General features: G+C 47.6%; 1 protein-coding gene across 1 annotated transcript; it reads right to left on the reverse strand.

Moving 5' to 3' along the window:
* Nucleotides 1–11,904: 11,904 nt before the first annotated feature.
* On the reverse strand, nucleotides 11,905–53,532 carry CACNG7 (calcium voltage-gated channel auxiliary subunit gamma 7). The gene is made up of 7 exons (XM_033170257.1): nucleotides 53,263–53,532; nucleotides 51,939–52,190; nucleotides 36,072–36,311; nucleotides 32,970–33,074; nucleotides 21,160–21,300; nucleotides 16,564–16,709; nucleotides 11,905–12,342 (listed from the first exon to the last, which is right to left on the reverse strand). The coding sequence occupies exons 3-7, from the start codon at nucleotides 36,265–36,267 to the stop codon at nucleotides 12,085–12,087; spliced, it is 846 nt and encodes a 281-aa protein (XP_033026148.1). The 5' UTR covers nucleotides 36,268–36,311; nucleotides 51,939–52,190; nucleotides 53,263–53,532; the 3' UTR covers nucleotides 11,905–12,084.
* Nucleotides 53,533–71,624: the final 18,092 nt, after the last annotated feature.

The following is a 71,624-nucleotide window of genomic DNA, read 5'->3' on the forward strand; positions in this document are numbered from 1 at the left end:
CATTTCCCTCTCTGACAACACTGCGTCAAAAGCAACAGGGGTTGGTGGCAATGTGGATCACAAAGCATGTCAATAGAGGACAAGTCAATTCATTCAGTCAAACTGCCCTGAATGCACCGTCCGTCACCCGTCAGTCTTGTGAAAGTTTGGCATTGTCTGCTGGGATAGCGGCCCTTGTAAGAAATAATAACTCATGACAACAAAAAAGGAAATATATGTACATAGGCACAAATTTGATCCTGTTCTATTCTTAAGGACTCTGCTCCTCAAATGCAAAGGGTGACTTGCCAGCTTTGATGGGCTCTCCGGGGCTCCATCCTAGTGAGATTATTGGAATGCTAGACTCTGAACAAGATAAAGCTACTGAATAGGGGAAGCCCAACTAATGCTCCACCAACAGCCAAAGTCATATTACTGCCCCCTCCAACTTCATGCAAACAAATGAAGACGAATGTCCAATAAACAGGCTGCCTAGAAGCATCAAAAGTATACATACACTATAGATATGAAGCTCCTCCAAATGTCCTATTTATTGAGCATCCATCCTAATTTCCTTGCACAAAGCATACCCAGTATGTCCTGTCTTCAGTGAGCATTTGTTCTGATTTATTTGTGGGGAGGATAGTCAACAACAGACATTCATTCTGATTTATTTGCACAGAGGTTGCATTCCTTCCGGTCTATCAATCATTAACCCACGCTTTTTCTCTGTCACTTTCCTAACTGCAAAATATTTGATTTTTTAAAGTGGGTTTGTTGTTCCAAAATCCACTTTATTTGGGCAAACCTAACTTTTTGGCATGCAGCTGAATCCCTCCATCAGGATAGTGACAGTTTGGGGGTGACCATGCAGTGTGATGTTTACTCAGAAGGAGATCCCACTTTGTTCTGTGAGGTTTTCTCTTAGATAAGCGTGCGTAGGACTGCACCCTTATCTTGATTTATGTTGTTTCCTCTTCCTCTAGGAAAAGCATAAGAAATTCTTGGAATTGTAATTCCATGTGTTGTTCTCAGCATCGTCACCAAACTTCAATTCTTGGGTTTCTTGGAAATTAAAAGCCAATGTAAGTTTGTAGTGGAGATAAAACTGTTGGGAGGGTCATTCTGCAAAATGTGAGCCATGAACTGTTTTAATCCTTTTCACCCAATAGTGCCTCCATGAGTCTGATCTCTTCCTTTTCTTGCATTTCTTCAACAGCTCTTCCTGTTCCCCGGGCACACTTACACATCCACTGAACCTCCACTTTTCTCAATTCTTCTTTGCATCCCTTTAATTTCGCTGCGAAACCTTTCCCAAACTTCCATACTGGGAGCACTCTCCATCCTATTTCCTCAACTCTTCATCCTCTGTATGCTTCCATTTCTCACTGGGCAATTACAGTCATCTATTTACATCTTAGGTCATAACCTCCTGTAAATTGCACCAAACAGGAAGGGGGTCAGCTGTAACATTAGAACATGTTTACCATGGTCTTGCTTCTCCAGCTTCTTGGCTGATTGTAGCTAAGTGGTAACACACACACACACACACACACACACACACCTCAGCACATGACTACAAACAACTGCCTTCTTTTGAAATTCATTGTTGGATGTGGCATGACTCTGAACACCAGCTTCTGGGAATTGCAAGTGGGAATAATGCACTGTTGCACTTATATAATGCTTGTGGGCTTCTCACGGGCATCTGGTTGGCCACTGTGAGAGCAGGATGCTGGACTTAGATGGACCATTGGCCTGATCCAGTAGGGTTCTTCTTATGTCCACCTCCCTGTTGAAATTCTGGCACATATTGAAGGCAAACTTTTAAATTGAATTCTGATTTTATGGTTGTAACTCATTTTTAGTCTTATTGCATCAGGTCTCCTGTACACTGCTTAGAGACAACTGTGATTAACCAGTATACAAAAATTTTGATGTAAAAAAAAGGTATCAACTGCCTTTGCACCATGGCAAGTTTTCCAGTCTTAAGTTCTGTTCTCTAAATTTCTACATCTATCTGTGTTTTGTTTTTTTCAAAGTCCCCATGAGAATTCATCAACTTCTCAGTGTGAATTGTCCTAATGTACACCTTTCTGTATGCAATTTTGCCCGGTATACCTATTTTTTGCAAAGCAATTTTCCCTAACATCATGCATTTTTGTAGGTTGCTTTCACTAATACATGCATTTATACGCACATTTGTACCCTAGGCCATAGCCTACGTGCACATTATTTCTATGGAGAGCTGCTTTGCAAAATTCAGAAAAGTGTGGATTTTGATAGGTGGTTTAGTTTTGGTTCACATATGGTTTCAGAAGGAGCAAATTAAGTAAGTTTGCCTTTAAGTGGTAACTGAATCTGATTTCTCCTGCATCCCCAACAGTAGCTACTTTCAGTCACACATCTTCCACTGGTGGCCTTCCCGCAACCCCAACCTTATCCCTTCTTTGTTCCGTGACTTCCATTCCACCTGCACCCACTCAGTCTTCCTCCCCACCTCCAATCTCTCAGACAGGAGATTTATTCTTCTCTTCGCCCTCCTCCTCCTCTTCCTTTTCTTCCTCTAATTTCCTCCCCCACATCCTGTCGCCCTAATGTCTTTCCCCCGTTTCTGCTCTCCCCCCCTCCCCACTTCTCTGTAGTTAATTCTGCCTGGATTCCATCTCTCCCTCCGGCAAAAAATATTGCTAACTAGACTCATGCTCTTTTTTCTCAGTTCCTGTTTAATTGATCCCCCCTCCCATCCCAGCAGAGGTTCTCCTTCCTTGCTCCTCTGATCCATTTCCCCCACATTCACTGCCAAAAATCTCTTCCCCCCCCCCCCCGCAGAACCCTGGATTCTTTTGATGCAACCATGCCCATCGTTCCCTCCTGCCCCCACTCTTTTTTGTCTCCCAGACTTCTCTCCCCCACCCTGTGTTCCTCCTATTCCTCTTGCCGCATTTTCCCCCTTTTCTGCAGCCCCAGCTTGTTTTTCTCCCTTTCCCTTTTCTCCACGCCCCCCTCTGCATTTGATTTCCTCCTCCTATTAGCAGCAGTCGTTGTTCCAGAAATCTACCCACCTCCTCCTAGCCTTTTCTTTTCATCTCTTTCCCCTTCCCCAGAACTCTCCCCGCTGCCACTGATCCTGCACCCCAAAATCTCACACTCCTCCAAACACATTTGCTTTATTCAGCTGCCTGCACCAGCTGCTCCCGTATTTCCTCCTCCTATTATTACTGCTTTGGTCTCTTCCCTCATCAAAGTGAATCCTCATTCTCCCTGATCTCTCCCCGCACATTCCACATTCATTGCATCCTTCCTGATTCCACAATCCCCCTCCATTCCCCCCTCCCGTCTTCTCTATGCGGCACAGTTTCTGCCAGTTCCTCTGTTGCCACGTGTGCATCCAAGGTACCATATTCCCAGCTCATTGCCATGGTGACCATTAACCCATTCTGTATTTGCCAGGAGGAGGAGGAGGGTCATATCGCTAGGCCTTCCCTTCCTTTCTCAGGTTAGTGTAGCCCATTAGCTCTCTTATATTGACATCATTGGTTCCTGATGGAGACTGGGGAAATGGAGTCACAGGGAAATGCACCCATAAGGAATGGGGGAAAGATCCAGAGTTCTCCTGCCTTCCAGCCTTGTCCTCTGGTTCATCTTCACTCAGGTGCCAGTGAGCTTCATGGCTGAGTGGAGATTTGAACTCTGGTCTCCAGGCTACTCTAACCACTACACCACACTGGCTCCTTGAACCTTCTTGCACTCTACTCCCTGGGGACACTGGAGGTCATAGAACTGTAGAGTTGGAAGGGCCACCAGCATCATCTAGTCCAACCCCATGCAATGCAGGAACCTTTTGCCCAACATGAGGCTTGAACCCACAACCTTGAAATTAAGAGTCTCACGCTTTACCGACTGAGCTATCCCAGCTTGGATCCTGTCGCTCCATCACAATGCCCATCACTTTATTGTTCCCTTTTCTCAGACAGCCAGGGGGTCCTTCCACCTCAGCCCCAAAATGTGCGAAGCGATAATAATAAAGATGATAGTGCCTCTGAGCATACACAGAGTGATCCCCCACTTATAGCTGGAAAGGAAGCTATGTTTTAATGAGTCAAACTACTGGTCCATTTAGCTCAGAAGTGTCTACGCAAAGTGGCAGTGGCTCTCAAGGAATTCAGGCAGTTTCTCCCAGAGTCCCATCCCTACCTGGTGAGGAAGGAATCATTGCAGCTCATAATATGGCTTTTATAGTAGCCTAAGTCTATACTCTGGTACCTATCAATCCATCTAGATCCTATCTCACAGGGAACTCTGTTTCTATGGTCATGAAGAGGAGATATTTTTGTTTGAAATAAAGTTTATTGAAGTCTTATTTACATTATATTACAGAGTAAATAATGGATTGTTTTTTTTGGCCCAGTCCCTCCTCCATAGCAAGGAGGACTGGGGTCGGGACATTTTATTAACCATAATAATAATAATAATAATAATAATAATAATAACCATTAATAACAATTTTCTTGTAATTAATTATTTTTTCTTTTTTTAAAAAAAGGTTCCTTTGTTGGTTAATTAATCCCCTCCCCTCCCCTTAGGTTCCCCTTTCCCCCAACCCCATTCACCCCAAAATTCTAGGATGCAGCCTAAGAAAATAGAATCAGTGCCACCTCTCCAGACCAGCCGCACCAGTTCTGCCTCCATGACCACAGGATCCACTTTTCTCACCGTGGCAGGCACTCTCCTTCCCGTGTTTCAAAAGTTTGCATTCCATATTTAACCTTAGGCGCTTATAGAGAATAAAATACTCAGCTGCTTCCAAGATGTCTCTCTGTGTGTGCAAATTTCTTGTAAGCACCACCAGGATATTTCCACTTCCTCTGCCCAGGTGTGGCAGAGAGCTTTCACAAGAGGGAAAGAAAATGATTTAATTGGTATAAAAAACTAATACTTTGCTTTTGAGTGTGCCACACATATCGGTATACGTCTGTTTATTCCAAAACGCTTCTTTTAGCTTTAATGCTGCTGTCAAAATGCCCCTATTCCCATTCTCCTTAGTCTGTGTAAATGTACAAGATGGCTTTTAGCCCTTATATGACTTTTTTGTATCCATGCACGGGGGGGGGGGGGGGAGGGAGCAAGGCTTAGAGATGTTTCAATGCTTTCAGTACCAAAATTGATCACGACGCTATTAAATATGCCACCCCTCGCCCTCTCCTGTGGGGCTGCTGCACTTTTAAACCACTCCATGTTGGTGGAAGTTGAACAGGTGCAGCTTTTCACAGGGATGGCGAAGGCTTCACCTGTTGAATTTTTGTTTTTGTCCTCATGCACCTGTGAAAGCCACAGGAGAAAGCTCTGCCCTCCCCAAAGATGGCAGATTACTTAAAACAGTAAAAGCAAAACGTTTTCCCTCACTGCTCTCAACTCATTCTGGTTCCTAGCATGACTGTTCATTCAACAGAGAGCCCCAAACGCAGGACTGCCAGATCTAGACTCAGAATCCACTTGTACCTTCAAGGCTTGCATGGGAGAGAAATTCTTTCCGGGTGTGGCTTTTTCTGCTCTTAAAGGCACAGAAAGCCTCTCAGAGGCAGGACCACCAACCTTACCTAAAGAGAATTTGCTACATTTTCTCTGCGTTTCCCCTTCCTCCCCCAGAACACCTCAGCTTGCAGGGAGAGGAGCACATATCAACTTGGATTGATGGAGAAGTGTAGAGGGCAAGTCTGTCCTTTGATGACTGCAATGTGTATGAGCCATCCGATACCAGACAAGATTGATACACCTTTCCTATCATCTCAGAGCAATGTTTACCCCCCAATGGATTTGGTACACACATTCAATCATGGTGGGGTGGGTGGGTGGTTCCGTCAAAATCCGCCAAAAGAACTCAAGTGATGCCACCTACATAGGTATCAGAAAGGTGACCTATAAAACCTTTATAATAAATAAAGTGTGTGTTGTCTGAATGATGCAAAGGTGGTTTTGCAGTGAGGAGCAAACAACTTCATCTCAGCCGTCCGTGTGAAATCCATGTGAAGTGGGACAGAGATTACCGAGAAGCTGACAGTCGCCTTAATTTTAGTGGACAAACTCCTGTGTCTTTAAGAGCTTCATGACACTCAATAAATGCATAGCTGAAGTTTTCCCCGCATTGCTGCATCTCTAGGGACAGATTCTCCTGCTGGGGCGTTTTGCCTCTCGTACTGCAATTGATGAAGACACACGTGGTTGCCCATACAGAAAGGAGCAATAGTTGCTGGGGCCATGATTCCTAGTCCACTGGCACTTGCTAGATGTGTGAGAAGTCCACTAACACCCTGCAATACTTCTTTTTTTTTTTTTAAACATGCCTTATGCTGTAATCCAATGCAGACATACCTGGGGGAATGCCCTCACTGAACATAGTGAGACTTCCTTCCGGGTAAACATACATTGGATTGTGCTTCAGTTTTCCTTACTGTAATATGATCCTGCGTTCAAACTGCCCATGTATGGATTCTGTATGTTGTCCTGGTTCTGCTTTAGACACTTAGTCGTGGGTTTGCTTTTTGTGAATCGTCTTGAGATGTATGATTGGTAGCATTAAAAACAACAGCAACCTTAACCCTTCAGAAAACTGAGCATCCTGAACTGGGGATATTTGATCAAATAATGCTTTGGGAGGAGGTGTAGGGAACAGCATTCCTCCCCTCCCTACTCCGTAAGTTCAAGTGTGTTACTTTTAAATAACATGCTTATAACTAGGGCTGCAATGCTGAATCAATCAATCAGTCAGTCAGTCAGTCAATCAATCAATCAGGTAAACTCAATTAAAACATTTTGATTAACTAAAAGAAGCTGCCCCTGATTAACATCATGTAAAAACAAAGTCTGTATTAGGCTGTATCCAACTAGGTTCTAGTCAGAGTAAACCCACTGAACTTAATGGACCTAAGTTAGTAATGCCCATTAATTTCAGTGGGTCATCTCTGAATATGACCAGTTGGATGCAGCCTGTTCCCCCATCCCCGCCTTATATGCACATTTATTCAGATTTAATTTGTAGTACAGATCTTGGGCTGATTAACTTTCTGTGTCCTTTTAAATGTGTTTGTGGGAGGGAGGGTTATCAGTCTGTCTTGGGGTTTTTTAATGTAATTTGTGTTCACATTTTGTATTTTTATGTTGTGAAACACCCTGCCATCTTTGGATGAAGGGTGGTGGAGTAATAATAATAAATAATAGAAGTCTGCTCAGAAATAAGTCTAATTGAGTGCAGTGAGCTTCAATTTTAAGCCTACTTACTAGGGAAGTAATTCCAACTGAACTTAGTGGGACCTATTTTTTTTTTTTTTAGGAAACATGCATAGGGTTGAGCAGTAAGAACTTAAGTTGGTGAGTATTGCATTTGTTACATTTGCTTCTGAATTGTAAGAGCAGTGGTGGGAAACTGCAATGGGAAGAGCAGGGCAACAACTTGAACATGACGTCATAGAACCTCTGCACAAATTTTGTGAAAACAAACCAAGAGGATGGTTCAATATCTGCTTTGTCTGATGCTGACCTATGTCAGGAAACCCGAGGGCCCATAAGCCAAGCTTTGCTCTTCTGTCTACAACCTTTTTTGCTGCACCACTGGCTGGCTTCCTCTCATGCCTTGAGCAAGCAACCTGATTTGCAAAAGCAACCTGATTTGCAAAAATGAACAAATAATGCTTTTCACAACCTGGAGACTGACACAATCACCTGCTAAAGTCTGTATATCAAACTGCTGTTAAAAGCACTACTACAGTGACCACGTGGAAAGTTGGCAACTCTGCTTGCAGTTGCCCCATGACCTCTATAAATTCCTCACACCCCGTCTCTCTCTCTCTCTCTGCCTCCCATTTCAGGCTATTATTTATATATTGTACATCCCGAGTGCCACTGAGACTAGATGTCCAGTTGCAAAGGGAAAATTGCGGGTCCTATGTCAAGCTGATTTCCAATGAGGTTTCCATGCCTATCAAATCTATTTGGGAAATGGAAAAAAGAGGAGACTGACACCCTACAACTGTTGGCTGCAAAATGCACCTGCCAAATGGGAAACAGAAGTATAGGCTGTCTGCCACTACAATGATTCCTTAGCTCGATGAGGTCAAGTGGACCAGAAACATGTTATTTGTAAAGCATTAATTTGTAGGACTGCATACAGTGCTGTGATGTATCACTTCCTTCCACAGCCTTCTGGCTTGAAGACATCTTGACACCTCATCCCTAACTCTCCTTTGGCACGGAAGCGACTCCCAGAAATGAAGGGCTACTCACTGAAACGGGGCGCTCTCTTGCAATAGGCGATGTTTGTGGACTCCTGAAAGAATAGATGGGGTGGAGTGGCAAATATGGTGGTGCTGTAGATAGACCACTTGATAGATGGCTGGAAAATCAGAAACCAGTGCTGGCTTCTGATTTCCTAAGCAAATGCATGAAGGTGAACTTAACTGCAGCTGGTACTGACTCTGCAGTGGGAGGAGGAGGGGACATGCGGAAAAAGAGAATCAGAACTCTCTCTCTCTCTCTCTCTCTCTCTCTCTCTCTCTCTCTCTCAAGCTGACTCAGCAGTATCTTTCTTCTCATCCCTTTTCATAGCTATGGCACGAAAGCAGTCAAATAAGCATCTGCTCCTTACCCTTCAAAAGTCCTTGCTGCCTTCTCTTCCCTCTGTGTAAGATGGGTCCATGTTGGGAATGCATTTATAGCATCCAAGGAAAATTCATCTTTTGCTCAAGGGAATTCTGACATAGTGGGTTCTAAAGCCTGCTTCAGATTGGGAAGACGGGGGTGGGGGAGTGCCACAAGGAAATCCATTGCATCGGCATGACACCTCTTCACAGGACGCCATATTTCAATGTTGCCTGCAAACACAGTGAAACTTTTTCCCCATTGTGCCTCACAGAATGCTGTTCCTTAAACCTTTGAATGCCCCAGGGGAAATGGGTGGGACACTAGCCCAATCTAACAAGAATGTCATCTCCTGCCCCACCTTTTCCCCTGCAAAGGACAGGAGCGGAAGTCCTCCACCATCACTCAATTTACTACTGTGTGACAGGAAAAAAGGCTGGTGACAGGCAGAGAGAAAGAGAGGGAGAAAACACAAATTCTTCCTTATCTCAAGTTTGATCTTTGGTCCATTCTAGGTCAGTATACCAGTAGCCTCCAGCTTTTTCAAACTTAGGATCCATCTTTCAACCAAACATGGATTTGGGAAGGCCAATTTCTTCTTTTTCTTCTTTTTAACCATATATTTGTATGGCAGTCGTGCCAAAGTTTCAACCCACTTTAGATCAGCTTGTGGTCCTGTAGTGGGTGCCCAACCCACCCCTTGAAGACTGACGCCCTGCATCAACTGGCAACAGGATTTCAGGCAGGAAGACTTCCAGTCCTACCAGCATTTTTTTTGGGGGGGGGGGAAGGACTTTTGTTGTGGGGGCAGGACCAATGTGATCGGTCAGTTAAGTACTATTGTTTTACTTGACAGGGGGCAGCTGCCCCCCTGCCTCCAGTTGGCTGCGCCCAAAGACTGATACTACGGTCTTCTGCCTGAAAAGTAGACTCTTTTGCCGTACCGAGCAACAGCCTTTCCCTGTAGCTGAAGTGAAACTGGGGGTGGGGGTAAATAAAGCAGGGTTAAATTTTACAGGGAGAGCGAAAATAGTTTGAGCTGAGCAGCCAGAAACACCGCAATATTTTCTCCTCAAGCCTTCTCTTTCTATTCAGTCTTACATCCAGTAATATCCTTTTTTTTCCTTTTTGTCATTTTCCTCTTACAATTTTTCCACCACATGCATCTCCCCCCCCTTTTTTTATTTCCCTCCCCATTCCCATACTCCTTCGGTTCAGGTTTCCCTCTTCAGCAGCTCCCTGCCCTCCGCTATTCCCACCATTTTTTGTGTGTGTGTCCTGTCAGCATCCCTCTTCTTCTCAAAATTCATGTCAGCCTTCTTCTTTTTCCCCCTGCACCATGTTCCCTCTTTGGGTGAACCACAGAGTATCCATATGCAGGAGCTGGAGTTGCAAAGGCGCAGCTGAGTATTATAGAGAGAGAAGAGAGAGGAACTGGAAAGGAAAGAGACAGTTTCAAAATGAAACGAGTGAGTGAGGAAATGGGGGGGGGGCGGAACTGTTAAGCAAACGAAACAAAAATAAAAGTAAGACGAGAAGAAAATGATGCAGAAAATATAAGCTGTTAAGTCAAAACAAAGGAAAACCAAGAGTGAGAAATATAGGAAAGGAAAGGAAACAGGGGTTCAAACTTTACTCCCTGGTGTGATAGATGATTGATAGCTGGATAATAAATTCTCTCTCTCTCCCTCTCCCTCCCTCCTTCTCTTTCTCTCTTTCTCTCTTCCTCCCCCCTTGAGTCTTTAGCCTCATAAACCCCAGGTGGCACCATCATGACTGAAGGGAACATGCTTAAAAAAGAGTCTTCTGGAGTTCTTAAGAGTTTCCATTTGCACCACGATGACATGGCCGTGGCCCCTTGCTGATGGACAACTGAATGATGGGGTGGGAATATTTGAGGCATTGTTGGCTGGAAGACACAGTTTATTTCCTCACCCCTCCATAATTGTGTTTTAGTTGTCTCATTTGTAGGGGCACCAGTTTTTTTTAAAAAAGCTCTCTTCAGATAATACATTGGGTTCTTCTCTAAAATGCTGACGAAAATAAAGGTGGTGGAAGAGCCAGGAGGTGGAGCCAGGAAGAAAGCAAATGGTACGAGGTCTTGGAAGAAAATTCAGATGTTAGACTATTTTCTTCAACAATAAGAACAGAAACGGGAGTGGGGGCGTGGACATTTCCTGACAGGAAAAGGCCTTATTTTAACCAACCCCAAATGGTGGTGCAGCACTTTGCTGTCGGGTTCCAAGGGGGAAGTGCCTGAGACAATAATGAAACCTACAGGATTGGTGCCCAAGCTGGTCATTTGTGAGCATACAGAAATGATGATTAGTCATTTCCTGTAAGAACCTAGAAGGCAAGAATGAGGCACAGAGGGAGCAGGTGTGTGTGTGTGTGTGTTGGGGAGGGAGGAGGACATTTAGAGCACAGAAGAACGGCAAGGGAACAGTTTCATGCTAGAATTTGGTTGACTGAGATTGAAATAAACTGAATAGAATATTTCTCTCAGGGATAGTTGTTTTGAGACAAATAAACATAGCAGTATTTGTAGAGCTATGTCGCAAACTGGCACGATGAAAAGGGGAATGGAAAACATAGCACTACATTTTACCTGGTCATTTTTGGTTGAATCAAGATGGCAGTCTAATGTATTTCCTGTCATCACCTAAGAAGCTGGGATGGAAGGATGGCTGTTGTCAGGTGGATAAGCCTGAAGAATTAGGGCCTTTGGATGTAAAAATGTCAAGGAGACGTCATTTATAGTCAGGAAACTAGAGAATGATGACAATGGTAAAGCAATTACTTCTTGTCAAGCTAGTTTTGTTTTTTTCGTTGTTGTTGTTTTGACAGAGGGAGATGTTGCCAATGAGCCTTCTCCTTTCAGGAATTGGATTGATGGGAGAAAATGGCTTCTGGGCATCTTCCTCTCACAAGATCTGAAAAATGCAGAACCTGCTTCCTGTCGAAACCTCTTCAGGGGGAAGGTTGAGAGGAACATGCTTCACGAGTCACTTCCCACTACGGTTTCCAACCACCTGGGTGAAAGGAGTATTCTGAAGCAGCAGAACTGACCTGGGAGATATATCCCTTCTTTCCGCTGCTCTGTGGAGAATGAACAGGGTGTGTGCGCGACTTGAGTTTTGAGGGGTGGGCTTTTCAATTTAGTAGTTTCCCAGGGAAGCAAGGAAATAAGGACAGTTTCCAAGAGGGCGGAAGGGGTGATGAGGAGGGCACTGGCAATCTCAAAAGTTGGTTGAATGGTTCCCACCAGAGAGAGAGAGAGAGAGAGAGAAAGAAAGAAAGAAAGAAAGAGAAAGAGAGAGAGGACATTTCTAGCAGAGTAGGTGGTAAAGAGTCTTTAGAGAGGGGAAGACAACCCACACTGGTAGGGGAGTCTCCTAGGCAGGTTGGGGTAGAACGATATAGTCTGCAAGCGAAAGCTGGCTTCCTTGTCCAGCTCGTTCTCTGGTGCGTCTAGCAAGGTGAGGTGGATATGTGCATATGTTCAGGGTACTTGATGGCTGGTGGGTAGTTCTGAGTCATCTGGATGGAAACGTCGCTGGAGATGTCAGAGGGGCTACGTCCACGGTGCCACACTTCGGGGTGCAAGAACTGGCCGGAGTAGTCGGAGCAGTCGCTCAGGCGTGGCCGGTAGAAGGCTGGGTGAGGGCGGTACATTTCCTCCTCAGCGTAGCGCTTGGTGAAGAGGTAGACAGACATCACCCCTGCGCCCTGCAAAGAGCCGTTACAGAGGGAAATATCAAGAACGAGACATACCCCTTAGATGCAACCGTATGGTCTCACAAGTTATGGTGCCAGTATGTTGTGGTGGAGCGGTTACAGTGCTTGTCTAGGTACTGGGAGACCAGTCATGCTCTGGAATGTGCACTTGCGCTAGTAACACTGAAGCTTGTGTAGACTTAAAGGCTGTAAAGCATTCTGTTGGTCACTGTGATGAAACTCAGCTTTTTGCAGGTGGGCATGAACATTCTAGTCCATAGATGTTTGACTCATGCCAAACATACCAAGAACATGATTTCTGTTCAACGTTTATTGAAGAGACTTCAACTCCCAACCCCTGTGTTCGGCATCAGATGGCCACCATTTTAATTTCCCACAGTGCCTCAGAGACAGGGGGCAATATGGGAAATTAAAGTGGCAATTATCAGGCATCAATTGGGGGCCCCACTAGCCTAGAAGGGGGCCCACTAGAGGGCATTATACCAAAGCCTTCTTTAAGCCTGGAGGGTGTGTGCTTGTGAAGTCAGCACTGAAATATCCTGTCCCCCACCCACCAATTAAACTGTAAGAACTGCCCTATATTATCAGATCAAGTATGCCTTTAGCATGCTGTTTTCAACAGGTGCCAAGGAGATGCCACTAGGAAACTCACAAGCAGGTGAGGAGGGTGATATCTATCCCCTGTTGCTAATCCTCAGCAACTAGAACATAGAGATATGCTGCCTTCGTATAAGAGGGCTTCATTTATCTATCCTGGTTGGTTTTATTCACTGTTTTATCTTCTCTTCTCTTTTATTTTATTTTCTCTTCACTTTTCCTCATCAATTTGCATTTAAGAAAGAAAGTCCTCATGAAAATTTATCACATTTTAGTGTGGCTTTCTCCTAGTTTACATGTTTTGGCAAAGCAATTTCCTAATATAATGCATTTTTGTATGTTATTTGCACTAAAATATGCATTTTTATGCACACTTTACCCTAGTAAATGCATTCATGTACAAATTATTTGGCTGGAGAAGTGCACTGCAAAATTCAGAATCAGGCGAATTTTGGGTGGCTGTGTTTCGGTCCACTTGTTGTTTCTGAAAGCACGATTTAGGTGTAGTCACATTTAAATGCAAACTGAATCAAATATCTCCCCCAGCCATAGTCATGTCCAGCTTGGCCCAATGTCTTACGCTGCTGCTGAATTACTGTGAGAGTCAGGGCTAGCTTATGCACCAACATTTCTTCTATTAGCAATGGTGTTTTTGTGTGTGTGTGTGTGTGTGTGTGTGTGTGTGCCAGTCTTTATGAGGACAAAACAGAATCATCCATGCACAATAGGAAATATTAGCATGCTTGAAAGCTCAGTATTTGTAGAACTACAGAAAACAAACAAACAAAAACAAAAACTTAAGGGGAATCCCTTCCCCCCAGTAGCTTCAGAATACTGAATCAGTTGGCAGGAAAACTGGAGGAGGGAAAAGTGTGTGTGTGTGTGTGTGTGTGTGTGTGTGTGTAATGGTCTGGCTGGCTGAAAGGAGCAAGGGAAGAGAGTAATGTGGCTGAAACAACAAGGGCAGGGGTCCGCAATGTTTACCTCACCTGGGCCAGTTCACTCCAACGGAGATCCCTCTGGGCCAGATCGCATGCGCGCCTGAGCACATGCACCTGTGATTTCTGGCATCTGCATCTGTGCAGACACAATTTCCGGCATCTGCGTCTGCGCAGACACAATTTCCGGTGTCTGTGCAGATGCGATTTCCGGTGCCACAGAAGCGAGTCCCCATGCCATGCTGTGCCAGTTTAGTGCAGCGCGTGGGGACTCGCCGAACGGGAAGCTCGGTTCGGGGGCGGCTCGTTGGCCGGTTGAACGACCCCTGTGGGCTGCTTGTGGCCTATGGGCCTTAGGTTGCCTACCCATGAACTAGGGAAGCTTCAAAACTCTGCTGCTCGGGCAGGTGCAAAAGAAGGCAAGAAGAAATGCACCAAAAGTTGATGGAGAAAGAGGCACAAAGAGATAAAAAGGTAATTTCCTGGTTCATATTGAGTTTATTTTTAATTGTCCTCTACATCATGCTGGCTATAAGTGGATAACATCCAAAATGTAAATGCAACTGGAACTGGACACCATTGTGTCCACCCATCCACACAGCAAAGCTCCAAAAGGTAGCAGCAAAGAGAAGAAAGAGCTCCTGTTCTTTTTAATGCAATTCTTATTCAGCGTGAAACATTTAAAGATATTTTCTTGCTAATATAAATTCCAAAGCAAATGTGGTTCATATTGCTGGCTGGAAAAGGGAGACTTGAGGGTTTTTTTATATAAAATATATATATCTTGAAGAGCCCCTTCCTTAATTCTTGTCATAGACAAGGAGACTTGGGTTGTGTCCAGATAGGTCCATTAATTTTAAGTAGAACTTAAGTTAGCCATGCCAGTGGGCCTCCTCTGGGTATGACTAAAAGCCAGTCTATCCTGTTAAAAGAGAGTCTATCATGTCAGGGAGATGTGCCAATCTCAGATTCAGGGATTTTCTTACCCACTAAAACCCTTCATGTTTTGGGAGCTAATATAATATCTTTTTAGGAAAGGCTTTGGTTATAATGCAGACCTGAAGTGCCATTCACACAGAAAGCTTTTAACCTCTAAGTGGTTTGCAGCAGTCCTACAGTGCTGTCGAGAGAGGTTGCCCAGAGGTAGAACCCTACCGCAGCCTGGAGTTTGACTAAACATGGGGCAGTAGTTTGCAACACAGCTGCAATGTTATCCTTAGTTTTTATTTGCATGTTTCAGGTTGGCTTGAGAGACTAGTAATCAACGACCCTGCAGTGTAGCTCACTGCTGTATCCTTACTGCAGGTTGAGAGACTGTGCTGAATATAGGGGAGAGTTTTGGTTCAGTTCATATTTTGATGGGAACCTACCTAATCTGCACTTCCCAAAACAACAAGTGAACAGGTAGCCTTCAAATATTAATACCTCTCTGAATTTTGTGGTGCAAACTTCAGCTATATACAAAAATGTGTACATTTGAGGGAAAGTGTGCATAAATGTGCATATATTTCTGAAATAAACACATAAATATGCATTATATTAAGGGGAACTACTTGCTCAAGTGTGTATATTTGAGAAATGTGTGCTAAAATGCTGACAGTTTTTGTGAGGACTTCTAAAAAATAAAATTTTAAAAAGCAATTGCGTATTGATGTGGAAAACCAAAACCATCAAGAAATTGAGAAAGAGAAACCGAAACTGATGCGTTTGCCCATCCCTAGCTGGGAGGGAATATTTTATAGGAGTAATGCAGTACTCTGATTCCCTGTTAATAATCCCTAATTAAGATGCAGCAAAAGTCAAAACTTAATTTGTCCCCTGAAACCTCCAGCCAAAATTGGGGGGGGGGGGAGTCCATCATGCTTGGGGAAGCTCCAAGGTTTGCAGAAGTTAAAATAATATAAAAGTATATTTGTGGCAGTTGAGGGGTAGTGGAAGAAACAGAACACAAAATATTATTATTATTATTATTATTATTATTATTATTATTATTATTATTATTATTATTATATAATAATACCCTGCCCATCTGGCTGGGTTGCCCCAGCCACTCTGTGTAGCTTCCAACACACATAAAAATAATAAAAAACAGCAAACATTAATAGATAAAAATAACTTTAAACTTGAGGGAGTGGAAGACTGGGCTGTCCTGCTTAGGTGGTTTGACAGGCAGGAACCTTAAACAGGAGCAATCTCTTTAGGAGGAAGGAGATGTGGTGGTCCCACTTGTTAGACTCCTAATGAGGACATGGATTGGCAATAGTACAGTGGGCACCCTTTCTGCCTTCTGGCCTTAAAAGCCCCATAAGGCCAGCAAAGGAAAACTTGGCCAAAGTTTAAATCTGAGATTCAATATTGGGAGTCGGGAGAATGTGTGTGTGTGTGTGTGTGTGTGTTTGCGCATGCACATGTGCAAGTGCAGTGTGGGAGCCAGTGTTGTGTAACAGTTAGAGTGCCGGACTCCGACGTGGGAGACCAGGGTTCGAATCCCCGCTTAGCCATGAATCTCACTGGGTCATCTTGGGCCAACCACACACATACACACATACACAAATTCTCAGCCTAACGTACACCACAGGGTTGTTGTGAGTATTCATGGAGGGGGGGGGGAAGAACCATGTCCACCACCTTGAGCTCCTTGGATGAAAATGTAATAAATAAATGCTGGGAATTGTACCTCTTTGAGCAAGAAGGAAGAAGCAGCAAAGGCAAAGGACCATCCGTAGCGGTATTGGAAGTACTGCTCTGAGCCACTGGGGCGGTTCATCACTTCGTCATTAATGCTGGAGATGTACAGAACCAAGCCCACCACCAGAGAGAGCCCTGCAGAAGGAGCACAGAGGGAGAGGAGTGGGAAGGAAGAGGCTGTTATTTTCAGCTGTTCGTAAAGGCCTCACTTGTGGGAGGAGCCACAGCTCCAGTAGTAGAGCCCCTGCTTCTCAAGTGCAGAAGTTCCCAGTTTTAATCCATGGCATACCTAGGTACAGCTAAGCATTTTCAGTTCGAGGCCCAGGGAGAGAGCTTCAGCCAGTTAGTGTAGACAGTATTGAGCTACATGGACCAATGACCAAACTCAGTATAAGTTACCTCCCTCACTTCTTATGTTGCACCACAAACTCTCCATATTTAGCTCAGAGATGCCACTGCAACCAGCCATAGTGCGTGTGCACACACACACACACACACACACAAATGCACACACATCACCCCCTTATGGGTTCCTTTCAGACTATATGTGTTGGGTGGTGGTGGTGGTGAACAGCATGCCCACATTTCTGTCTATTAATTATATCATATAGAAGGCAGCAAGAGCTACTGTAAATCAAGCCTGCTCCTGTCTACATAATTGCACCCCCTCAGCTGCATAGCTTCGCCCTGCATTGCATTTCTTGGTCGTAGTAGCATGTGACAAAGAGAAAGAGTGCTAAAATGCAGCTGGCTCGGTAGCGCAGCACGGTGCCGTACCGTGCTTGTGCTGCAGCATCACAGACAGGCCGATGTGCCGCTCTTCTTCTGTTTCCCATTAAGGGCCCAGTGCTGCCCTTTTCGGCTGCTCGCAGATTTACTTCTGGGGTTGCCTTGCAGCCATTGCTCTTCACCAACTCATAATATCACCTGAACTGAAGAAGGCCAACCTGGACGTAATTGCCTTCCATGATCCATTCTTGCCTTGCCATGCAATTAGAACTATAACATTTTTGTTCAGCCTCACTTGCCTGGCCCCATTGCCTTGGCCCCCATAGCCCCTCTGTCCTCCACTCCTCCAAATGACAGATTAAACACACTTATTCTCCAAGTGGAACCAATTAGGTTCTGCAAGGCTTTGGGATATTTTGGGGTGTGGGGTGTCATGTGGTGTACTATTTTATTATATATTTTATCAGAACTGGCCCAGCCATTATGCAGGGTAAAGCCACTGCTTCAGGAGGCAGAAACCCCGCAGGTGACACGCCCATGGGTGCCCCACCTGCCCCACTGCCTCCACCAGCAATGGCGAAGCGCTACTACCATCGGTGCTGATTTTGGGCAAGATCATGTCCATTTGGGGCAAAATCTTGCCTGTAATCGGGGGGGGGGGACACTTGAGGAGTGCACAAGATCTCATGTGATTTGGAGTGAAATCTCACCCGAAATCAGTGTGACCTTGCCCAAAATTAGTACTGATGGCAGTGCTGCTTCGGATGCAGCTGGGTGCGGGGCACGAGAAGGTAGGTGGTGGTGGCGGCAGGGGCAGGGGAAAGCAGCGCTTCCCATTTAACCTCAAGTGGTGAAATGGGACGTACCACCCCTGTATTTCATTATTACATTTATACCCCACCTTTGGGATTTACGCGGGTGGCGCTGTGTGTTAAACCACAGAGCCTAGGGCTTGCTGATCAGAAGGTCGGCGGTTCAAATCCCCGCGATGGGGTGAGCTCCCATTGTTCGATCCCAGCTCCTGCCCACCTAGCAGTTCGAAAGCACATCAAAGTGCAAGTAGATAAATAGGTACCGCTCCGGCGGGAAGTTAAATGGTGTTTCAGTGTGCTGCTCTGGTTCGCCAGAAGTGGCTTAGTCATGCTGGCCACATGGCCCGGAAGCTGTATGCCGGCTCCCTCGGCCAGTAAAGCGAGATGAGCGCCGCAACCCCAGAGGCATCCACGACTGGACCTAATGGTCAGGGGTCCCTATACCTTTACCTTTACCCCACCTTTACTTCCAAGGAGCTCAAGGTGGCTTGCATGGTTCTTCCTCTCTCTACTTTATCCCCATAACAACCCTGTGAGGTAGGTTAAGCTGAGAGGCAGCGACCAGCCCAAGGTCACCCAGTGAGCTTCATGGCCAGGTGGGGATTTGAACCCTGGTCTCCCAGGTCCTAGTCCAGCACTCTAACCTCTACATCATGCTGGCTATCTACTATGACCCTCTGCTTTATTACTACCTGTATTTGTAGCTACTTATTGTATTAATGTTTTAATAAATATGCACATGCAGGCAGCACCATTTTTTCCTCCTCCTCTGGTCGTCCCCCTGGACCCCAGTATGGATGTGGACCTAAGGTTGCCCTGCCCGCTTCCCAATTCTTCTTCTTCCTCCTCCTCCCACACTGGGGAATGCAATGGCAGCAAAATAGTCCGAGGGAGGAGGCAGAAGTGGACAAAACTGGACTTTTATCGTAAATCTAAAGGCAGTTTTGCGCTTTGGTTGTGTTCTGGCACTTCTGTCATGCTTGAGTTGGAGCATGACAGAAGCGGAGGGTGGATGCGGCAGGATGCAGCTCTTTGCTCCCTGCTTTGCTGCCATTCTTCCGCTGCCTCTCCTTCTCCCATGCTGGCCAGGGAGTCGTCGTCGCCCCCCCCCCCGGTGCCTTAGCAGTAACGCCAGCTCACCTGCCTTCTCAAGTGATGGTGGGCAGGGAAGCTAATGGGAGGTGAAGCCAGAGGCAATTCTGGTTTTCTTCCTGTCCTCCTCTCTTGCAAAAATACAGTGGGTGCTTTAGCAACTCTCAGACAAAAGCATCAGAGGAGAAAAGCTGGAGACACAGAAACTTCACATTTGTACAAGCCAGCATCCAGTAGCTAAACATCTAGCTGGATAAATGAGTCTTTATAACAAGTGTCTGCAAGTTATGGGTTTAGTCTTGTTTTAAATGCATTTGCCCTTTATGTTGTTGTTTTTTAAAACTTTTATTTTATTTTATATGTAAGTTGCCTTGAGATGATGGTTTAGAAGGTGATTAATAATAGTAATCGTGTAATTTTTCAGTTCTGCTTTTACCAAGATGGACAGAAAGAATGCCAGGGAGTCTTGGAATAATAAGAAAAATATGAATATGACTCTGGGAGCGGGGGGGGGGGCATGAGACTGCTGGACTTTGGATTTGGGGTATAGAAAAAAATAATGGTAGGACCTTGCCCCTGCTTTCTGAAATGTAAGTGTTGGTGGGAGGGACAGAGAAAGGGTGTAACAGGGAAGGCATATTCCCACCTTTCCCAGCTCCTTTCTAGTCAGTGCTTCTTCAGGGTGTTTGAAGAGAGCATTGCTGAAGCTGTCTTGGAGGGAAGAGTGATAGCTCAGGAGCACAGCACCTGCTTTTCAAGCAGAAAGTGCCAAATTCAATCCCCAGCATCTCCAGGTGAGGCTGGAAATGCTGCTTGTCTGTAATCCTAGGTAACCGCTGCCAGTGAGATCAGTGGTGGGGAACCTGTGACCCTCCAGATGTTGTTGGGCTACAACATCTCCCATCATCTCTATTAATTGGCAATGCTGGGTGTCCAACAATATCTGGAGGACCACAGACTCCCTGGCCCTGAGCTAGGTGGACCAATGGTTTGCCTTGGCAAAAGGCAAGTGCTCATTCTAAACTCTATAGCAGGCCATGTCAGCTGGTAAGTGATGGGAGTTGTGGTCCAGAAGAGCCCTAGACTAGGAATCTTCAGAGACAAGAGTCCTCAGATGATGACAGTCTCATATGGAGCTACAGTCGCTACAGCCTACCTCTCCTCCCCTGAACCCTGAGGAATCACCTCTGCCACCAGACACCAAAGGCTGGACCACAGATTTCAGAGGATTGGAAGATCCCCGTGAAGAGATCCCCACAGCTTGAAAGCCCAGGGCCTAGAAGAAGAAGCCAATGGCTGCAGGATAAAAACTTTGACCTCACTGGCCAAATGAAGCATTCATATGGTGTAGCCGCTAGTCAATAAATAGCTAAGCCAGGGTATGAAGAACTATTTATTAGGTGCTTCAGGGCATTGACTCAGTAATGTACACAGTCTGGCTCAGCTGCATGATCGCTGACCGTGGTCCTGAAATCCACACCTTGACCCTTCTCCAAGGTGCTGATGCTTGCCTGTGCTTTTCCTTCCTATCAGCCTAGGACTATGGACCTCCTCTGTGCTTGGGCCGTCACCTGTGTTGAGAACCCCCATGGAACAAGGTTGTGAAAGGCTACTCTGTGGCTTGTCAATTCTTAACAGAAGCCACTGCCCCACTACAAGGGTTATAGTCCCCCTGTTGCCATGACCTTTCCCTGCTCCACTCTGAAGACTACCACACAGGATTTAGTTACAGGTAAGGTAGCTGTGTTGGTCTGCCATAGTCAAAACAAAATTAAAAAAAAATTCCTTCCAGTAGCACCTTAGAGACCAACTAAGTTTGTTCTTGGTATGAGCTTTCATGTGCATGCACACTTCTTCAGATACAGGATTTATTTAGCTATCCCAAATGTCATGGTTAGCACACAGATTCCAGGAATAAATTGCCCTCTGATGAATGTTCCCCCACACCTCACCAGAGAGGATGAAGAAGATTCCTGAAACGAAAGCCAGGATGGTCCTCTGGGGGCGGATATGTCCAATGTTGCTAATGACAAATGCTGTGAAGACGAGAAAGAGGCTGACCATAGGGAAAGGGGTGGCTGTGCGGATGGTCTCTGCCAAGAGAAAGAGAGAAAGAGAAGAGTCAGATATTCTGAAGTTAAATTTGAGTCGATTCTCTTCAGTAAAGCGCAATCCTAGAACCAGGTTTGAATGCTCAGATTTCTGACATGTGAAGCAGTTGTATTGCTTGGAGAGCCGCTGGGCATGCACACATATATTCCCCCTACTTCCTGAGTAACCACAGGCAGTAAAAAGGCTGGGGCTTCTAGATGGGCTTAAACTGGCACACTTTCTTTTAGAAATAACCCCACAGTACACACATCAAGTTTTAGTCAGTTGGATGCAAAATCATGCCTGGTTCTCTGCAAACTCTATTTATTTAAATTGAGATTCCTAACATAGCCCTGTTTCTAGAATTTGGTCTTACAGACAACACAGATGAATACTCCACACATAAAATAACTCGCTTCTGAATGTGGCAAACAAATGTAATAAAATTTCCAAATTAATTTCAGGATTGAGCTTTGATTAAATGGAAGCGGGGGGGGGGGGGTAGAAGGAGGGGAGCAGATGATAACATGTGTGACTGAAATGTTTGAAGCAGAGCTGGCTCAATACATTTTGCTGCCTGAGGCAGCAGTGCAAAGTACCCCTGAACATGTACAAAGGCTACAGACACACCGTACAACTAAAGCATGGCCACTGTAGTTCGTTAAGGGTCCTGGAAATTGCAGTTCTGTGAGGGGTAAACTACCATTCCTAGGATTATTTTGGGGGGGCATTGTGCTTTAAATGTATGATGTGTGCACATCCGAAATTGACTTTAAAGGGACGTTTTATTTCAGATCAGTAGGTAGAGCAAAAAAAAAAAAAATCCATACTGCTGTGCCACCTGCCATCTCTTCTTATAGGACCATAGATGTGGCTTCCCAGAATTAAAAGAACTGAGGCAGGGGCAGAGGTAAACATCTGCTATGACATTCAGTAAAGTGGGTCCTGGATCTGCAAAGGTTGAAGATGCCTGAATTGAAACGTACAAAAGTACGTAAACCCCAATACATGCGCTGTAACAATGGTCCAGTGAATGCACTCAAGTAAGCTTAGAAGTGCTACTCTAGGTGCATGTCCACCACGTTTCAAAACATCTCTTTGCCCTTACATTCAAGAGTCCTTATCTTTAGACACACACACACCTATTTGATGTACAAATGTGCATGGGTGATAAAACTAAATCCCTTGTATCTCACTTGTTTCCCAAGCACGTGGAACATTTCCACATACAGGTGAATTCTTATTTGCATGCAGATGGTCCACATTACAAAACAACACAGTCCATCGGATAAATGCTTGCACCAATACATTCTGGAACCGATCCAAGGTGTACTTTTCATTTTTGAGTGTGATCTTAGGTCAACCTTAGTCTATCCTATTTGTCAGGCCCTCTTCCCAAACCCACAAATTTGACTTTGGTATACAACATGAAGTATATTTTTTCACACACACAAAAAATTGAGTTTTCCAGAACATGAGATTCAATTACCCGAAAGTTGCCTTTCTAAAAGTCTCTTTAAACTGTGTGTCAACTGTGATTCCTGATATGGTGATTCCTGCTTCTGTTAAAAGGGCATGAACCCCATTCGTATTTAGCAACCCTGAACACCAAAGCATCTAACCTTGATGGCTCAGAACTCGAGCTAAGGGCTCCACCCTTTTTGGACAATGTCAAGTTATTAAAGAAATTAAGATTGCCACTGAATATGTGCAGAGTTGTTTGCCCTCCAATTACTGTTACTACAGTACTAGCCATTTCTGGAACTACAAGGTTCACTACTAAACAATAAGACACCTCTCTTGGCTGGAACTGAGGCCTAGTCTGCACATGCCGCAGATCTGAGGAGGTTGAATTCTGAGGTGTTAAATGTGCAGTAGCATTTGAGACTTCAGCTGAATGCACCACATTTTTGAATACTCCCTCGGTTTCTTCATTTGTAAAGCCCTCCCTGTGAGTTAAAGAAACAACCACAACTATAATTAGGGAGGATCTGGCCTAGCCTGCTGCTCCCTGCTGTGTTGGTTTGTGCTTGTTGGGAGATTTCTTCTGCTAGGGGAGCATTGAAAACGCAACACCCTTCCTCACAGCTCAGTTGTAGAGCAGGAAACTCTTAATACCAGCGTTGTGGGTTTGAGCCCCATGTTGGGTGAAAGATTCCTGCATTTGCTGGGAGGTTGGACTAGATGACTCTCATGGCCCCTTCCAGCTCTACAATTCTATGATTCTTCCACCTTTTTTCTAGGTCCCCTCTACACCTCCAAAAGAATGGATCGTGGCAGGGTGTCGAATGCCAAAGGTGGTAGAGTGGACTGTGGGGAGGAGATAGTTCCCTGTGTAAATACTCCCTGTAAGTAGAAAACTATATTCTGTCAGGGTGCTGCTGGTGGCTACTGGCTGCTTGCCCAGTAAAGCAGAGAGACAGAGAAAAAGCGAACTTTTCAGTTCCTTTTTATTATTAGAATTACCAGGACAAAATTCCATCCACACCGTTCATTATCCGGCGTTGCCTCGAGTGAAACTCCACCTCCCTTCCTCTGTACTTCCCTATTCATCAGACTCCTCCTCCCTCCTACGGCGGCTGTTAAGTGCCACCCACTTCTGAGCCCTCTTCTCTGCCATTCTGAATGAACGCCTGGTTTGGGGGGAGGGAACGGGTTCTGGGGTGCTCTCCAGCGACAGCGTGTCAGTCAGCCGCTGCTCAGGCTCTGCCTGTTCTGTGCTACCTGGTTCCTGCTCCTGATCTTCCATTATTTCCCAACTTCCTCCTCCTCCTCCTCCTCCTCCTCCTCCTCCTTCTTTGTGACCTGTGCCAAACCACTCCTCTAGATCTATACTATCGACCCCTTCCTCCTCTCTAGAAGGCTCCTGGGGAGGCGGTCTCTACAATTCCTCTTCATGTGCCCAGTCTCTGACATATACATATGCTAGAAAAATTCCAGACTTATCCACTCTGCTTTTTTTTCTACTCACAGAGAGGTTTTTAAATAATAATAAAAAGCAGGAGAGCATTGAAAAGTGTGATCCCCCATGCAGCTGAAGTAGTATAATGCAATCTCCTTCCCACCTTTAACTAATAAGTATGTTCACCTGGTTAGCATTAAGGCAGATGCAACTAAAAAATAGCCCTCCTAGGGGCAAGGGTAGCCAACGTTATGTTCTCCAGATGTTTCGGACTACAATTCCCATAATCCCCAGTTGTGAGCATATACTGGCCAGACCTGATCAAAATTAAGAGCCCACAGCATCTGGAGGGCACCATGTTGCCTATTCCTGATCTAGGAAGAGGGAACATGCTATATGGTTCCAGGAGAGATAGTAGGGGGCAGGTGAAGATCACTCCAGAGTTTGCTCCAGCTGCCTATTTACTGGGTCATCAGTCATCAACTGCCCAGTGGGAAGAAAAGAGAGGGACTCAGGCAAAGACCACCTCAGAGCTTCCAGTGGTGGCTGGAACCCATTGCTACTGATAGGGTGGGAGGCAGAGAGTCCAACAGTAGGTGGCTGCAGAGCGAATGACAGACATAGCTGCCCGCTGGACTGGTTGTCAGTAAAAAGGCAGGTAGGTAGGATAGGGCCTGGCTGAGGGCAAACTGAGGTTGGTGGGGCAGTGCCTGTTCACCCTTATGGACCAGCCTCCACGGACCTCCTCTGCTTGCCACCATTTTACCACAAACTGGGAAGGATCCTGATCGCTTTCTATAGGTTGCTGCTGTTTGCTGCGGTTTCTTTAAAACATAGCTTAATGTTTCTTGCACGCCACCTTGGGAAATAAATTGTTCAAATAAATATAAAGCCTGATGCTGTCCACATTCCACCTCATTAGCTTTCACTTGGCAACGGCAATAAAACTTGGCGCACAATGATTATGTCATCCCATGCAGTTTAGATTGTCAGGTGTTAAAGCACAGAAGGGAAGGCTGAGGTACGGAGGGGGTGTATTTGGCTGCAGCCTGGGAATGGGATATTGCTTGTGTGACATCACCATTAATGACGAGCTGCAGAAATCTTCTCGCTGCTGCTCTGGAAATTCAAAATATTTTTTCTAGTTGAGATTATAAGAGCCTGACTATTCCTTCTTTTGTCCAGCAGGGGGCAATGATATTCTCTCTCTCTCTCTCTCTCTCTCTCTCTCTCTCTCTCTCTCTCTCTCTCTCTGAATCCAACACACACACAATTATCTCAGTTCTGTTTTCAAGATCACACACTAGAATTGTCTGTTTAATAACTGCATGCAATAAATTTGGTACTCCGGGAGGGGAACTTGAGAAATTATGTCATAATCAGAATAGAATTGTTGTCAACTGACCAGAAAAAGCAAGCTGTGCTCTTGTGCCTTTTGAAAGTGGCTTGATTTTGCAAGAGAACAGCAGGTGAGGCTTTTCATAGCATGGAGATCAATGGTAGCTCCTCTGCTAATGAATGCCTGCTGCACGTCAGTTCACTTGTTCAGAGCACTGGGGCTGGTTGAAAAGTTGGCAACCTTGAAGCCAAGCTATTGTTAAAAGCAGGGTTTTCTTTTCAGGTAACCTGGCCTCTCCAGCTCCCCACCACAAAGCCCTTGCTTGTTAGCCTCAGCAGTCGGTTTGCTAGCTTTATTGCCTATGTTGGCTCTTCATAGCCAAGCCACACAGCACAGTTGTCAAGGCCAACTAAATATTTTCAGGGCAGAGCTGTGGTGGTAGCTTCTACTTCCATGGGCGTGGAATGGTTCATTTTCCACTTCCAATGGTTATCGGCAGCCTAAAAAGCTCAAAGACTGGTCTTTCTCCCCCTCCCAAAATCTCAATAACAATTGAGCTCTTGCCCTCTTGCCGAGGCACAGTTGGCCACTGTGTGTGTGTGTGTGTGTGTGTGTGTGTTGCGCCAGCTGTTTCCCCCTCCCTCCTGCCGACAAAGAGCTGGCGTGCCTATCAGAGACCGGATCCTAGCCTGCACCCTGCTTGGTCAAATGGGAATGCAGGCTGAGACTTGGGCAGTGTCAGGGGGCGAATCCGAGGGCTGACCATGGTCTTAGCCTGGGTTCTCATCCTTCCTTGTCTGCCTGCTTTTTGTATCCATGCTACATCGTGCTGGCAAGAGAGGAACAGTTTCTGAATTTGCCAGGATTCATCGTTACAAGGGAGCTTGGGAAACTGAGTTCCCTTGCATGATGAGTAGTTCCTTTGCGAGGACTGAGGATCCTGGGAAACTGGGTTTTTCAGCCATTTGGGGCTTTCTGTTTGGGGGAGAAAGTTTTTCTGTTTTTTGAAGCTGTTTTTGTTTTTGAACCTGAACGAACATGGCTTGCTTCCCCCCCCCCTAGTTTTGATCCTGGGTACGCCCCTGTCCACTTCTCTCCTCAGCTTAAAGCAGTAGTGACACCCACCTACCCCCAAAATGAAAATGGGGGCAGGTACATAAGGGGCAAATTTGGAGAGAGAGAGAAAGAGAGAGAGATTTGCTTAGGATTTCAATGTGAACCTCCCCAATTTTCACTTTCCAGAAAAATATATGAACCGAAAAGCAGCTATCTTTCAAAATTCACACATCTCCCGAATTTTGTGGTGCGGTTCTCCAACCAAATAATGTGTACAAAAATGTGTATATTGGGGGGAAATGTGCATTAAAATGCATATATTAGCATGTAACATGCATTATATTGGGGGAAACTACTTTAAATAATGTGTATATCACACAAAATTGCATACAGGGATGTGTCCATTGGGAGAAATTTGCACTAAAATGCAGACAAATTTTCATGGAGACTTTGAAACCATACATTGCAAGCCGATGCAGTAATTTGGAGAACAGAACTTAAGACTGGAGAAACAAGACATGGAGAGAAACCGAGTTGGCAGGTTCCTCTATCCCTAGTACTGTGACTGTGACAGTTGTGCAGAAAAGGGAAATTAAGCAGGTGTCGCTGGCGTGCCAAGATCCACCTGTGGAAATTTCCTCTTTTACACAACTGTGAAACACTCAGGAGCCCTGCCTCGTTTATTCACCTGGTCGGCTTAGCTCCTATTGATTTTGAGGGAGCTAAAAATCTTCCCTACCCCAGTTCTGGAAAACTCAGCAGTGGCCAGAGGATTGGAGAAGATCAGTCTACATCCCAATCCCAAAGAAGGGCAGTGCCAAAGAATGCTCCAACCACCGCACAATTGCACTCATTTCACACGCTAGCAAGGTTATGCTTAAAATTCTACAAGGCAGGCTTAAGCAGTATGTGGACCGAGAACTCCCAGAAGTGCAAGCTGGATTTCGAAGGGGCAGAGGAACCAGAGACCAAATTGCAAACATGCGCTGGATTATGGAGAAAGCTAGAGAGTTCCAGAAAAACATCTACTTCTGCTTCATTGACTACGCAAAAGCATTTGACTGTGTCGACCACAGCAAACTATGGCAAGTTCTTAAAGAAATGGGAGTGCCGGATCACCTCATTTGTCTCCTGAGAAATCTCTATGTGGGACAAGAAGCTACAGTTAGAACTGGATATGGAACAACTGATTGGTTCAAAATTGGGAAAGGAGTACGACAAGGCTGTATATTGTCTCCCTGCTTATTTAACTTATATGCAGAATTCATCATGCGAAAGGCTGGACTGGATGAATCCCCAACCGGAATTAAGATTGCCGGAAAAAATATCAACAACCTCAGATATGCTGATGATACTACCCTGATGGCAGAAAGTGAGGAGGAATTAAAGAACCTTTTAATGAGGGTGAAAGAGGAGAGCGCTAAATATGGTCTGAAGCTCAACATCAAAAAAACTAAGATCATGGCCACTGGTCCCATCACCTCCTGGCAAATAGAAGGGGAAGAAATGGAGGCAGTGAGAGATTTCACTTTCTTGGGTTCCATGATCACTGCAGATGGTGACAGCAGTCACGAAATTAGAAGACGCCTGCTTCTTGGGAGAAAAGCAATGACAAACCTAGACAACATCTTAAAAAGCAAAGACATCACCTTGCCGACAAAGGTCCGTATAGTTAAAGCTATGGTTTTCCCAGTAGTAATGTATGGAAGTGAGAGCTGGACCATAAAGAAGGCTGATCGCCGAAGAATTGATGCTTTTGAATTATGGTGCTGGAGGAGACTCTTGAGAGTCCCATGGACTGCAAGAAGATCAAACCTATCCATTCTCAAAGAAATCAGCCCTGAGTGCTCACTAGAAGGACAGATCCTGAAGTTGAGGCTCCAGTACTTTGGCCACCTCATGAGAAGAGAAGACTCCCTAGAAAAGACCCTGATGTTGGGAAAGATGGAGGGCACAAGGAGAAGGGGACGACAGAGGATGAGATGGTTGGACAGTGTTCTCGAAGCTACTAACATGAGTTTGGCCAAACTGCGGGAGGCAGTGAAGGATAGGCGTGCCTGGCGTGCTCTGGTCCATGGGGTCACGAAGAGTCGGACACGACTGAACGACTGAACAACAACAACAACACCCCAGTTCTGTCACTATTGGACAGACATGAGCCCACAGGGAACTGTGCGCTCTCTCTCTCTCTCTCTCTCTCTCTCTCTCTCTCTCTCTCTCTCTCTCCTGGAAATAAAGAAAAAGCACTATTCTAGGCTTCCTCAATCTCAGCCCTCCAAATGTTTTTGGCCTACAACTCCCATGATCCCTAGCTAGCAAGACCAGTGGTCAGGGATGATGGGAATTGTAGTCTCAAAACATCTGGAGGGCCGAGGTTGAGGAAGCCTGCACTATTCTGTCTGTGGAAAATGCCTTTCCTTTAAGTAGCCATAAGGGTCCTGTAGTGGCAGTGGGATGGGGGGTTACTTGACCAGGGAGAGTGCTGCTCCCTCTAGCCCCCCCCCCCAATGCCACTTATGCCTCAAAGACCTAAGACAGTCTTCATCAACATTGTGCTCTTCAGATGTTTTGGACTACAACTCCCATCAGCCCCCATGCTGTGGTGGCTGGGGCTTATGGGAGTTGTAGTCCAAAACATGTGACGGGCACTAGACTGGCAAAGTTTGACCTAGGAGGAGAAGCATTGTGTCAAGCCCACCTGAAATGTATGGTGAGCTGCCAAGTGCCACACAGACAGTCCCAAGCAGTTATCAGATATATGTATTTTATTGCATGAATGGTGAACTACACCATACTTGAGCAATTTTGGCTGTCTCTGGCTTGGTTGTCCAAGCTGCAGGTAACCAGCGTCCAAACTGCTCTACTTGTTGAATAAGTGGATATTTCCCAAACTGTGGTCCATGGACCACCAGCTTTATTCAGGTTCGTACGGAATTCAAATTAATAGACTTCAGATTATAATACAATGCAATGCAAAAGATAAAAGACGCAATAAAAATACAATTAAAGAATCATATAGCTTCTAATTGCCACAGCAGGTAGAAAAACCATGAGGTGGGCTGCCAAGACTGCAATTTCCAAGTGGTGTGTGAGGGCAGGTAGTTTGGGAACCATGGGGATATTTCATTGTTGCAACTACGCCTGGGATCTTATGGTAAAGGGTGGGTCAAAAATCTAATCAATTAATTGTTGTTTTTAAATAACAGATAAGTGGATTTCTGCTGCAAAGGTTCCCTTTGGCCCTCACTCTTAAAACCAAGTTAAGCGTCCACAGCATGTTGGATGTTTGAGGGGAGAGAGGGGCAGCCAGCTTTTGTGGGGAAGAGCCATGGTTGTCCTTCTGCAGGCTCCCATAGGAGAGGGGCAGCTAATGCTCCCTTTGGAAGGCAGTTCTGCTGAAACTGGCCAGCCTTAGTCAAGAAAGAGTAGAACTGGGGTGTGAGAAGAGCTTCTGTTACCTGTCCCTCCGCAGCCTTTTCAAAAACTAGTCATTGTAATGGAACAGAGCCGCCAGGGGGCGCCCCAATAGCTACAGATACACCCAGACTGCACCTTAGACTGGAGTTCACGTAATTAATAATAATAATAATAATAATAATAATAATAATAATAATAATAGATTCACTTGCACAAGATGCAGTAGTGATGGCCATCAATGCAGCTGGCTTTAAAATTGGATACTAACAACGGCTCCTAGCCATTATGGCTACATTCTGCCTCCACTGTTTGCCTCTGAATACCAGTTGCCATGAATTGCAGGTGGGGGAAACTGCTGTTGCACTCATGCCCCACGAGGGGGCTCTCCTGCAAGAACTGGAAGCATTGCTAGCAGCTTCATTGTGTCAAAATACCATTCCTCAATGGACTTTGTCCCCCAAATACAGTGGTACCCCGCAAGACGAATGCCTCGTACAACGAAAAACTCGCAAAACGAAAGGGTTTTGCGAGTTTTTAGTTGACTCGCAAGACGAATTCCTCTATGGCCGTGCTTCGCCAGACGAATTTGTCTGGCGAGGTACCACTGTAAGCCGGCACCAGAGCCGCGCGGCGCCGCATTTTAAGGCTGCAGCTAGCGAACAGCAGCGCTGCTGTTTGCCCGCTGCAGCTTTAAAAAGGCTTACCTTTTGGCTCCGGTGGGGAGGGGTGTTGTCCGCGTCGCGTCCGCCATCTTGGATTGACTCAGACATGCGCAGTCGATCCAAGATGGCGGATGGCCCCCCTCCCTACCGGCACCGGCGCCGCACGGCGCCACGTTTTAAGGCTGCAGCGAGCGAACAGCAGCGCTGCTGTTCACTCGCTGCAGCCTTAAAACACGGCGCGGCTCCGGTGCTGGTCGGGAGGGGCCCCCGGACTTTCCCCCCCATAGGAATGCATTCATTAAATTTTAATGCGTTCCTATGGGAAACGGTGCCTCGCAAGATGAAATTTCCGCAAGACGAAAAGTCTTGCGGAACAAATTAATTTCGTCTTGCGAGGCACCACTGTACACATTTCTAAATGTATTTTCTGTCAAAATAGGCAGTCGTAGATGTATTCTCTTGTCAAAACCACGCACTTTAAAATGCACTGAGACACATTTTTTTTAGGCAAGAGCTGTACCAGCGTAACATTTGGATGAGGGTGAAATCCAGTGGATAGCAACAGTCTGATCCTCACCTTAGTCTGGCAAGTGGTGGATCAGTTCAGTTTGTATTGGAATTCCCATGGACTGAGCTCCTTGAGGAGCCCTAGTAATCCTTTCTTAGAGAGCAGTGGGATATAAATCCATACGCTTTGGAGAGTTGGGAGTTGAACAGCTTGTTAACCTTTCGCTGGCATGAGTGGCTGGCCCTGTCATTCTTCAAGGGCTCAAATCCTGCTGCATGTCGCTAGAAGTTAAATCTCTGGGCAGATGGGTGGGCGCATATCCTCTCTGCAGTGCATGTAGGCAATATGCCTGAACGTGAGCGCTAACTGTGGCTGCCGAGGGGTATTTCGAACTGCTGCTGGCACGTTGGGCCAGGGCATTACGTGTGCTTGTTTTGTTCAAAAGGGCAACCACCCTCTTGGCCAAGGGCAAGCTGAACAGCAGGGAGCACCAACCTTCTGGAGTCCTTGGGCCCATGTGCAAGTCGGAGAAACTCTTGTGGGCAACACACACAGAGCAACAGAGCACATGCCACAACCTATCCTGTTGGCTATAACTGAATGCTTCTCACCCATCTAATCTCAGCAAGGGGAGGGGAATCTGTGGCCGCCAGGGGAGGCCTCTGTGGGCACCCTCTGGCACCATGCTGGCAGCCCCTGTATACAGGGCCGTCTCATCCATAGGGGCTGGTGGCGCGGTGCACCAGGGCGCCGGGCCCCCCAGGGGCACCCCCGCGAGCCCGCCGGCATACCAGGCTCCCCCTCCCCAACCCGCCCCCACCCCCACGGGCGGGCGGGCGGGCACTCGCGCACCGGCGAGTGGGCGGGCTGCAAGCCGGCCGCCCTCGCCTCCCGGAGCCCCAGCTGGGGCTCCAGGAGGCGAGGGCGGCCAGCTTGCAACCTGCCCGCCCGCTGGTGCGCGAGCGCCCGTCCGCCCGCCCCTCATCCCTTGCCCGCCGGCACGCGAGCGCCCGCTCCGACGCCACGCCCCTCATCCCCCGCTCGCCCACCCCCCCCTCCCGAGGGGCGGCCAGCGCAGGAGGGAGGCGGGTGGAGAGGCAGCAGGCCGGGGGCGCCGAGGGATCGCTGCACCACGGCGGCCGATCCCTCTAAGACGGCCCTGCCTGTATACAAGATAAAGTCAGGTGAAGGGTGCCTGCAACCCTGCACCATTGTGGAGGGGTGTGTGGGGGAGAGGTGGCCAAACAAACATTTCTCATTTTAATCCGTGAAATGTACATGGAGGGTCGCAGATGTGGTGGGTGGGATGGGAAGAAACAAATAAAGGCCAAAGACGAGGGGTAGGCATTCACTCTCCCTTCTCCCCAAGGCAGTCACCCCACCTTGCTTCATGGGTGGGCCGGCCCTGGGAATTTAACCATTCCCCCCCCCCAGCTGGGACCCTGGTCTGGAGCAGGGCCTTTGTGCCTGTTATTTAGTTGAAGTAAGCCATTCATCCTATTGCTACAAGTGGGGTTGACATCACGTATCAGGTCATAGCCACACCATACATTTAAAGCACATGGCTTCCCCTAAGGAATTCTGGGAACTATAGTTTTCTAAGGGTGCTGGGAATTATAGCTCTGTAGTAGAAACTACAGTTCTTGGGATTCTTTGGGGGAAGCCATGAGTGTTGCAATGGTATAAATATGCTTTAAATGTGTAGGTGTGACTGAGTTCGACCTTCAGAGAGCCCCCCTTAACTTTATTTTTCTCAATGCCCAACAAACAGAAGGATATCGACTTACTAAGTATGTTTTCTGTGTTCTCCGTTACGAGGGGGCCTTCCGGGTCAGGATCAGGCCTGGGCTCTAGGAAGTACTCGGAAGCAACGCAGCTGCCCTTTTTCTGACCTGCAGAAGAAGAAAACACGTCACATTCATGGTGTCAAAAGCTTCTGGGAAGGGGCCAAAGGTTAGATCAGGGGGGAACCTCATACAGGTCCAAGGGGTGGAAAGGACTATATGTCACTGAGGTACATATGGCCAAGTGAGAGGACCAGAAGGGCCAGCCCTACTATTAGGCAGAGTGAGGCAGGTGCCTTGGATGGCAGATGTTGTGAGGAGCAGGTAAAACTAAAGGTAAAGGGACCCCTGACCATTAGGTCCAGTCGCAGACGACTCTGGGGTTGCGGTGCTCATCTCACTTTACTGGCCAAGGGAGCCGGTGTACAGCTTCTGGGTCATGTGGCCAGCATGACTAAGCCACTTCTGGCGAACCAGAGCAGTGCACGGAAATGCCGTTTACCTTCCTGCCGGAGCAGTACCTATTTATCTACTTGCACTTTGGCATGCTTTTGAACTGCTAGGTTGGCAGGAGCAGGGACCGAGCAACGGGAGCTCACCCCGTCGCGGGGATCTGAACCGCCGACCTTCTGATCGGCAAGCCCTAGGCTCTGTGGTTTAACCCACAGCGTCACCCGCGTCCCGTGAAGAGCAGAAGACAGTGGCAATCCCCTACGGCTATTCCTATCCCCTGGAGCTGAAGCCCCCAGCAGCAGTGGTGTTTCCTTCTTGCTAGTCTGGTTTGAGGAGGGTCTGGGTTGCCTGCACCTCTCAACCATTCAGCTTCTTCCGATGTGCCACAGGCAGCACTGGTGCAAAAGGCCTTGCACCAAGTGAGCACCAGAGCACAGGGCCCATCTAGTCCAACATGCTGTTCTTACCAGAGGAAAACCCACAAACAGGACCTGAGCCCAAGAGCCCACTTGTGATTCCTCCAGCAACTGGTATTGAGAAGCATGCTGCCTCTGATAGTGAACATAGCCACTGTGGTAACGGGCCACTGATAGCACACAACTCAACTCAGACCGCATATTTCAGTGGGCAGAGCATGTGGGCGTATGTTGCTCTGCTGACCTGATCCATGCCAGTGCTGCCACACTAAGCAGGGGCTAGGGAGCAAGGCCACCCATCCATATAAACCTCCTGAACTGCTGACTCTTGCTTCAAGTTGGGAAAGTATCTTCTACCACACAAGAGGGCAGCCGACTAGCTTAGGGAACGTGCGGCTGGCCATGTGGCCAGGGGTGTAGCAAGGGGGGGGCATAGGGGGCGGACCGCCCCAGGTTCCATAATGGAGGGGTGACAAATAATCAAGGAACAATTACTGCCCTACTAGGGCGGTTTCATAAAAAAAAACTTTTGTAAAAAAAAAAAATGCCTGCTCCAAAGGTCTTATCTTACTATACTAGGGATTATATAGTTATATATGAAATTTCATGCATAGCAGTTAATATCTTGACCCTCCTCCACCAAAATAGCTGTTTACTTGGCTGTTTTCCTATGTCGTGAAGGCTGAAATTTCAGTTCAGTGGAGCACTTACTGTTCCCAACACTAACGCTGTGGAAAGCCATCTAATTAGACTTTAATTTGATTTTGAGATTTTTTAGGAGGTAATTTAATTATTGTTCGATTTTATACCAATGTTATGTATCTGATGTTAGCCACCCTGAGCCCGACTTCGGCCGGGGAGGGCAGGATATAAATAAAAGTTTTTAGTATTATTATTACTTGTTATTATTCCTTTGTAAGAAAATATGAAATAACATAAAACCATTTTTGCAGGGGGGGGGAGATAAGTGGGGGGGGTGACAAGAAATTTTCCACACCGGGTACCACCTGACCTTCCTACGACTCTGCATGTGGCACACACAACATGCCATTGTGGCTACCTCCAAGGCACCTGCTGCTTTAGTCAGCGGCCTCACTCTGCCCAACGGTAGAGCTGCACATACTAGGTAGAGCAAGCAGTAACAGCAGCAGCAAGGTGGTATTATTACTATTTATTTCATTTGTGGGAGCAAGTTCCATAGCTTAACCATGCGCTTCATGAAGAAGCACTGTGTGAAGAAGAGGCAGGACATTTGCATTAGGGATTTGAGGGATGGGGAAATGAAGGCTAGAGAAGTTCACGGAGGGCCTACAGGCAGGATATACATGTATGCTCTTGCATGGTGAAAGTGACCACAGAAGGAAGTTTCAGAGGTGAATAGGTAGGATGGGGGGGGGGATTATAGAAAAAGAAGGCCAAGAATGTATATTGCAGCTGTGTGGGTGAGCGATGAAACACACATTATAATTTGAAACAAAATAGAAAATTCTTTCCAGTAGCACCTTAGAGACCAACTGAGTTTGTTCTTGGTATGTTCTCTAAGGTGCTACTGGAAAGAATTTTCTATTTTGTTTCGACTATGGCAGACCAACATGGCTACCCACCTGTAATTATAATTTGAGGTAACCAACCAAAGTACAGGATTCAGGTCTTGTGGTTTTAAACTAAAGGAAGTAGGCTGAACCCTCACTCTGAAGGCAGTTCTGAACCTACAGAAATCTTCCGCATTTTGAGGTACACGCTGCCAGTATTGATGCCACTGTATCTTGAGTGGTAGATTAAGATTCAGTGGGCAGTTCGATCTCAAACATTTGTTTCAGGAACAAGGTTCCTGAATGGTGGCTGTTCAAAGAACCTTTCTGAAAGCTGAGCTGCTGTGTCACACCACAGCTCCTCGGAAGAGTTCTGCTCTTCTGTTAACAACCAGCAGTCAGATTGTGTCCAGCGACTTGAGCTTTGCAAGAGTTCGGCTGCAAGTACATGTAGACTTGCAGGCAAACAGAGCAAAACCCAGATATGTGCTGTTGTTTTTAAAGCCCCAATGCATGGTCTTACAACTCAATCCCCTCTCATTATCACTTTCCTCAGTTAGATGAAAACACAAATTATGGAAGCAGAGCAAGCCTAACGAAGCAGTTTAGATCTGGCCTAGTGATGTCATCATCGGTAACTGGAGTCTCCAGGTGTGACATGAGGCAATTTTGAGAGGGGAAACTTGACTTTTCAAGGCTCTTACCGGCAAAGAAACAGACCCTCCAGAGCCCAGCGTGCAGTGCCATGACTATCTCGGTGGTCTGGTTCTGCGGAAACACAATCCCTTCCTCCATGAACAGCCAGTAGTCAGTGCTGACGGCGATGCCCACCAGGAGAAGTCCACAAGCTCCGAAAACACTAGACAGCAGGGTCAGGGCGCGGCTGCTGCAGTTACTCATCCTAGGTGACAGGGGGAGCCACTGGCCAAATGCAGCGCAAGGACCTGGAGGAGGAATTGATAACAATCAGCCAGAGAAACCAGATATTCACACAAATCACACACACACACACCGCCCAAAAGCTATACTCACATTAAATTTGAGCTTTTCCTAGTCAAGCCAATGGGTTCTCAGAGGCCCCAATTGTTACTGGCTCCCATATTCTTCCTCTTTCACCACAATATCTTTATTTTCACCAAGAGAACATGGCAGCTGGCTCTAAGCACCACCCTAACTCACTAAAAACCCCCAAAGAATCCAAGAGGTCTTGGCTACAAGACCCTTCACTTTCTAACTCAGGAGTGAGGACCCTCCAGCCTGCGGGCTAAACTAGGCCTGCCAATCTGGCCTGCAGAAGCCATTTTTGGCCAGCCATGCCCATCTGTCACTCATATGATGTTATATGGCCACCTACTTTTCACCATACAGCACCAGGTGCAGGATAGGCAAAGGTGCAGCTGCCAAGGAGCAACCAGCAGGGCACAAGTGCATTGGGGCTTGATTTTGGTACAAGATTCAAGCCCTGCTGCTTTGGGGGGGGGGGATTGGTTCTACTTGCCTGCCTATCAAAAGTGAACCCATGGAGGGCTGGACACCATTTTAATCCAGCCCACAGGACAAAAGTAGTTCTCCACCTTTGCTCTGACCCAGTAGATTTCTTAAACATAAAAATAAATTCATATCCCAACCATTCTCCCAAAGGATGACTCGGGGCAACAAATATTTCTGCGATTTAAAAAAAAAAGTACAGTTAAAAACAAAATAAAAAACATATTAAAGGCATTTAAAGACAGTTGGAAATAACTGCTTTTAAAAATAGAACAAAACATCTAAAACAAATTTAAGAACCGATGTAACCAAATCAGGTGGCTAGATAGCGCCAATGAAATAGAAAAGATTTCAGCAGGCACCTGCCGAATTTTAAACTTCCTCTCTACATGACAACCCTGAGAGGCCTTCTAACGACCCTTTCTTGGCTTTCGTACTCTGGTGAGGTATCCCTTCATGACTGCCCTCAAATCCCAGTTACAGATAGGTAGCCGTGTTGGTCTGCCATAGTCAAAACAAACAAACAAACTAAAATCCTTCCAGTAGCACCTTAGAGACTGGGTCTGGTGACTTCTGTTTCAGTGTATCTGAAGAAGTGTGCATGCACACGAAAGCTCATACCAAGAACAAACTTAGTTGGTCTCTAAGGTGCTACTGGAAGGAATTTTTTTATTTTTTTATTTTGTCTCAAATCCCAGAACACTGCAGAAGATTCTGAGGCAGTATTCTGTTTGTGTAGGGTGTCATCCAGGTCTGCTGGGCTTACCTATTACAAGGACTGAGAGGGTACCCAAGAATACTCCCACAATGACCCTGAATAATACTATTCCTGGTGCCCTAGAATATGCCCACAATATATCCTTCAGGCAGCTGGTCCACCATTATTGGTCTCAATAAAGAACTCACAGTAAGTTTCTAAGGAGCTCCAGATTTCCTGGAAATAGTTTGAAAACTCTTCTACCAGAAATGCATATTCTCCTTAAAGGTGAAGGTAAAGGACCCCTGACAGTTACCGGTAAGTCCAGTCGCAGATGACTCTGGGGTTGCGGTGCTCATCTCGCTTTACAGGCCGAGGGAGCCGGTGTTTGTCTGCAGACAGTTTTCCCGGGTCATGTGGCCAGCATGACTAAACCGCTTCTGGCGCAACGGAACACCGAAACCAGAGCAGCGCACGGAAACGCTGTTTACCTTCCCGCCGGAGCAGTACCTATTTATTTACTTGCACTTTTTGGCGTGCTTTTGAACTGCTAGGTTGGCAGGAGCTGGGACCGAGCAATGGCAGCTCACCCCGTCGCGGGGATTCGAACCGCTGACCTTCTGATCAACAAGCCCAAGAGGCTCAGTGGTTTAGACTCCAGCACCACCCGCGTCCCTACATATTCTCTTTACTCTCCCCCCCCCAAAAAAAATCTGGGTTATGAAATCTCCATCACCCATACCCTAGCTAGCCCATTAGGCCTTCTGACATGATGCAAGCAAGATTCATAGTTCTCTCCATTCCAGCATAATTCTCTACCTCAGAGTTCATGGATTTTCATTCCAACCAGTGTAGCCTTGCTTCTTCCAAGAACCATAGAATCATAGAGTTGGAAGAGACCACACAGGCCATCTAGTTCAACCCCCTGCAATGCAGGAATGTTTTGCCCAAGGTGAAACCCGAACCAACAACCCTGAAATTAAGAGCCTCATGCTCTACCAACTGAGCTATCCCAGAGCTAATGTGAAGAAGCCAGACACCCTGATGTCCACCGTGCCTGAGGAGCCCTCAGGAGAGTGCCTTCTGGTAGGACCTGTCCTACATTTCTGGGCCTCCTCCCTCAGGTAGTGGCTGCAGCAGTGCTGCCATCACCACTGGGCATCTGGGTCTGAGAGCTGCCATTTTAATTCCCTAGAATTTCCTGAAGTGCCAGACTTTGTTTTTTTTCAAGAGGAACCCAGGGCAGGTTTCAGAGGTGGACCCTCCCAGGGTGTGGGCTCCAAGCACTTGCCCAATCAATCAACTCCATGGTCATGATCTCACCAAGTTTTCTTTTAAAGGGTCTGGTGGCTTTCCTGCCTTCCTTGTTCTGGGCCTTCCTGCCACCTTCCCCAGAACAATCCAGCATTCCTGATCCCCAGTTTAGGAATACACAATCTCAAAATGTATGTGGGGAAACGCTGTAGCTCAGTGGTAGAGCATATGGATCTTAGGAACAGTGGAAGTTGCCTTATCTCAATTTCTTGGTCCTTCTGACCATGTTCCAAGCCCTACCTGGAGATGCTGAGGATTGTTGAATCTGAGACCTTTTGCATGCAGAGTAGATGTTCTGCCACTGAGTTATGGTCCCGAGTTAAGGTCCCGGGTTCAATCTCCAGTGTCTCATGGGGGAAAGACCCTTGCCTGATATGCTGGGAGAGCCACTGCCAATTGACGTGGACCAGCCTTCCATAACCTGCTGCCCTCCAGGTGTTTTGGAACTTCAGCTCCAGCCAGCGCAGCTGTGGTAGAATTCTGCTGTAGGCCAAACCGAGTTCAGATGGACTAAAGCCTTGGCTTGCCATGAGGAGGCTGCCTATGTACAAACACCCCCCCCCCCCCAATTTTTTTAGAATTTTGTTGGGATTTTTTTAAAAAAAGCAAAATGCAGGATACAAAATAGACCATCGCAGTCCTCAAAATGAATATTGCAGAATCATATCTGGTTCATGCTTGTTGCAACCACTAAAGCAGAGGACTCATCAGCAGCTCATAACAACCAAGCTCATTACAGAGATAAGACACACTGCTGACTTGAAATGCTCTGGGTAGAGCTGATCCCAATACACCAAAAATGATCCCATGGATTGGGAATGGTGAATTATGAGCATGTTTACTCATAAATAAATAAGTCCTGCTGTGTTCAGTGGGCCTTGCCTCCAGGTAAGGGCTTAACCCAGGGGGGGAAAGGTAAAGAATTTTTATATTGTAACACACTAAGAGATTTGGGTGCTGAAGCCTCCAGGCACCATTGGCTGCCACATAGGGCTCAGGGAAGCATAATGGTTTTCACTTTCCTCCTAGGGTCTAGCTCAGTGGTCTAGCTCAATGTTGGGGAACCTGTGGCCCTTCAGATGTTGTTAAGACTCTAATTCAAGTACACACCATAGACTTAAAGCACACACGACTTAGCCCAAAGAATCATGAGAACTGTAGTTTGTTAAGGGTGCTGGGAATTGTGACTCTGTTGGGGGTAAACTACATTTCCCAGGATTCTATGGGGGAAGTCGTGTGATTTTAATATACTTTAAACGCATAGGTAAAAGGATAGGGATGCGGGTGGCGCTGTGGTCTAAACCACTGAGCCTCTTGGGCTTGCCGATCAGAAGATTGGCGGTTCGAATCCGCACTAGCAGTTCAAAAGCACGCCAGTGCAAGTAGATAAATAGGTACCGTAGTGGCGGGAAGGTAAATGGCATTTCCGTGCATTCTGGTTTCTGTCACCGTGTTCTGTTGCGCCAGAAGCGGTTTAGTCATGCTGGCCACGTGACTCGGGAAGCTGTCTGTGGACAAACACCAGTTCCCTCAGCCTGAAAGTGAGATGAGCACCGCAACTCCATAGTCGCCTTCGACTGGACTTAACCGCCCAGGGGTCCTTTACCTTTTACCTTTTACCTTTACTTTAAATGTATATTGGCATGCCTTGGCGATATTGTGGGTTTGGTTCCAGGTGGTTTCAATAAAGTGAATATTGCAATAAATCGAGTCACATCATATATTTTTTTGGTTTCCCGGTGCATATAAAAGTTATGTTTACACTATACTGTGGTCTATTAAGCTAGGCCCCCCTGGCTAATGGGGAGGGAGGGGGGAAACCCAGCCCCAGCCCTAGCCAGCTCCACTCCCTTGGACAGAAGAGCATTTGTGGCGGACTTCCTTCCCCTGGAAGCGGCCGGGCTCCTGGCACCTGCACCCACGTCCTCGTGAGAAGCAACATCTGTGAAGCACAATAAAACAAGGTGTGTCTGTATTGTGTATATGCTGCCAGAGAAGAAAAGGCCAGGAGACATGGAGGGAAGGGAGAGAGAAGGGAGTGTGTGTGTGTGGACAGGGAAGAGGGGTAATTGTAGGGCTGCCATACGTTCGGATTTTCCTGGAATTTCAAAGGCAGAATTGACATCCAGGGAGAATTTCTGAAAGGCTGCGCATTGTCAATCGGAAATTGTGGTGTTTCGGCGTTTTTGTGGGGGGGGGGGGAAGAGAGCTCAACAATTTTGGTAGTTACTTAGAAAAAGCTCAACAACTTTTTGGGTGTCCTGGTTTTTACCCCTTGAAATATGGCGACCCTAAGTAACTCACTAAGTAACTCTGGTTTGCCAGAAGCGGCTTAGTCATGCTGGCCACATGACCCGGAAGTTGTCTGTGGACAAATGCCAGCTCCCTCGGCCTATAGAGCGAGATGAGCGCTGCAAGCTCAGAGTCGTCCGTGACTGGACCTAACGGTCATGGGTACCTTTACCTTTAAGTAACTCACAAGGCTAATGTTCACATGTTGATTTGAAATGACTAGTCAAACCTTTGGCTGCAAGCCTCTAGTCCAGGGCTTTCCAAACTTGGGTCTCCAGCTGTTTTTGGACTACAACTCCCATCATCCCTAGCTAGCAGGACCAGTGGTCAGGGATGATGGGAACTGTAGTCCAAAAACAGCTGGAGACCCAACTTTGGAAAGCCCTGCTCTAGTCCACTACTAGAGCTTTATAACCACAGCAGTACACCACCATCGCCCCATAATCATTCGTTCTAGTGCATGCTTCAGGTTTTGGGGGCAAGATACCTACAATGGGCAGAAGTTTAACTTTGTGCTGTGTGACATATATTTGTATCTTGCTTTTCTGCCCAGGAGCTCAAGGTCATGTATGTTTTCCTCCCCTCCTCCTTTTTATATTTGCAACAGTCCTTTGAGGTAGGCTAAGCAAAGTTACTATATGTCCCTAAGAAGCAGTTCTTGTCAATAGATTGTTTGGGGGGTGGGTGGGCTTGGAGGGAAGGCAGGGACCGCAACCCACATACAGTGAACTGGGGCCTCCTCCCTCTTGCCCTCTCCTTCTGGTGCCAATCTACACAAGCACTCAGAGGAGAAGAGGGTGGCCACGCACCCTGGTTTACAGAGGACAGCCCTCTCTTCGAAGGGCTCTATCTGGTCCAAGACTGGATTAAGGAGAAGCAGGAGAGGCCTTGAAGTTGCCTGTCACTGGTGAGCGCCTGAACAGCAGACAGAGCAGGCCACAGCAGGTTGTAGTCTTTCCCAACCACGCCGAGAGCCAGTGCATGGTCCTACTCAGGAGTAGACACGTTGAAGTCAAATTCACACTGCTTACTTACAGGGTGCATGCTTTTTCTACTACTCTGACCCGAACTTAGTTGAATGGATGCAGCCCTGAATTTGCATCTTGACAGAAAATCAGCGTATGGAAATTTGACGCAGACCTGGCACCCTCTCTTTTTGTTGATGCGCCGCCGTTCCTCTTTTGAGCCAATGCGTGTGTAGCCTCCTCTCTTAGGGGAGAGAGCGCAAGGGGGCCAGGAGGCTCCGGAGGTCAGCAGTTGGACCTCTGCAGGGAGTGGGCCTTAGCAGATGCCCAGTGTTGTGACCCCTTCCCCCTTACACACACACATGCCCCACAAAGCAATCTTGCAATCAAGTCTTGAGCCACGCTCTACCTGCCTGTCCCCAAACACCATGGTCCTCCATGCAGACGTTTTACAAAGAGACCTGGAAACAGCAGAGACAATGTTGTACCTTCTCAGTCTCACTCTTCTTCCCACACCCTGAATTACCCATCAAACCTCTGGCTGGTCTCTCCCCCCCACCCAATGGTTTCTGGGATTCAAACTTCTAGTGGGTTTGAACTGGCTTTCGAACCTCTCCACCTCTATGATTTCCTGTCTGACCTGGAAGCCCCTGCACCAGTTGTGCCTGAGTGGGCTGTAGTGAACATAGAGAGAGTGTTGGATGGAACTCTGCACATGCTCAGAGCCAATCTTCTTGATATATTCTGGGGCTTAGCACTGATACAGAAACGGTCTGTTCTGGGAATGGAAAGCAGTGAGAGCTCACCTGAAGCACTGAGCTGCCCTCATCCCTTCCTCAATTTCCTAGCCCTCAGTGCTCATAATTTCAGGCCAATTCTTTGATGGGTTTCTGTGGAAGGATGGCAGGGGTGGGGGGGGGGGAGAGCAAGCCTTCTCGTGCACCCCACCCCACCCTCCATGGAAGACTCATCTCTTCCATTGATTTATCTCTTGCAGACGTTGATGTCATGAAACACAAAGATGACAACTATCCTCATGTCCCAGAACGATATATGGGAAACACATTTGGAGCAGTGGGGTGGGGGTTGAAAACATGTACAGTAGAGCAGGGGTGAGTCGCTTCAAGTACATGGCTGCTGCCCCAACCTCCAGTCTCCTCCAATTACATGGGCCTCTGGAATCCAGGGTGCCCCCCCCCACAGTCTGCCCCACACGCACATCTCCGCCCTCTCCCCCGCCCCCGACGCCCCAAGTCATCAAGGCTTTGCTCCCTTCCGTTGCATAGTTATGGTTTTCTCCAAGATATGTTTGCGCTTTCGGAGAGTCCAGCATCATCCCCCTCACAATGGATTTTCATGCACTTTTTTTCCCTGGCTTGTGTCTCCAGGGGTTTCTATTTATGCCCTCGACTGCATTTGTGCTGAAGAGAGGGACCAAAAAAAGACCTAAACACACACTCTCTCTCTCTCTGTGTGTGTGTGTGTGTGTGTGAAAGATAGGAAAATAGTATCTGGCATAGAATGGAGGGCCGTGGGGATAAGGGCAGTCTCAACGGCAAAGAGTCTGTCATGGGGAGGGGCGGCACCAGAAAAAGGGTGGGGGGCACAGAAGGCAAAATGTATATCTTTAAGTAGTTAAGAGAGAAAAAATAGCAGCATATGTTAACCACAAGAATCCAGAAAGGGGGGGGGGGTGATGGGGGCAGTTCCTTGTTAGAGGACCCAAATCCGGGGGGGGGCAGATCCTTGGGGGGGGCCATCTGACACAGCCCCTAGTTAAGGAGAGAAATAAAAATATACCCTCTCCCCACTTTCCTCTTTAACCCCACTAAATATCAACCTCCCTGCCCTACTCCCTATGTAACAGCGCCCCCTACTGCCTGCCCACAGCATTGTTTATAGCCCCTTAGCAGTGAAGTGTCGCCCCCCCCCCCCCCGGAGGAGAACCTTTATTCGATTTCTCCCATCTGTGATTGTTTTATTTTGGTTACAGAAGGCGGCGCAATATGGTCACCCTACTCACACACATTCCTCTTCCTGTTCCAGATCTGTATATGCATACACAACACTCAAGGGAGAAGGAGTGTGTGTGTGTGTGTGTGAGAGAGAGAGAGAGAGAGAGAGAGAGAGAGAGAGAGAGAGAGAGTCGGGAGAGGGGGAGAGAGAGTGGATGATATGTTGGTGGGAACAGATAGGAGGAGGTTTGTAAGGACAGCCCAAGGCCCCGTCTGCACTGTCCGTTTCAAGAAGTATCATACCACTTTAAACAGTCATGGCTCCCCCTCAGCCCAAAGAATCCTGGGAACCGTCATCCGATAAGCTTGCTGAGAGTTGTTTGTTAGGAGAGCCCTATTCCCCCCCCCCCACAGAGCTACAGTTCCCGTAGGGATTGATTGTTAAGGGAAATGCTTGGCACCCTTAGCAAGCTACAGTTCCCAGAATTATTTGGAGGAAGCCATGACTGTTTAAAGCGGCATGATACCACTTTCAACGTACTTTGCAGATGGGGCCAAAGACAAAGGTCCAACCATGGCTCCATCTAGGTAAGTATTGTCTACATTGACTGGTAGCGACTCTCCAGGGTTCCATGCAAGGACTCTTTTCTTAGCCAACCCTGGAGATGCCGGGGATTGAACCTGGGGCCTTCTGCATTCAGAGCTGGTGCTCTGCCACTGAGCTATGGCCCCCCAAACAAACAGAAGATCACTTGAGCAGTTGCTGTTGTTCAGTCGTTCAGTCGTATTCAGCTGCTGGAGGAGACTCTTGAGAGTCTTGAGCAGAGAGAAGTTTAAAGACCCTGGGTGAGGCTGTCACTCACTGGAAGTTGCGAAGCAGAGGCTGGGCAGCCACCATAGTGTAGTGGGTAGAGTACTGAACTAGGACCTGGGAGACCAGGGTTCAAATCCCCACTTGGCCACGAAGCTCATTGGGTGGCCTTGGCCACTATCTCTCAAGCGAACCTACCTCACAGGGTTGTTGTGAGGATGGTGTGGAGAGAGAGGCAGAAGTGTGTACACCCCCTTGAGTTATTTGGAGATATGCTGTGATACACACACACACACACACAATAACAATAATAGTAAATATGGAGCTGCTCTGCCTCTCAATTTCCTGCATCATCCAGGGGGGGTTGGACTAGATAGCCTACAAATACATTTTCCAACTCTAGATTGTAAGATTATAGGATGGACAGATGGGTGGACAGACATTTACAAGAGAGGAAGAGGGAGGATGATTGGCAGACAGATATTTATTGCCATGATGGATGTGCAGATTGGTATTGACAGGTGGGTTGTTCTGTGGCTCAGCTTGATGACGTAAGTTTTTCACGTAGTTTGTGCATAACTTACTATAAGTAGTATGTTGTTTCCCACACTGAAGTGATGCACACATTAACAGCTTTAAATGCGGCAATGTCACTTCCCCTCCCCATTGCATTTCAAGTTGCACTTGCATGTTGCTGTACGCACCTGAGGGCGGGAATGTCTTTACCCAATGCACTTTAAGTTTCCCTGTGCCTGCAATGCGCCCCCCCCCCCAAGCTCCTGTTCAATGAAGCTGTCATCTGGCCATGGCCTGAGATCTGCACATGTGCAATGACTGTTTCTAGCGTACACACCTCAGCTTCACCATGGCTTCCATCTTCAAATCAGATGGGAACTGGTTTGTGAGGAAATGCCTCCAACAGCTGTATTTCTCAAGATAGATAGGGGTTGTGGCGAATGTTATGTGTACAGCGCTTCAAACGCCAGCAGTGGGAGCGCACTGGAATAGAATCATAGAATAGAATCATAGGGTTGGAAGAGACCACAAGGGCCATCCAGTCCAACTCCCTGCCAAGCAGGAAACACCATCAAAGCATTCCTGACAGATGGCTGTCAAGCCTCTGCTTAAAGACCTCCAAAGAAGGAGACTCCACCACACTCCTTGGCAGCAAATTCCACTGCCGAACAGCTCTCACTGTCAGGAAGTTCTTCCTAATGTTTAGGTGGAATCTTCTTTCTTGTAGTTTGAATCCATTGCCCCGTGTCCGCTTCTCTGGAGCAGCAGAAAACAACCTTTCTCCCTCCTCTATATGACATTCTTTGATATATTTGAACATGGCTATCATATCACCCCTTAACCTTCTCTTCTCCAGGCTAAACCTACCCAGATCCCTAAGCCGTTCCTTATAAGGCATCGTTTCCAGGCCTTTGCCCATTTTTGGTTGCCCTCCTCTGGACACGTTCCAGCTTGTCAGTATCCTTCTTGAACTGTGGTGCCTAGAACTGGACACAGTATTCCAGGTGAGGTCTGACCAGAGCAGAATATAGTGGTACTATTACTTCCCTTGATCTAGACGCTATACTTCTATTGATGCAGCCCAGAATTGGAGCCACAGAGTAAGTCGTAATGCGTACACAGTATCAGTCTGCAGGATAGGGCCAATTTAAAAAATCAAGGGCAATACAGTTATGCAAGGAAAACAGACAGGATTGTAAGAGGTGCATGAGCAAAAGACAATAACTTGGCAGGATAGGAGATCCACACCAAGAAAGGGATGAGTGGAAATCTCTTCATTGAACTTGTATTCAAATAGCTGGCCTGCAGGGTTCATCATGCAATATGTCTAATGCAACTTTCCAAGATCTATTATATACTGATCTGTAAGTGCTCGCTGTCACAAGTCCTCTAGTTCTCTGTACGTAAGATATTCTATTTCCATGCTCAAAACAACTCATCTGGAATAACCATTGTCCATTTCTAATAGCAATCACAAACTCCAGTTGCTCGATAAACATGTTATGAGAGAGTATGAGACATCTACCCTTTTCACCCCCCATTTCTAAACTCAACTCGTGAGTCCCAAAGGGTGGTTGAAGACACTTAAGGACCAACAATTCTGTGCTACAGGTGAAACTCGAAAAATTAGAATATCGTGGAAAGTCCATTTATGTAAGCAATTGTTTTCATTAGCTACTGGAGTTTAATATGAGATAGACTCATGACATGCAAAGCGAGATACGTCAAGCCTTTATTTGTTATAATTGTGATGATTATGATGTCCAGCTGATGAAAACCCCAAAGCTGAAATTGTTAATTTGGGGTTCTCATCAGATGTACGCCATAACCATCACAATTATAACAAACAAAGGCTTGACATATCTCGCTTTGCATGTCATGAGTCTATCTCATATATTAGTTTCACCTTTTAATTTGAATTACTGAAAGAAATGAACCTTTCCACGATATTCTAACTTTTCGAGTTTCACCTGTATGTTGCCTTGAGTATGTGCTCCTAGCCTGAGTACAAACTCACTGAGTAGCACCTACAGATCAAGAACCAATACTGACCAGTTGTTAAGAGTGAATGAAGCTCATAGCTATCTATAAGCCCATCACCTCCGTTGGGTTTGCAGTGAAGTGCCTATAATCCAAGGCTGTGAGTTTGAGATGCACATGCTTTGCATACAGAAGGTCCTAGGTTCGATCCCAGCCATTCAGTAGTATCTGGTGCCCACTGGGACTGACAGGGTGGAAGGAAGGAGGACAAACAGTAGGTGGAGCCAGAACACAAATGTCTGGCAGAACCAACTCATTCTAGTTTTGCTCCCTTCCCTTCTGAGTTCTGCAAGGAAGAGGAAGAGGAAGAGGATGCTGGCAGGCAGTGCCATGCCCTGTACTGGTTGCAAGCAGGAAGGCAGGGAGCTGGTGGGAGCTGGCTGAGGGCTGTGCCCCATTTGCCCTAATGGGCCAGCTTCCATTATCTGCTGTAGCAGGTCATGAGACCCCTGGGACCCTGGAGAGCCACTGTCAGTCAGAGTAGGCAATACTGGCCATCTGGTCTGCTTTAAGGAAGCTTCCTATGAGTGTTGACATTTGACCGAGAGACCCCTTTCCCTTAAGTTAGGGTGACCACCCTTTCCCCCAGTCTTGCTCCTGAGCCTTTAACAGCAGCCTGCTCCATAGAAATTTAGCTGGTGGAGCTTTCGCTGCCACATATTTCCATGGCAGGAAAAGCTTCCCGTTAACTGCAGCAGCTGGTGTCCCTTGGAGCTGGTTGGGCGGATGCAGGGAGCCCAGCCAGTAGGTGGCGCCAAAGAGCCAATGACCTGCAGAACCAACTCATTCTGGTTTTGTTCCCATCCTTCTCCTCCCTGCTGAGTTCCAGGTGGAGATTCAGGAGCAAGAGGAAGCTGGCAGCCAATTCCGTCCCCCTGGACTGGTTGGAAGGCAGGCAATGCCTGTTTGGAGGCCAATTGTGGAGAAGTTCCCCATTTGCCCTAACGAACCAACTTCTATGGCCTGTTAAACTATTCACTGCAGTGTGGTGTTCTGACTAGGAAGACGCAGGTTCAAATCCCTGTTCTGTTATGAAACCGAGTGGATGGTTTTGGCTCTCTATTGGCCTAAGAGAGCTATTGCAAGACTGACACAGGGATGTGGAAAAGGATCCAGGTAAATTAGCCTGTGCTCCTTGGAGAGGATGTGAGAGAAACACAAGACCATCCAAGCAAGAAGTCCCCAGCTAACCTACCTCACAGGTTTATTATTAGGGTAAAATGGGATAGGCCCATGTATTTTGCCCTGATCACTCTGGATCGGATTGTGCTGAATTACTAAACATATAAATGGGGACTGCTGCTGAAATGTCACCATCCAAAATGAATTTGTAGGCTCCTTCTCAGGCGAAGCCTCTGCATAATTTCAAGAAAAACCATAAGAGTTCAAATAAAACTAGCAACATTTCCCATGAGATTTTTGTACACACACACACACACACACACACACACGGGTGCACTTTCCACCTAACACAGACTTTCCGTGTTAAAAGGGCCAGCCGTGTCCATAGGCCAAATAAATAGGCCAAAGGAAACCATCTTTGTTACAGTTTAATCTCACCCTTCCCGCGAGGAGTTCAGGGTGGCACTAACGGGCCCCACCCACCCCAATTCATCCTCACAACAACCCTGTGAGGAAAGTGAGTCTGAGAGAGCATGACAGGCCCAGAGCCAGCCAGTTAGCTTCATGGATGAGGAGGGTGCAGGGTGTCCTCCCAACACACTAACCACTATACCACACTGCCTCCCATACAATAACCATGAAAGTGTTTCCCCTCCCCATAACCACTAGTGTAACTTATAAAACAATTCCTTCTCCTCTACCGCCACCACACCGGCCCCCTCACATTCTGCCCCACAGCATGCTGTTGCCATTGTGTAATTGATTGTGTGTGTGCGCGCTCGCCCCCCCACAAATGTAACAAACCTAGCACAAATGCAGCGCAAATTCTGCGTGACCCCTCTGTATCTCATGCACTCATATGCTAGATTAAATCTCACCCATTAGCTCAATGCCAGAACCCACCCCAAGTACCTCTTCCTTTCTCCCAGCTCCACAGCAACCACATCTCTTCCCTCCAGCAAATACTGTACCATATTCATCTGTGGCGGGGAATACAATCTTACAGCAATGTCACCATCTGGGATTAAACATTTGTGGGTTTGTTTGTTTTCAGGGGCGCGCAGTGAGACAGAAATATACACTGTATTATATGCAAAATATCTCTCTTCTTGCTTGAAGCCCATCTCTCTTTCAAGTAGACTCACACATCCAACAGAAAAAACACGGAAGGGGGAGGAGGGTTTGGGAAAAGCTCCTGGATGCCAGCTTAAACCTCAGAACTGCTGTTACAATTATAATATCATCGTCTGTACACACAAAGGGCTCGTTCCAAGAATTTTGTATTTGTGCGCTAGCATTGAGAATTCACACGCACAAACACGCGCGCCAAGGGTATAGAATTCACATAGGCTTCAATGTTGAAAGGAATTCACTTGCGCGACCACAGTACATACTCTCTCAAGGAGGGCAATCTGCCAAGAATTAATAGGAAATATGCAAACATTAAATCTACTCCTGCCACACATACACACAAACAAACATACAGTTAAATAAGATGCACATATAAGACTACACACACACACACACACACACACACACACACACACACACACCCCGTCCTCATCTTTCTGCACCATGTAATCTAAGCACTGAGGCGTCAAAGGAGCCACCCATAAATCAGGCACCCTTATGTGCACTAACATGAAGAGGGGGGGAGGTAAGTGTAAACATAATTCAATTGACACCACCCTGTGAAATTGCACACACAAGCTAGAGAGACAGGAGCTAATAGTAATCACGAACACAGAGACACACACCATTGGATAATCTAGAGAGATTGATGTTAAAAGGTTTGAAGAGGAGCTCTTGCTTGCTTGCTTGCTTGCTCTCTCTCTCCCCGGCTCTCTCTCTCTCTCTCCTCCCCCCCCCCCGGCTCTCTCTCTCTCACACACACACACACACACTACACACAGTGCTGTAGAAAACCACAGACACATGCATTACATACCAGTGCAACACCTTGATAAAGGTGTCAAAGCTACCGTGTCCCCTAATGCTGCATGCATTTATTTAAACAGAACAAAACCAGTGGAACATACTAGTGCTATGTTGGAAGTGTGCTAAAGGGACAGTACCAAACTACTGGCTGGAATCACTCTCCTAACATAGAACAGTGTTTTTTAAATCACAGACATCCTGCCTGCCAGGCAGTGCAGTGCACAGAGAAAGGTGCAGAATGAATTTACATCCAGCAATCCTCTCTCTCTCTCTCTCTCTCTCTCTCTCTCTCTCTCTCTCACACACACACACACACACACACACACAGTATGCTGGTGCAGCATACGGCTCATCTAAATGAGCAATTCTGGCTGTTTTGCAACACACATACAAAATGCATTTAAAGGGATTTGTATCTATTAGGCGTCAAAAAATAAATAAATAGGAAGATGGGTGTAGTGTATAAAAGCATGAACCCACACGGCTCCGTAGGTAATGTTATAGTTGAAAATATTAACTGAAGGCAGCTGTTTGAAATCAGTTTTGTGTTTGTGCTTGGCTCTACAGAAAGCCAAAGAAATCTACAGAAAGGATGCTCAACCGTACATGCTTACTAGGTGTAACGGGAATCACACACACTGAAAAACATGAGATTTCATATGAAGTGACATGCAGTGTCTTGTATTGACTATACGCACATGTATGTACTAGCAAGGAAAGTTCCCACCTGCACAGACTCCACGTTTCTGGGGGAGAGGAGGATTATGCCGATAAAAATTGCTTCCCATGCACCTCAGTGCAATAACAGAACCGCACAAAAACGAGTTAAGGATGTGTGTTCTCTTCACTAACTTATTACCAAAGAATCCAAACACATCATCGCCAGTCTGTGCTGTTATGTACCAGAGAAAACCCAACCTTCATCCAAGAGGATCTAAAGGAATTCACTAACACACCAGCCAGAGGGCTTAAAAGTTAAGCATCTGCAATGCCCATCAGGTGCTACAAAACAGCCATTCCGCTGCCCCTCAAGGAAAGGCCACAAACTCACACCCAGGCCAAAGTTGTCCAAAGTAACACAACACTGGAATCATCCAGAGTGGGAACCCAAAAGAGCAGCGTGACATTAGCGAGATTCTCTTTTCCTTAGGACCAGCCAAGCAGGTTACAAGCTTCTTAATTACACGGAACTCCGGGGCTGCCGTGGAAGAGTCCTGTGTAACTCTGAGGCTTCCGTCCTCTTAGAACTATTCGCTGATCTGAGCCATGATAACCCCTCTCCTCATTCTGTGTCTCTAATGCAGATGGACACACACAGAGAGCAACCTGCCTTGAAGCGAAGAAAAGGCGATTCCCAAGCAGGACAATGTAACAGGGATTTCAGCGCACTGTTGGGAAGGGAGGTGGGCTAAGCGGGGGTCTGTATCTCTCACCTTGCTGTTAGAATCCCACCGGAGATTTGAGATCCTTGCTCTTCCACCGCACCTGCATCGCTTTCCTGCTTTTTATTCTTAGTTATCTCTCTTTTCTCGCTCCAACCTTCCAAGGGGTGGCTGGGAGTGGGATGGGATGTCACCCTTTCCCTCTTTCTTAAGGGAGGTGGTTATCTTCTTGAAGGGCCGGTGACTACGCGACCCCCAAGCGACGATGGGTCTCTATCGCGGAAGGCCCCATCCAGAAGTTTGCTTCATCCAAAAAGTGGGAGAAGGAGAAAAAGATGAGGAAAAAAGAGAAAGAGAGAAAGAGAAAGGTGGATGAGAGGAGAAGGGGCTGCAGTCTTCTTATTCGAGGAGGGGGGGACACGACAGAATGAAAGAGGGAGAAGGAGGGAGCTCTGGGAGGGGGGGGGCGCGACGAATGCAGCAGCCAGCCGCGGTTCTGTGGGGTTGGAGCAGGAGGGCGAGCTGGCGGTGGTCAATATGGAGCTGGGGGCCGGAGGAGCGGAGCTGGGGGGCCGGAAGAAGGAATGCAGCAGGAGCAGCAGCAGGAGGGAGACGGGGAATGACAGGATGAAAAAGGGAGCCAAGCGGACGAATGCAGCAGGGGAAGAAGGGAGCGCGCGAGCAGGCGACAGAACGAGGGACGCAGAAGGAGAGGAGGGGAGAGGCAGAAATGGGCAGAGGGGTGCAGGAGAGGGGGGGAGGCGGAGGGGGGTTGAAAAGAGATGCAGCGGGTGGGGGAGAGGGAAAGGGAAGCCCTCGGAGGGACGAAGGAATCGGGGAAGCGGAAAAGGGGGAGAGAATAGAAGAGGGATCCCGGCAGAAGGAGAGAGAGGGAAGGAAAGGAAGAGGGTCCGGAGGAGGAGGAGGAGAGGGGAGTGCCGGCGGGGGGGGGGGTGTTTCCAGGCAGGAGGCAAAGGACTGAAAAAAGCCACGCAATGGCGAGAGGCTGGGGGGGGGCAAGGGAATGCAGCAGCAGAGAAAGGGAGAACGAGCGAGTGGGGAGCGATCAGAAATCGCAGCAGGAGGAAAACCCGTGGGGGGGGGGAGTCAGGGAGCGCAGCAGAGATGCGGGTAAAAGAGGGAGGGGGAGAATTAAATCAATTAAGTCCCAGTTGGGGGAAAGGAGGGTCTCCCTGAGCCAAAGATAGCCTCGTTATCTGGAGGGCGACCCCCAAAAAGGGGGGGGAGAGAAGGGTGGCTGTGCGGGGAAGAGGGATCGTTGGATGGAAAAAGAGAGCGGGCGAGGGGGGGGATGCGGTGGAGGCGCGCCGGAGGAGGGAGGAGGAGGGAGCCCGAGAGAGAGAAAGGCTGCTACCGATTTTGTCCTGGGGGGCTTCGATCGGGCAGTGATGCCGCAGTCGGGTGCCGAGAGGTGGCTGCCTGTCTCTCGGTCCCCCTCCCTCCTGCTTTCCCCCTCTCTCCCTCTCACACACTCACACGCACGCACACAAACACACAGGCTGGCACGCACAGGGCGCCCCCGCGGCCGGATCCCGCACGATCACGGGATCCGCTTGGCTGGGAACTGACGAGGGGCGCGAGGAGAATTCACAATCGCCCCAGCACACACACACACACACACACACACACACACCCCAGCCCGGCTCCCTGCAGCTGGCCGTGATGTCAGAGGGACCACTCTTAAAGGGACACGACGCCCCGGCTTCCCGCCCCGACCTCGCCAACCGGGGGGAAAGTGAGCTCGTCTGCTGGGTGGTGTGTGTGACATTATAGAGACAAAGAGACAGAAAGGGGATAGATAGATCTGAATAGGAGAGGAACGCACACGGCAGATAGCAAACTAGCAGGATGTAGCGGTGAATATCCGAAACGTGGGGAATGTCGACATTCTCCACATGTCTGACACTCGCGGTAACATTCGCTCTGCCCGCATTCACATGTGTGTGGAGCGCGCGTATGTTGGTCTAGAAGACTGTCGACAGTCAGATATAAAACTCAGCCTTCACCAAATTTCGGACAATGAGCTAGCCTAGATGTCTGCGTATGTTTTGGTACACACACAAACACAAACACAAACACAAACACACACGTGTGCCTTAGTGCGGGCATCTGAGCCCAATACATTCACAAAACCGACCTGGGATTGTCAGCATTTCGTCTATGAAAGCGAACAGTTAACCGATGTTTGGACAGTCACCGTAGCCTATGGAGGTGGTTTTTTTCCTTGGTACCTGTCATAAACAACAACTATCCTCATCCTCATCCTCTATCAGCAGCACAAAAAGATTCTCAGCTGATGCTGCTGGGATAATGCCAAGTAAATACAGTTCGTTTAAAATGTCAATAATAACAAAACGAGACACCCACAACTGGCACCTGCTGCGCCTTAGAACACCACCTTGTTTTCTGCACACCTCTGTGAAATGCACGTAAATCTCCTTCTCACCAACACGCGCGCGCGGGCGCGGAGTCTCTCCCTAGTGTGAGCATCGGGATGGGTGGCGAATGGAGAAAAGAGGTTTTGTAATGAGTCTTCAAATACGAGGAGTTCCTAGGACTGGCCGTGAGGGGACTGAGCGTCGGTGCTCTCTGGAGCCAGAAGTCTTGAAGGGGGGGGGGGGAGAGATCTGGTTTGGCTTTCTTTTCTTTTCTTTTTTTTTGTAGTCTCGGTTCCTGAGGTCTCTTCGGAAGCCTGAAGGGACTCCAACCGAAGTCAGGAGGGCTTCTCCTGGTCTCTCTCAATGAGAGCCTCGTTCAGTACACAAAAGATAATCCTATTGACCCACAAGAAACGACCCAATCCCATATTATGGCAAAACCTTTATCAGATCCTTAGAGGATCATGACCTTATGAAGCTTATTGCCATAGTTATGAATAATATGAGTTTTGGTCACGTTGGAAGATTTAGATTCCTTGGATCTCCAAGTGGCAATCTAGTGAGTGTACCGAACTGGGTTTCTGGGTTCCCTTGGTACGTTGAGGAAGTAAATGGGTTAGAAATGGGAAGAAACTGGGAGAGGAGCGGCTGTAGACAACTGGGAGGCAAGAAACTGGGGGAACGAGCCAGCAGCTGTCGTAGCTGAGGATGATGGGAGTTGTAGTCTCCAAAAACGTCTGAGGGGCACCTGGTTGCGGTAGCCTGAGTCACAGGAGAGACGCATCATTCAGTGCGTTTTAAAAATTTATTGTTGTGATTTATTCATCACCTTCCGCACATGTCCCAAGGCGATGCACAAAATAGGATTAAAACAGCTAAATAGCAGTTACAAAAATAAACAGAAACAATGCAGAATGAACACCGTATGGGAGACACTTATTCATCCAGCTGGCGGGTGGAGCAAAAATGTCTTCTGGGGAAATGTAGAGAGTGGGCGCCTGGCCTATCTCAACAGGGGGCGCTGTTCCACAGAGGAGGGGCAGCCCACTGAAAGCCCCCGATACTTCTGTTTGGAGCTGAGCTTATGACCATTGCAGGAAACGGGAGCCAATGCTCAAGGAAAGTGTCAACAGGTAAAGGGCCCCAGGGGAGGATGGGAAGTGAGGGCCTGAGGCAGTGGGAGCAAGCTGTAGGAGAGCTTGTGGGAGCCCAAGGAGCAATGAAACTGATGGGGCTGGGTGGGAAGAAAGAAAGGGACTGAGACTCAGGTAGATACAGCTGTAGGGGTGAAGGAAGAAGGAGGGTCTGTTTCAACATTTCAGCAATGCTTTATAAAATCTGATCCTCTGGTGTGTGGGAGCTAGGACTGTTCAGGGCCCACACTTTGCACGTGCTCAGAGGCACTCTTTTTAGTACTACTTCATACACTGTACGTGCCACTTGAATTTTTGCATGCCGTGTATTTGTTTCAAAAGCAACACAAACACACAGCCGTGCTAGGAAAAAAGAAGAAGTTGCCAACTTTGCATTTATTTGTTTGTAAACTGTATACCTGCACCTTTCCTCCCAAAGGAGCCTAGAATGGCAAACAACAAATGTTTTTTTTAAAACCTCTTTAAAACAATTCCAATACAGATGTAGACTGTAGAAACACGCAAACATTCCCCAGTAAGCCTTCGATGAACTTCAAAACACAACCAGGCACTCGAAGAATCTGAAAAGATAAGATACCACAAAATCCCGATTTCCAACCCTGTCCCCTCCAGAAGGCAGCCGGGCCTTCCCATTCTGTTGCAGAACTGGGCCTCTGTGGTACCAGGTGCTGCAAAAACACCAAATGGCATCCATTCCTCGCCTTGAGGCATTTTGAGTGGGCGAATGTAGAGATATATTTATCATCAGACAGTAACAGAACAGAAGCCTCCTTTTATCGTTCTCCCCCGACAGCCCACAAACTCAGCCTCCCTCTGCTCCAGTGACAGAGATGAGGGAAGATGGAGAGAAATCTCAAAGCTGGTGAGACTGTAAACAGTCAACAGGAGGAAGGTGGCCAAAGGGTAGGCTGGAAACTGCAAAAGTTTTGGGTCGTTTCTGCAGAGGGTGTTTAAAAATCTCCAACTCCTTCTGTGAGATTTGATAGGGTGAGATATTTAATTTGTAAAATTAAAGTATCAAACATGCAAACACAAAGACACAAATCACCTCCTTTATTAAAATCAATAACAGGATTACAAAAACAACACATTCCTTGATCTGTGGTTGACATACTCCTCTGTTATTCTGTTCTTTAGTCAAATGTGTGATCAACCAAGCTGTTTACTCTTCATCTATGCCCCCAAAACTGAGAGGTTTTTTTTTTTAAAAGAAAGAAAGAAAGAAAGAAAGAGATGCAGAGGTAGTCTTCTCAGGGTTGTTGCCACAGTCACACATCACTTGCTTGCAGACCACTTTGGATCATGCAATGAGGTCATCATTGTGCGTCATGAGAGACAGCTGCCACCACCCTGTGACACTTCCTTCTCCTTACCTTCTCCTTCAGTATTGTGATGTCACCACACCCAGCATTTCCAGGGCCCTGCTCCATTTCATTGACTGTTGCTTGTTAATGGCAGCCAGAGAAACACTGAGTGTGATTGCCACTGCTTTATGAGTATTATCATTATTAATAATAATATTTATACATTGCTTTTCAACATAAAAGAAATCTGTAAAACCTAATAAAGCAACAATATAAGAGCAATTAAGACCAGTCAAACAAACCTTTAAGCAATGAAAATAAAACATGTAAAATCCGGGAATTCTGCATAAAACAAAAGTTGCCATTTTTAAAAAATCACCCCTTCCTTCCTTCCTTCCTTTATTCCTTTCACACCACCTATGTGCATGGTGCTGTACAAATAACAAGTTTGAAAGGACTCAGTCCCAAAGGACATAAAATCTAAAAGACTCAGGCCAGCAGCAGATGAAGGGGGCAAATGGAGACGTGAGGAGGCAAGGGAAGAATATGGGATTGCATCAATTAAATGTTCTTTAGCTTAGGGCCTGGGCAGCGGGTGATCCAAAGACTTTGTGGGAAATGTGAGGTTTGGAATTGAAGCAAATAGGACTGATGGTCACACAGAGGTGTTATGGGAGGTGGTTCCAGGCATAGGTGGCAGCAAGAGAAAGTGGGTAGAGTCTATTCAGGGTGCAGGAGACCCTTGGATGACTGAGCACGGTAGAGTTGGTTGGGCGAAGATCACAGGAAAGGGCCTTCTAAACTAAGTTCGTGAAATCCCACCTAAAAGAGAGGAGAAATGGGGGTTGGAGGAGCCCTCTGGAGTGTGTGCTTATGCCTTGAGATCTTCAGACAAAGGGTGGTATACAAATTTAATAAATAAATAATAACCGGGGGGTGGGGCCACTGCGAGCAAGGCCCTGTTCCTGGCATCCAGCAATCAGATCTAACCTGGCAACAGGTCCAAGGGAAATCCTCCAGTACTCAGGAAGGCTCAATTGCCATGGTGACTTTTTCTACTACTCAATGGTGTCTTCCCTATATCATCTACTTTGGGCTACAGATTCATAGAGAGATACATTGTTTTATCAAAGGCCGGAGCATCAATATGTGACCGGAGTAACAATCACACAATGAGAACATGGCGGAAGTGAGTGATTTGTAAGTTGATGGCAGCCACAAGTGTCCCTTCCCTGCATCCTGCCCATACCTAATTTGAGCCTGTGCATGCCACCAACCAGAGATAACAGCTGTGCCTGCTCGCTCCCCCCCCCTGCCCCCCGCCCATATTTCAGCAGTATCCCATCATGATACTGCTGGGGTTAACATTTGACATTTTGCTGAAGTGAGCTACCACTGTAGTCAGGCATCAGTGTCTAGCCTCCCTCCCCAGGGTTTCTAGAAGTGGGTGAATGCATCAGAAATTTGAGTGGATGGGTAAATGCACAGAGTCCCTTGGGCACACAGAGACGAAATGCATGGGCATGAAAGCTAAGGTGCCATGTAGGGCACAGTCTGCCATTTTAACACATACCACAGTTACCAAGGATAGCATATTGTCAACCCCGTTTTTCGCATCTCGGGAGCTCATAGCTAAGATGAAATTTGAGTAAAGATGTGAAGGCCAGGGAGGGAGGAGACATTTGTGGGAAAGACTCAAAAAGCATTTCCTCCCTATGAAATGGTTGAAATGTGGGTATTTGGGGCGGAGGTGATCAGGTATATAACTTGTGAGCAAGTTTCTGTTTCAGAAGGATGAATGAAATAAGTTCTTGAGCTAATATTGTTACTCAGCCAATTCACACTGCCTGCAAACCTGTTAGTTCCAAGCTTCATAGGTGGTAATGTTAGTGATGACAGCATCGCTACCATGTTGGATTTGGCGGCTAAGCAATCAACACTCTTTGGTGTTAGAAAAGTACTTTCAGAAGTTGCAGAGCATAGGCCATCTTGATGTGTTTTGGTCCAGAAGGGCAGTCTGGGATTCTGGCAAGCGTATTGCTCCTACAACAGGGATGGGGAACATGTGCCCTCCAGATCTCATTGACTCCAACCCATATCTGCCCCAGCCACCCAAGCTAATGCTCAGGGATCATGAGACTGTATTCGAAGGGTGTGGAAGCTCCATCCCAAAGGCCAGACTTGGCCCACCAGAGGTCTCTGTCTGGCCTGCGAGGCCTTGTCCCCTCCAAACCATGCCCACTTGCTCCACATTTGATGGTGTATGTGATGTCAGGTGTGGGGCAAATACTGATGTGGCTGAAATGGAGCAACTGTGAGCTCCAGGATTGTTCCTTTGCTGCTGGAGCAAGGAAGGCTCCCACTGCTGTTGGGGTATCCGATGCCTCCCGTGTAGCCTCACACGGGGCACCAGTTGTGGGGATAGCCGATGCCTATAGGGCACAAGCTATGGGGCAGCCTGCGGACGGGACAGCCGGTAATTCTGGAGCCTGCTCCCACCGCGCCGTGAAGAAAGGGATCCGCTGGCTGCAATCTGAAGGTTGATTCTGTGAGTTCGTGTTGAGATTGCCTCGTGGATGTCTGCAGGCGTCTGTCTGGTCAAAAAAGGGTTCCTGAGAGGAAAACTGATCTAAAAGGTGGCCAAAACTAAAGCGGCCAAATAAAGGACTTTGAAATAAAATGAAATAAAACAACGGAGACTGCAGTCCGATGAAGTAGCCTACTACTGCCCTGTGTGGATGGTTTCGGTTTCTGTTTGCATCTGAGCTTGTCACGCAACGATGTTCTCGCGTTCACTCCTCGGCTTACTCCACCACCACAAACAGGGAGCGGCAGCTATTTATTGAAGGAATAACCAACGTCATAATCAATACAACCACCAATTACAGTTCTGTTGCTGCCCTAAATTAGGCGGGAAGAAGATTAACTGACCGTTTACCTAATTCAAAGTTGGAGCCTTTTTTGCCCCGCGGAGGGATCCAAGCAGTAAATCGCCTGCTGGATCCTGTTGCTACCCTTTCCTTCCAAGCGGAAGGACACAGTAAAATCAAGTACAAACAACCATAAATAAACACAAATAAAACATATTCCCACACACTGCTCATCTGTTGGCTTTCAGAGGTTCAAAGAGCAGCTCAGAGCTGTTTGCAAAAGGGCTTTCAAAAAGCCCCTACACTGCACTTTGGAGTTGCAGCAATCTGGACTTCAACGCACAGCATCATCTGATGATGTAGTGACACTCGGTGATTGACAGGTGTGTAGCCCTACCCATGTGTCAAATTTGCCCCCCCAGCCCACCCTAGGTTTGGGGATATAAGGGTCTGGCATGCTGGCTAGAAAACATTTGCCCTTTGCCAGGCTTGCAGCAGAGATGCAAGAGGTGATGAGTAAGTAGCCATAGGCTGACAGCCTCAGTTTGAAAAAGTGCTCCCCCCCCAAAAAAAAAATCCTTACACAGACTTAGGCACCTCCATAGCAAGAGTCTACAGAGCAGCCTTCACCAACCTGGCACCCACTAGATATTTTGAGCTACAAATCCCATTGGCCCCAGCCAGCACCAGGTTTGCAAAGGTTGCTATAGAGCTTCCTCTCTCGGCTTGCACAAATCTTTTAGAGTGGGGAGTCTGTCCCATCAATCTTGGCCAGTGTGGCCAATGGCTAAGGATGTTGGGAAAAGGTACGGGTGTCTCCCCACATACGCACATTTGACCACATATATATGCGGGGCTGGGAAATAATTAAATCAATTTAAACTGCAAAGGGGGCAAAAATGGCTGAAGAACAGTGAGAAAGCTGCAAAAATGGAGCAAAAAGAGCAATCCCAAGCACTTTGGGGGTACCAGTATACTTCTGAATAACAGCCAGGCACTCCGGGGCACTGGTCTACCCACCCACCCACACCCCGCCATTGCTGTTTCCACATCATCAGCGATGAGCAGGGGCGTAGCAAGGGGGGGCGAGGGGGGCGGGCCGCCCCGGATTCCATAATGGAGGGGGTGACAAATTAACAAAAAAAAATTTTTTTTTTTTAAAAAATGCCTGCTCCGAAGGTCTTATCTTACTATACTAGGGATTATATAGCTATATATGAAATTTCATGCATATCGGTTAATATCTTGACCCTCCTCCACCAAAGTAGCTGTTCACTTGGCTGTTTTCCTATGTCATGAAGGCTGAAATTTCAGTTCAGAGAACACTTACTGTTCCCAACCCTAACCCTGTGGAAAGCCATCTAATTAGACTTTGAGAGGTTTTTAGGAGGTAATTTAATTATTGTTTGATTTTATACCAATGTTATGTATCTGGTGTTAGCCACCCTGAGCCCGACTTTGGCCAGGGAGGGTGGGATATAAATAAAAGTTTTTTTATTATTATTACTTGTTATTATTCCTTTGTAAGAAAATATGAAATAACTTAAAACCATTTTTGCGGGGGGGGGGGTCAATGGGGGGGTTGACAAGAAATTTTCCGCACCGGGTACCACCTGACCTTCCCATGCCTTGGGGGGGGGGTTGACAAAAAAATTTTGCCCCCCCCGGGTACCAATTTACCTAGCTACGCCCCTGGCAACGAGGAAGACTGAGAGCTACCATTGCCACCATTCATGCCAGTCTGGTAATTTCTGCTGGTTTTTGAAGGGTTTTTGAAGGGTTCCCAGAGCTTTTGAGGGTGCTTGCAGGCTTTTCGGATTATGTTCACCACTACGCGTGATTTCACATATATGTGTGGTAGCCGGGAACGTAACGTAACCCCCGTGGAAGTGGGGGAGATGCCTGTTATATGCACGCACATGAAACACAGAAGGTTATAATTGCCCCCTTTGCCAAGCTGTAAAAGTCACAAATGAAATAAGTAGTTTGGTTCCCTTGCCCCTTTGGGGGCTGGCTCAGGCCTTGCCAGTCTGTGATGCTTGCTTAAGGTCTCGCCCTCTCCTGTTGCCCATTAAACCCCTTGTTTGCCTGTTCCCAATCTGACCATCACCCTTCTTAAACTATTCCCCCACAACGAGAGCCAGGCACAATTGTGAAGGAGCTCTGGAAAGTCAAATTTTGAAAAAAGAATATTGGGAGGGGGGGAGAGAAGAGCAAGAGCGGGTGTCAGATAACACTGAACTCAGCACCCAGAGCTCAAAGTGCTGAATTGCCTTCTCTCTCTCTCTCTCCTCCCAAGTACATTTTCCTCCTCTAATAGCTTCATGTTTCCCTTTGCTCAGCTGTCACAGCTCACGTCCCCTTCAAAGACTCTGCTTTGAAACACAACATTATTTATTGAACAGGCAATTTGCCGGGGGGAGGGAGGAAGGGGGTGGGAGAGAGGTATCCCTGCCCAGTCCTGCAGGTGGCCCTTGACCCCTGGACACCCATAAACCAACGGACAGTTGGGCCTTTCCCTCTGGTTTCCCCCCCAAAACCCCTGGCACAAAACTGTTCAAAACACCTCTCATTTCCTTGCGACATCCCTGGGTTCCTTGCATTTTCTAGATTTGCCGACAACAATGTGCAGCAGCAGCAGCAGCTGAAGATTGCTGCAGCACCCAACAAATCCTGGAATGCCACTGTTAACTCCAACTCAGGGCAAGCCCAAGGCACTTTGCTGCCTGAGGCAAAAGATGAGATGCCCCTCTCACCCATTCCATGCTCAGAAGCCGGCCAGACTGGTCGATGAATCTCAGTGGATGAGACAACGTCCTCCAGAATATCTCAGGGCAAAAGACTTGCTTAGGGGGCACAGGGCAGGCTGTGTGTGTGACACAGCGTTTTGCCATCCCAGCACCTCACCGCTGACCCCAACACCTATATCTGCTGCTGGAGGCTGCCACCGCATCCTGCCTAATGGTAGAGCTGGCCCTGGCTCCCTGTAGAGGTTTGGAGCTTTTAGAGTTAACAAGCTCAACCGGTTGTCCCACCCACAGGAGGAAGAGCGTCACCGGATGCTCTGTGTACTGTTGTACTGTGTAATGTGATACTTTCTGTTTCTGTTTTTCCGGAGAACGGAGAGAAGGGAGAAGCCACCAACATGGCTTGCGACTCTCCCGGAATGTAATGATTTATGCCTTGTAAAATAAAGCTTCTAGATTAGAAAGAAGCCGGACTCTGTTGTCTGTAATATGCTGGCATGCACACCACCCGTTGCGTGAGAGAAGATAAGAGAAGATAACTCTGCTGAATAGCACAGGAGACGGCATCAAGGAAAAGCGCTTCAGCAGGTACGCGCAGAGGAAGTGTGCCGGGCTCCGTTAGTGTGCAGAAATTGGTTTGAAGCGTTTCCAACAATCAAAAACACTTCAGGTTATGGATCCAAGCTTTTACCGTTTCTCGACTGATTCTGGAGCAGTTCCAAGGATCCAGAACGTGTGTGCCAAGCTGAGAAGTGCCTCCCTGGTTTGGACTGTGATGGAGCATCCAGGGAAGTTTGCTTTGCCAGCAGGAGCATTCAGCAGTCTGCTGAATGGCTCAGGAGCCTAAAACCTGCTGCCAGAGGTTGGAAGGCAGCAGGGAAGCCCAGATTGAGGTGTGCCCAAGCAGTGTACCCTCTCTGGTGAAACCCCCATCTGTGGAGCCGGGTGAGAAGCTACAGATTCGTAAGTACGCTACCCCTGGGCAAGATGGAGGGAGCCATAGCATTCCCAGCAAGGAGGAGGAAAGCTTTTGTTTGCAAGCACCTCCAGCCGCACAGCTTCGGTGCAGAGGGCTGTTCCCTGAGAGCGTTGATGTTTTGGCCAACGCCTGTGAAGAGGAAGGTCTGGCCAGTGCTTGTGAAGCCTGGAAGAAGACCCTAGCCCAGTTTCACGGGGCTGAGGGACTGGCTGAAGTGGCTTTGGAAAGCTCGCCCCCAGCTCGGCTTATGGCTGTTGTGCAGCAACAGTGCCATGGAAAGCAGGAGGGGGGCCAGATCGCCGTGGGCTTTGCTCCCAGAAAGGGAGGGGCTGTTTCCAAGTCTGAAGCCAGTGTAAAAAGTTTTGACTGTGGAGCTGTGTTTTGTCACGTAGCCTGCACCTGGTCTTTTGTTGACGTGCATGGCTGAAGATAAGGGCAAGGCCGTTTCTCACAGCCATCAGGTCACGTGCCCAGCTGAGTGAGAAGGACGGAGCCGAGATAAGCCCTACTGTTGTGATGCAGTCACCGAGGCAACGCTGAGAGAGGCCAACCCTGGTGAGCTGCGTGTGATGGTTGCCATCGTCATCGTCATCGTTCCTCCTGGTGGACTTGTGAGGAACTGCGAGTCTCCTTCTACAGAGCAGTTCAACGTACTGACTGCTGCAGTCGAGAGGCAGTTTGTGACTGTTGGAAGCAAGAGACAGTTTGTCGTGCTTGAGACAGTCTCTGCAGGATTTAAAGGGACAGAACTGGCGTTTTCTGTGGCTGTTGACATAACTGTGTATTTGTTTATGTCAAACCTTCTGTCCAATGTTTTTGCTGTTTGTTTTGTGCTTATCACCTGTTCTGATTGCAGGGGTCAGAAGATGCTTCTACGCATGAAAGGCAGCCAGGACGGGCTGTTTGCTGTTAAGAAGTCTCAATCCAGAACAGGGGGAGGTGGCACTGATGGAATGCTTGCTCAGTGCACCAGTGTGCCCGTGCACCACTTATGTTTGTGTCAGTGGTACCAAAGGCTGGCAAGTCGCCACTGGGACAGTGTGCTGAAGCAGCCTGAGTTCTCTGAAGGGTGCAAGTTAAGGGCATGTAACAGCTTTCTTGATTGCAGGGTTTGCAAGGTCGAGGAGTCGACATCCTGCTACCCCGCGTCTGAAAGGGAAACCACGCGTCCCTTTTCCCTGGTTCATGTGGCTGTTTCTGAAGGGATGCCAGAAGCTAACCTGGGGGGAGCGTGTTGTTCTGAGTGTTTGGCTGATGCTTTCTCTCACCACATGTGGTCTGCGTTGCTCAAGGAGGCAACTGAGGCAGCACCACTGGTTGCAGTGGAACAGCAGGTTTCTACTGGAGTAGGCTGTTCCCAGGTCCTCAGTGAGAGGGGGAGTAAGCACAGTGTGTCTAACCTGCTTTCTTCACAGGTATGTGGTCTTGCAGAGAGGCAGCAAAGGATGCTGCATGCTGCCACTGAAGACATGCTCTTGGATGCAGAGCTTCCACAAGGGTTCTGGGTGGTACCAAGGTTCCGAAAGTGTTTTTCTGTGGGTACGAACCCAGCTTGCATAGCTGGAGGTTAGTTAGCCCAGATAGTGACCAGACCCAGGTTCTAGTCAGCAGGAGTGCTGAATTTTTTGAGCAGAATGTATTGGAACACATCCCTAGAAGCCCTGATGTTCTGGATGGTCCTGTCAATGCTGGACAGGCCAATGCGCCACCTGCTGGTGGCAGTGGTCCAGGTGGATCAGCCCCAAGAGGGGGTATTGCTGTGGCTTTGGCACCTGCTGGTGGCTTGGGCCGAGTTCCCGGCCATCACCAGGGTGCAGCGCAGCTAGGGGCAACTCCAAGGCAGCAGCCTGGGAGTGCACCCGCAACTCCTATGTCACGGACTAGGAGGCAGGCCACGCTTGGTGACTCTTTGTGTGGCAACTCTTCTCCAGGAGAGCCTGACGCAGGTCTCGTCCTGGTGCAAGAGGGGGGTTCTTTGGGAGTGAAGCAGGAGCCCAAAGGCGCGCCAACGTCATCCTTGGGTGGTTCAGTTAGGATGCACAGGCACAGCAAGTCTGTAGGTGAGATGCCTGACGTCAAGGACGTGCAGGTGGAATCCAGTGCAACTGGAGCAGAGGGAGAATCTGAAGTGGTATCACAGCAGTCTGCACGATCCACTGAAGGGATTCTGCCCGAAAGGTTCACGGCCACTAGCGTGAGTGCTTGTTTGGTTCAGTGTGAACCGGAAAGCCTTGTGAAGGTTCAATGGGTATCTCAAGGTGAGGCCCAGAAATGGCAGGATGCCATGGTAGAGCAGGTAAGCTCAATGAGGTCTTTGGGTGTGTGCACAACCACGACGCTGTCAGAAGGTCGTTGGGTGTGCAGACTCAAGACGGCAGCAACTGGCGAGTTGCAGTGCGAGGCTAGGTCAGTAGCCAGAGGTTTCACTCAGGAGGAGGAGGTCCATTGTTACGAGGTACTGGACGCGTCCTCTCTCAGAAGCGAAACCACGCGCATGCTTTTAGCGGTCGCGACTCAAAGCAGCTTTGAGGCAAGCCACTTTGGTTTGGATGCCTGTTTGGATTCCGACCTGGATGAGGGGAGGTACGAGGTACCTCCGCCAGGGTTCGAGGACAACGGGCCAAATCAGGTGTGGAGTTTGCACGAGGCAATCACTGGCTTGAAGGAGTCAGCCAGAGATTGGTCCTCAGGCGTGCAAGAAGCTTTGAGTAAGCTAGGTGTCAGCCAGAGTTGTGCTGATAGCTGCCTGTTTCTGGCAGGAGTAAGTCCAGAGCAGGAGCTAGTTCTGCAGTCCAGTGCGGACATGCTTTACCTGGTGGAGACCAGGGGACAGGTGCAACGGTTCGCAGAGGAGCTTGGTCAGTCTTTCCAGCTCAGGAACCTAAGCCCTGTTGGTGTTTACCTAGGTGTGCAGGTAGACAGAGCCGAAGACGGTAGTGTCTTGCTCAATCAGACTGGCAAGGTAGTGCAGTCGTTGAAGAAGTTCAGAGTGTCTGAATGTGCTAGTGTCAGAACACCCATGGAGACGTGTCTAGGTGAGGACAGTCAGACCGGGGAACGCTCTGAGTTCGAGAGCCCCGAGGTGTTTAGGTCAGCTCCTGGGAGGCTGTTGTTTCCTTCACAGTTGAGCAAAAACTGACATAGCAGTTGCTGTGGATCTGTTCAGCAAGGTGGCTGCAAATCCCAGCGTGCATGCCTGGAATGGCATGGTGAGAGTGCTCCAGAGTTTACAGGAGACTAAGGAGTTTTGCCCGGAGTTGTCAGCTACCGGTGAGCCCCAGCTCACGCGCTGGTGCGACAGTGGTTGGGCAAATTCCGAGGACAGGAAATCTGTGTCTGAAATGGTTGTACAGTGTGGAGGAGCTCTAGGCGGGCTGAAGTCCCGGTGCCAGAGCCTCATTGCTCATTCTCATGCAGAAGCCAGGTACAGTACGTTGTCAGTGCTTTGCAGGGAACTGGAGTTCTATAGGTGTTTGGTCCAAGAGATCTGCGTTCAGAGTTGCCTGCCCGTGATGGTTTGGGAGGACAACCAACTCTGTTTGTTGGTGGCAGAGTCTGGACAAGTCAAGGCCAGACCCAAACACCTAGACGTTCTCTTTCGAGACGTGTGTGTTCAGACCGGCTTGGAGAAGCTGAAGTACTGTCCTGGTCAGGTGAACCAGAGGGTTGGGTTCACGAAGCCCCTGAGCTTCCAACGTCATGGGGAGTTCTGTGAGGGTTTGTGTGAGGTAAGCTGCAAGCTTACAACGCCCCTGTGTGCGGGACAAGAGGGGGTGTAGAGGTTTGGAGCTTTTAGAGTTAACAAGCTCAACCGGTTGTCCCACCCACAGGAGGAAGAGCGTCACCGGATGCTCTGTGTACTGTTGTACTGTGTAATGTGATACTTTCTGTTTCTGTTTTTCCGGAGAACGGAGAGAAGGGAGAAGCCACCAACATGGCTTGCGACTCTCCCGGAATGTAATGATTTATGCCTTGTAAAATAAAGCTTCTAGATTAGAAAGAAGCCGGACTCTGTTGTCTGTAATATGCTGGCATGCACACCACCCGTTGCGTGAGAGAAGATAAGAGAAGATAACTCTGCTGAATAGCACAGGAGACGGCATCAAGGAAAAGCGCTTCAGCAGGTACGCGCAGAGGAAGTGTGCCGGGCTCCGTTAGTGTGCAGAAATTGGTTTGAAGCGTTTCCAACAATCAAAAACACTTCACTCCCACTCTCCCTTAGTGACCAGGAACAGCAGGAGTTACTACTTAAATGGCCTGGGGCACAGGCTCCCAACATGAATGAGCATAAATGTATGGAAGGCCTGTGGATGGGTGGGTGGGTCTAGTAGGCAGATGCCCTGGAAGCAAAGTTTTTTGTTTTTTGTTTTTCAAAAAAAGGAAGAGGGAAGGGGCAAGAGACCTGGGACTTCCCTTTGGGCCAGCCCCTAATAATTAACGCCCCTGCCTGGCATGGTATACACCCCCTGGATCACATTCCCGATAATTCACAACCTGTTTCCTTGAGCATTCGTCCTGATTTGTTCCTAGGGAGGTTAGATGACATTGCACCCCTTCAGTGAGTGTTGTCGTTCTTCAGAATTCAGTTTGTCTGTCTGTCTGTCTGTCTGTCTGTCTGTCTGTCTGTCTGTCTGTCTGTCTGTCTGTCTGTCTCTCTCTCTCTCTCTCTCTCTCTCTCTCTCTCTCTCTCTCTCGGTGCCTAGAAGTTAGATCTCTGAGCGAGGAAAAAGTGAATCTTGCTACCTCTAGTGCACATGTGCACAAATGCTTGTGCATGAACACTAAGGCATAACGCAGTGTACACAACAGCAGTTTCAAATTCTGGTAAGGCTTTGAAACTTCTGTTAACCGATGGTAGGACAATTCCACCCCCACCCCCCGAAAAAACAGCATAAACACCTTGGTTTTAAAAAGTGGGAAATGACATGTTACTGCACACAGCAAAATAGAGCCTTTGGCAATATATGGGTGCAATAGGCAGGGTGAGCGTGTGTCAAAATAATAATCCCTTGTGTGTATTAAATGTTTCCCTATTTTTGTCTGTGAAATTATGGAGGGGACAACTAGCAAATTTATGTCACACGCACAGCTGTCAATCTGGGTGATAACAACTTCTGAACCCTCTTCAACCGCTGATATGCTTGTTCAAGAGCAGGGTTTGATTATCTCACTCAGCCCCTTCACAATAGCTCTGAACTGAAGTGGGATGCTCTGATCCTGGCTTGCTGTGTGCATTGTGCCCAAGAGCCAATGTGAGCTAAGGGCACCCACCCAGTGCTGAGGCACAGCAAGCCTCAACCCCCTTCTGGTTCTGAGCTTGTTTCCTTCCCTGCCCCTAGGGGCAGATGGCTCTTTCAATTTTGGTTTCTCTGAGTTTCTCGGTTTTCCAATCTTAGGTTTGGTTCATTGCCCTTGCACATCCGTTTGTAATTTTTTTTTTTTTTAAATCCTCATGACAATTTGTCATTATTTTAATGCACAGTTCTCCTACTACAGTGTATACATTTTTTTACAAGCAATTTACACACATTTGTGTATGTTATTTTCACAAACATGGTGTGTTGTTGTTGTTGTTGTTTTGGATTCTTTAGTACATGCTTTTTATTTGGAAAACTGCCCTGCAGAATTTGGAGAATTCCAAAAGGTAACTTTGTTTTTTTGATTTGCATATTGTTTTAGGAAGGTGCGAATCACCAAATCTGCCCTGTCTGCCTCCTGCTGCCTCAATTCTAAGCTTCGAGCTGGAAAGATTAATAGGTGCTTTCTGCCAGAAATCACGCTGCATTTTAGAGATATATAGCATAAGGTCAGGGACACTACCTTGTCCCGTGTGTGTTTGTGGGTGTGTGGGTGGGTGTGTTAGCAACAAGCAAATTTTGGATGGCCACTGAGGCCACCAAAGATTCATCAGTCAGCCCCTGCTCAAGGGGTAAAGGAGATTCACACCTGGTGTAAATATAATAAGCAAAAAGAACTGGCGAATGAAGTGATGAAAAAACTCGAGGTGTTAGTGTGGATTGTACCAATTCAGCTGGGGAATCCAGTTTTTGAATTCTCCTCCAGTGCTTTTCTTATGGGGACACGCAGCTGTATGCATACCCCTAAACATTTTGTGAATCTAAGTTTGGCTTCATGGGGGGGGCAGTATTTCAATATGAGTAGGAAAATGAGAGTACCCCTAAACATTTTTTAAAGGAAAAAAAACACTGTTCTCCCCTATGCGTGAAACCCCCTACGGTAGAAAAATGGCGTGATTGGGAGTGGGCTGAGCTTGAATCTTCCTCTCTGAAGTATTTTTAAATTTTATTTCTTGCTTACAGGGATTAAAACAATTTTCTGAGGTCATTCTTCTTGTTGTTTTCACCATACCTAAACAATAACAATTAAAGGAGAAGCTGGCTTGCAGGTTCTCTGCATGCGGTGCTCAGATGTGCTGTGCCACTCAGTCTGAAGTGGTCCAGTTCATCCCATTATCTCTCCACCGCATCATTCTGCAGGGTGTGTAGAGCAGGCCTCAAGAGGCTGGGAATCGAAAGAGAGTCAACAGCACTTGTTGGCAGCAAGGGGGCGGCTTTTGAGTCCTTGTTCTTTCATCCCAACATCAGTTTAAACTGCAAAGTTATTTCTCTGCTGTTCCTTAGAGGAACAAAGCATCCTTCGAATGAATCAAGAGCGTCAGCAAGAGAGTGAGGGTACTGGCCCTGTTTAGAGACCCTTCTGGACTTCGGCCCTAAAGTCCTGCACTGACGGTAACCAATGCAAGAGGCTACGATGGATGCAGCTCAGGCGGTAGAGCTTGAGACGCTTAATCTCAGGGTTGTGGGTTCGAGCCTCACGTTGGGCAAAAAGATTCCTACATCACAGGGGGTTGGACTAGATGACCCCTGTGGTCCTTTCCAACTCTACCGTTCTATGATTTTATTATTCTAAGAGAGTGTGTGGCCAGGTAAGAATGCTGGGACTTATGGACAGGGCCTCTTACGTCTGGACAACCTTGCAAGGACAACCTCTGAGCTGTGGCTGTGTATACATGACAGCTCACCAGAAGCTTAAGGACAGTCACATGTCAGAGATCTTCTCCATGTGGTAGAGTTAGCTGGAGACTCTATGCTGCAGAGAGCAGGGTGAGAGCTTCCATCAAGGCAGCACAATGTATTTTGGTGAGAAAGTAAACATGGACGACTGCCTAGGCAATGCCTAAATCCAGGTGATTATTAGCTATCAACTAGGCTTTATGACAGAGGTGGAGAACTGACCCTCATGTCCCCTCCATCCTCTGTGGCTTTTCTTTGATAGGTGAGCAGAACTGCCCACCTGTCAATCACCTGGTGTCAGAATGACACTAGACGATGTGCTTTGCTTTGCAGGATGGTTTGAAATCAGACCACAGCAGGCAAAGGACTGCAGGGCCAGAGGGAGGAGATGGCAGACGGGACAGTCTTGCAGCGTTTGGGCAGTGAACTGAAGCGAGTGACTGTTTAGTCCCTACCAACTCTCCACATTGGCAACTCTCCAGAACTGATCAGGTTACAATGTCAGGGGCAGCCGGCCGCCCCTGCCATTAGGCAAAGTGAGGCAAGCTCATCAGCTGGCAATTGCTGGCTGTTTCTCGTGACTTTTCCTGACAGAGCTGTGTATGGCACATGGCTTGATCCGGCCTCCCAAACTAGCCAGCTTCTCCAGGTGTGGTCAGAGGTGGTTTTAGGCTTGCGTGACCAGTTTGGCTGGACCGTGCACCATGCTGCAAGGCAATGCTGTAGAACGGAGCACAAGAGGCAGGGGGCAGCAAATTTTAGCATTGCACGGGGCGCCACTGAAATCGGAGAGCCCAAAGTCTGCCACTGGAGTTTCTGAGGACCCTATCTCATTGATGAAGTCAGATTAAACAGCCAGCCCACTCGGCTTTGCCTCAGGCAGCAACTTGCTTTGGGCTAGCCCTGATAATGTCCGCTGCTGCGTGTCACAGTGTTTTTACTTTGCATTAGTGGGTGGGTGGGGTGGGGAATCTGGCTTTTTGTTAAGAATATAAGAAGAGCTGCGCTGGATCAGGCCAATCTAGTCCATCATCTTGTTCTTGCAGATGCCTATGGGAAGCCCAAAAGCAAGACCTGAGCACAACTGTTTAAATCAGGCATAGGCAAACTCGGCCCTCCAGATGTTTTGGGACTATAATTCCCATCACCCCTGACCACTGGTCCTGTTAGCTAGGGATGGTGGGAGTTGTAGGCCAAAAACATCTGGAGGGCCGAGTTTGCCTATGCCTGGTTTAAATCAATACACCTCA

The sequence above is a fragment of the Lacerta agilis genome, chromosome 14 (genome assembly GCF_009819535.1).
Source record: "Lacerta agilis isolate rLacAgi1 chromosome 14, rLacAgi1.pri, whole genome shotgun sequence".
Taxonomy (NCBI): domain Eukaryota; kingdom Metazoa; phylum Chordata; class Lepidosauria; order Squamata; family Lacertidae; genus Lacerta; species Lacerta agilis.

Bases quoted from the DNA above. Each gene is read 5' to 3' on its own strand.
- CACNG7 (XM_033170257.1), bottom strand. From the start codon at position 36,267: ATGAGTAACTGCAGCAGCCGCGCCCTGACCCTGCTGTCTAGTGTTTTC. The intron at 33,075-36,071 runs GTAAGAGCCTTG...CTTCTTCTGCAG, and splicing joins GAGGGTCTGTTTCTTTGCCG to GTCAGAAAAAGGGCAGCTGC. The intron at 12,343-16,563 runs GTACAATTCCCA...GGCTCTTTGCAG, and splicing joins CTTCCTTCTTGCTCAAAGAG to GGCGCAGGGGTGATGTCTGT.